The sequence below is a fragment of the Pinus tabuliformis genome, chromosome 1_2, assembly GCF_031772625.1.
Source record: "Pinus tabuliformis cultivar Carrire ecotype Pingquan chromosome 1_2, CPIR1, whole genome shotgun sequence".
NCBI classification, from domain to species: domain Eukaryota; kingdom Viridiplantae; phylum Streptophyta; class Pinopsida; order Pinales; family Pinaceae; genus Pinus; species Pinus tabuliformis.
The window spans coordinates 1,136,839,036-1,136,899,983 of NC_142298.1; the positions used below are offsets into that span (position 1 = coordinate 1,136,839,036).

General features: G+C 40.9%; 1 pseudogene; it reads left to right on the plus strand.

Moving 5' to 3' along the window:
* The first annotated feature begins 9,439 nt into the window (after nt 1-9,439).
* On the plus strand, nt 9,440-58,932 carry LOC149210178 (endoglucanase 24-like; annotated as a pseudogene).
* Nucleotides 58,933-60,948: the final 2,016 nt, after the last annotated feature.

The window sequence follows — 60,948 nt, forward strand, 5'->3', positions numbered from 1 at the left end:
TACATCCATGTCCAACAACTAGTCCTAATAGTGGAATGTTATAGTCACATCTGCTTACTCCTCCACAGAGATGTACTAGCTCTGCGCAGTGGAGAAGCCAAGGCGCATTACAATATTGTCCACGCTCTCTCCAAGATAGTCTTATTGGAAGCTTGGTTGACCAAAAGCCTTTACAGTGAGTTATGAGGGACTATTTATAGCAAAGGGTGGGGTGACCCTTGACATTTTCCTTTGTAACGGTTCAACTACCCTCATGACTCTTCACCTACTCTATGACTGTTACATCCAACTATCACAACTTGGCTTACACTTGACATGACTTTATATTACAATTCACATGTACCCATGTGAAAAAAAATGGCTTGTGCAAGCCAAAGCTAGACATCACTTTGACTTAGACAACCATGGAAGTCCAACTCCTCAACATTCTCATGTTGATCGATAGTAACATACTGATGCCAAGATCAGTAGTCCTTGATGGTGTTCGTGTGCTCCGCGATGGCATATGTTTGAAACCTGACTCTTGCCTCCATAACATCTAGGTAGACTGCTCGGGCTCCTCTATCCAACTCCTCTGAAAGCATGCACGTCATTTTCTTCAATGCGGTTGGACCAACAATATACTTATGCATGATCTCTGCATTGATGGGCAAGTCTAGGCTAGTGGAAATGCGCATCAACTCGTCGAAGTACGAGTCAAATTCTAGTCGGACCTATTTCTTTGTCTTTGCCTGGGTGAGAGTCCCAATAGATGGGATCGCATGTGTGCGCACCAAAACATCCATAATCTTGAATACTCGTGCATGGTGTTGGAAGTTTGACAACGAATTATGTAAATTTGGGTTAAAATGTAACTACTTAGTTTTATACCGAAATCACAGTTATGTAACGGAGGAGGCTTGTATAAAACTAGTGAATGCCCGAGAAATGTAATCGTGGAGAATCATTGTTGAATTAATAGAGATTCCAATCCCTTGCCCCGTGGATGTTTCCTTGACACCCTGTCAAGGTTTTACCACGTAAATCCTGTGTGTTTATGCATGTGTTTGAATTCAGTTTTTAAATCTGTTATGTGCTTTTCTTGGTCAATTTATAACTGAATGTATGTTTAATTTCTTTCCTAATTTCCCCTATTCGAACAACAATTGGTATCGGAGCGAAGTTAGTGTGGAGGCTCTGCGTGAAGGCGAGCTCATTGCTGCGTGAAGGGAGGTTTATGGCTGCGTAGAGTGGAGGCTCATTAATCTGCTGCGTGCTGATTAAAAGTTGTCACACATATACCAAGCCCGTTGCTGGAGAAAAGGAAGCCGTTGTACGTGTTTTACAAAGCCTATTTAGAGCCAATTTGCAACACCTGTCTAGAGCCTATCGCGGACCAATCAAGAAATGCTTGCTGGAAGAGGGTTGCTATTAAGGAAAAGGGAGCTGGTTGCATCCATACCCGTGTCCATAGTGTGATAGAGCAGCTGTATAAGAAGAGTGATGTTGTCAAGGAAGAGGGTTCCAGACCTGCGTGTGCGTGAAGACCAGCGTGCGTGTGTGTGAATAGTCTGAGCCAGACCTGCGTGAATAGTGCTGCCAGACCTGCGTGTGCGTGAATAGTTTGAGAAAAAAAAAATTCCAGACCTGCGTGAAGACCAGCGTGCCATTGCTAAGTTGTCGGACCGCTTTTCCAGATCGGCACGTGAAGGAACTTGTTGTTGCCTTCTCAGTGTGAAGGCTATGGCTCTGCATGAGGAGGATAGTCTCCGTGTGAAGGAACTTGCGTGGACGCTGCCAAACCCTTAGCGTGTTCGCTGCCATAGTTGCAGCAAGAAGTGCTACCAGATCTGCGGATGCAGGAGTGACCTGCCTGTGTGCAGAGTTAGAGTCGCGTGAAGAGGAACCCCATCAAGCTACTGCAGTTGCCTATGGAACCCGGGTATTTATCAAAAATTTCCAGAACCTTTTTTTTTCCAGCAGAAATTTTTTGAAACAAAAACAACAGATTGAAATCAAATCAAGTTTTTAAAGGGGGTGGATTTTATACAAATATTGGAGGAAAAAAAGAAGGGTTTCTTTGTCTTTTTTTTTTTAAACAAAGGGGTTTGCAAGAAAGAAAGGGTTTGTAAATAAAGAAAAAATTATTATTTCTTGAAAAGAAAAATATAAACCCTAGTTCAAAGACTGAGATTATTTTTTTGAAAAGGAAAAACCCTAGTTCAAAGACTGAAGATTGAAACCCTAGAAAAATGGCCAAGATGTCGAATGCAAAATTCAAGGTGGAGAAATTCACCAAAAAGAGCAATTTTACTCTTTGGAAACTGAAGGTTAGGGATTTGCTTGTACAATAAGGGTTGCACAAGGCATTGGATGGGGCAACTAAGAAACTTACAACCATGACTACTTCAGACTGGGAGGACTTGGATGCCCGAGCTCTCAGTACCATCCAGTTATCCCTCACAGATGAAGTTCTTTTCAATATTGTTGAAAAGACTACAACTTCAAGATTGTGGGGAAAATTGGAAAAACTCTATATGAAAAAGTCATTAACCAACAGAATTTATCTGAAAAGACAGTTATATAGTCTTCGAATGAAAGAAGGTTCAAACGTTGCAGAACATTTGAATGTTCTTAATACACTTATATGTCAATTAACAGATATGGAATTTAAAATTCAAGAAGAAGATAAAGCCATAACCTTGCTATGTTCTCTGCTCGAATCATGGGATCACTTCGTAACTTCAATCAGCTTGAGCATTGTTGATTCTTTGAAATTTGAATCAGTCGTGAGAGCTTTCCTGTCTAAAGAAGTACGAAGGAAATCCAATACTGAAACAGTTGCATCAGAAGCCATGGTAGCTAATGGATGCTCAAAGGAAAGAGGAGAAAAACCAAGGGGGTCTTCCAGATCGAAATCAAAGGGAAAGAAGTGTAAGGCAAAATGTTGGCACTGTAATAAGATTGGACACTTGAAGAAAGACTGTTGGAAATGAAAGGAATCTGATAATCCGAAGAAGGAAGTGAATCAAGTCGATTCAAATATGATAGACGAAGTTTTATCTGCTGAAGAATTATGTATGATAGATGAAACTTCACCTGAATGTAATGTCTCTCAAGGTTTAGATAGCTGGTTGTTAGACTCTGGTGCTTCTCATCACATGTGCCCACATAGAAATTGGTTTACTTCGTATGAAAATGTAAACGGTAGTTCTATGTTTATGGGTAATAATGTGTCATGTCAAACTGTTGGGATGGGAAATATCAGGATTAAGATGTATGATAACACAGTTAGAACATTAACTAGTGTTAGACATGTACCTGATTTGAAGAAAAAATTGATTTCTTTGGGAGTGTTGGATTCAGATGGTTATAAGTTTACAGGTCAGGATGGCATCTTGAAAGTCTCTAAAGGAGCCCTAGTGGTTATGAAAGCAGAAAAGGTCGGAAATCTTTACAGGTTAAAAGGAAGTACTCAGGTCAGTGAAGCAGCGGTTGCGTCAGAAAAGGAAGAAGTAGGTACTCATCTATGGCATCAACGATTAGGTCATATGAGTGAGAAAGTTCTTCAGATACTGATGAAATGTAAATCTCTTCCCAATCTGAAATCCTTGGAGTTAGATTTCTGTAAACATTGTGTGCATGGAAAACAGTGTAAACAGAGATTTAAAGTTGGAAATCATAATAGTAAAGATATTTTAGACTATATTCATTCTGATCTGTGGGGACCATCCCCTGTTGTGTCATATGGAGGTGCTCGATATTTTTTAACGTTTATTAATAATTTCTCCCGTAAAGTTTGGGTCTTTATGCTAAAAAAGTACATTGATGTATTCAGTATCTTTAAACAATTTAAAGCAATGGTAGAGAAAAGAATAGGCAAATCTATTGAATCTTTAAGAACTAACAATAGTGGTGAGTTCACTTCAATTGAATTTGAACAATACTGTAAGGATGAGAGAATTATTGGACACAAAACTGCTGTTTTACTCCTCAGCAAAATGGTGTTTCTGAGCGTATGAATCAGACTCTTATGGAAAGAGCCAGAAGCAGGATCAGCAATGCTAACTTGCAAAAGGAGTTGTGGGTAGAAGCAATATCTACTACTTGTTATTTAGTTAACAGATCACCTTCAGTGGCAATTAATTGTAAAATTCCTGAAGAAGTGTGGACAGGTCAGTCTTGTGATTATTCACATTTGAGGATATTTGGTTGTGATGCTTATTCTCTTATTTCTAAAAATGAACGTTCAAAATTAGATCCAAAATCGAAGTGTTATGTCTTTGTTGGGTATGACTATGCAGTGAAAGGATACAGGTTGTGGGATCCTACATTGCGGAAGATAGTCATTAGTCGAGATGTAACATTTGATGAATCTTCTCTTTTAAAATCAAATGTTGAAAGAATTGAACAAGAACAGGTATCGCCAAATCAACGAGTTCAGTTGGAGGCTAGACCTTTTGGTGACAGTCAAAAGGAAGGAGAGACTTCTGGAGAAAAAGGTGTTGAAGACACAAAGGAAGCCATTGAAGCTTCTAAACTAGTTCAAGTTTCTGAACTAGTTCAGCAACTAGTTGCTCTAAGAAGGTCTACAAGGGAAAGAAAAACTCCCAAAAGGTATGAAGATTATGCTTCATCTTTTGCTTTGATTACTGAAGATGGGGAACCTTCTTGTTATCAGGAAGCAGTAGATGATACAGATAACGAAAAATGGAAAACAGCTATGGAAGAAGAAATGGATTCCTTAGCCAATAACAATACCTGGGATCTTGTAGAGCTTCCTGAAGGGAGAAGTGTTGTTGGATGCAAGTGGGTCTTCAAACTGAAATGGAAAGTTGATGGAAGTATCGAAAGGTATAAGGCGAGACTGGTAGCAAAAGGGTATTCTCAGGTTGAAGGTATAGACTTTCATGAGATTTTTTCTCCAGTTGTAAAACTTGTTTCTATTCGTACTATGTTGGCACTAACTGCGTTACTTAATCTTGAGTTAGAACAGTTAGATGTTAAAACAGTTTTTCTACATGGTGATTTGAATGAAGAGATATATATGGAACAACCAGAAGGTTTTGTACAAGGTCGCAGCAGAAGATTAGTTTGCAAGCTCAGGAAATCATTGTATGGTTTGAGGCAGTCTCCCAGACAATGGTACAAGAAGTTTGATTCCTTCATGGTGAGCCAGAGCTTTATAAGAAGTGAGTATGATCATTGTGTATACTTCAAAAGTTTCAATGGCATATTCATTATCTTAGCTTTGTATGTTGACGATATGCTTATTGCAAGCAAAAGCATGGAAGAGATCAACAGGTTAAAGGCTCAACTCTCTAGGACGTTTGATATGAAGGATCTTGGAGCAACAAAACATATCTTGGGCATGGAGATACACAAAGACAGGAAAAATAGTAAGCTTTGGTTATCACAACAGAAGTATGTGGAGAAAGTACTTGAAAAGTTCTCTATGAACAATGTGAAACCTGTTAATGTTCCACTAGCTTCCCATTTTAAGCTTTCTTCGGTTTTGAGTCCTAGAGCTGATGAAGAAAAGCAGTGTATGTCTCATGTACCATATGCAAACGCTGTAGGCAATTTAATGTATGCGATGGTATCTACAAGACCTGACATTTCACATTTAGTTGGAGTTGTCAGCAACTTCATGACAAATCCAGGTAAAAAACATTGGCAAGCAGTGAAATGGGTGCTTCGATATCTAAGAGGCACAAGTGACCATTGCATCGTCTTTAATGGTAGTGAAGGATCAGTCTGCGAATATGTAGATGCTGACTATGCAGGTGATTTGGACAAAAGAAGATCTACTACAGGTTATGTCTTTACTCTTGCAGGTGGAGCAATTAGTTGGATGTCAAAGCTTGAAGAAACAGTTGCGTTGTCCACTACCGAAGCTGAATATATAGCTGCTTCAGATGCCAGTAAAGAAGCAATCTGGTTAAAGTTTATGCTCGATGAGATTGGAAGAATGCAGGAGAAAGTGAATGTACTTTGTGACAGTCAAAGTGCTATTCACTTGGCTACAAATCCTGCTTATCACAACAGAACCAATCACATTGATGTAAGGTATCATTTTCTGAGACATGTGATCGATGGCGGAAAAGTAGCTCTTCAAAAGGTCCATACGCGAGATAATTGTGCAGACATATTCACAAAGCCAGTTACAGTAGAGAAGTTGTGATGGTGTTTAGCTTCTCTTGGCTTGCAGAAAATATGATGAATGGGCATGGGCAAGGGATTAGGAAAATTGTTGTCAAGGTGGAGTTTGTTGGAAGTTTGACAACGAATTATGTAAATTTGGGTAAAAATGTAACTAGTTAGTTTTATACCGAAATAACAGTTATGTAACGGAGAAGGCTTGTATAAAACTAGTGAATGCCTGAGAAATGTAATCATGGAGAATCATTGTCTTATTAATAGAGATTCCAATCGCTTGCCCCGTGGATGTTTCCTTGACACCTTGTTTGTCTATGCGTGTGGTTGAATTCAGTTTTTAAATCTGTTATGTGCTTTTCTTGGTCAATTTATAACTAAATGTATGTTTATTTTCTTTCCTAATTTCCCCTATCCGAACAACAAATTGGAAACATGTATGCTAGTGATGAGCTGCGGGAGCTCTTCATAGTTCTGGATCTGACTTCGGATACGTGCTTTCAGCTCGACTGCATTGACCCTCATCATCTTAGGCAAGTGAAGCGGGGCTCCCTTGTATTTCATCGTCCATGTTTACATGTCATCAACAACAACATGCAAGTTTGTTAAGATATGTGCTCTTCTAGCACATCGCTGCTACCATCTGTTGAGATGGACGACTACCTTATGCACGGTACCAAACTTGGAGTACAACACCCACATTATTGTGTCAAGGGACAATACTTCATCTAGTATTACCTTCCTTAGTTCATCTCGGGTGGATGTTGTCACCAAGTCTCCTCCTTGCTTGGTCATCTGTAATTCCTTCCCCATCACTTATTCTCAACTATCACAAAACGAACACTTGATCTAGTGGCTTCGGCATACACTCTTGTTGCATCAGCCAAGGTTGTTGGATGTTTGCGCACATTAGTCACGATCACTCATTCTTCAAATTGCGCAGAAGATGTATGATCCTCTGGAGTTGATACTCTGCGAGACTACACAACTCTATGTCGATATTCGTTGAATGAGATGTTGTGCATCTCTCCTTCCAGCTAATCACTAAGGATCTCAGTGCCCCCTTGGTCACTCGAGACTTGCTCATCATCTGGATGCGGTGAAGCGGGTAAGTTGACCTCTTGGTGATGAGGCATGAGGTCGGTGTCCTGTTTCAAGTCTTGTTGCTCCATGTCTGCATCCAATTGTTGAAGTGTTTGTTCTATCTCATGAGCGAAGTCTTGCTCCTGTTTTGGTTCACCCTGTTAGCTTGATGCCGGCTGATCTGATAAGTCCACTACCTATACATGCGTTGTTTCATCTGTTTGCACATGTTGCGCCCCCTATTGTACCTGTTGCTACTGCACTTCCCTCTCCTGTTTGCTCAGCTCTTGTTCCTTCTAGAGTTGCTCCCTTAGCTCATGCAACTCCTTCTCTGCTTCTTCCATTCTTCTCTTATCCCTCTACCTTTGCGGGATATGCATATCGCGTTCGTGCCTCTTTGTCTCTATAGCCATCGCTTATTTCTCTACTAATGGATCTGCTTGGAACTTGCAGCTTTGCTCCTCCTCCATGTGATTGACAATATTCCTCTTACCTTTGTCGCACACTAGTATGCTTTCCTTTACTGCCACTATTGCTACTGTTGCTGCTAGTGCTCTTCGTGATGCTGCTTCATGTTGCTTCACTAACCACTCCACAATGAAGTTGATCTATTCATTGGGTCTAGAGAAATTGTAGCAATATCTCCATGTGTCCTTCTCCGCCCAATGACATGCCCCGTGAATCCAGTTGCACTGAACTCTCATGTTGTGATATTTCACAATGTAGTGTGGGTCTTACATTTTGTAGCTTCGGAGGTTGAATGGGTACTTCTTCATCAATTTTGCTTCAACATCGCTTGTTTGATACTCTGAATCTCATATAACCCAATCCGCAACGGAAGAGCGGGCCAAGGTGACTTCTTCTGGTGTAGTCTAGCTGTCAATCCTGCTAAGATGTGATATGATACTTCCTGCATGATAAGTATATCCGAGGCAAACTTCGGTAGAACATGCGAAGGCTTCTCCGCACTAAACATCCGGATGAAAGTGTCAGGCGGTGAGACATACCAATCAGTGATGCCTATCAGTGCCTCCATTGCTTCCTTCGACATGCAGGGTGGATCTTGTTTGAATATCATCTTGTACACTGGGGTGACAAAATGTTTGGACCGTCGTATGATTACTCCTCTGAAGCTGCATTTGGACAACAACTTGAAATATGTGTTCATAATAGTCTCCGCCAGTGACCATGGCCACTCCAAGCCCAAGAACACCTGTCGGGCACAGACTGCATCTAAGATGTAGGCGGACATGTAAATCTTTGCATGCATACCTCTAGGTAACTATCAAGCCTTCATTACCTGTTCCTTTAGTTGATGAGCCAACAAGCCAGACCAGTTACATGGTCTTCCTTCTCTAGCCAGTTGGTCCAGTGCGATCACCCAACTCTGTGGGAAGGTTTCCATGCTTTCTTGGCCATATAGTTGAAAATAAAATATGAATAGGTATTGATACACCTTCCACAATATCTTTGTCTTGTAGGTCTGGTTGGGTGTACACTTGAATCGAGCCGACTCCTTTACCCAGTTCTCCAGAATGTCTCTAGAGTTAGCACCATTGTTGAGTAAGCTAAATGGAGTCTTCATGACAATCACGGGCTCTGAGATCTAATACATCTCATCATAATCTTGTGCCCATAAGGTTGCAAGCTTCGTCCCAGTGACACTGTTCAAGGTCATTGTCTCGGGGTCAGTGTGAGAGATGATCCAGTGTATCATGTCTATGCATGGGAACGCGGGGTATCTGCATGCAATCCGGTACAAGCCGAACTTGTGAATGTTCACATACATCTAACAGTCTTCGAGGTCTTCCTCAAAAGTGTCTACAAATGCTTCATTAACCTCTTTCCACTTGAGTTTGATGTCCTTGTCTAGAAACAACTTTGTATCTCCATAGATCGGTAGACTAGAGGACACTCGCTCAACTATTGATCCAGCTGCATTTCCATAGTGTGTTGTGATCTCGCTCTCTTGGAATCCATTGGTCTTGTACTATTAAGAGGTGGATGAACACCTGAAAGATCTGGAGACAAGCAACATGCAGCGCAAGAAATTTGTGAGCGAAAACCAAAGCAAATTTGGGGAATGACACAACAAATACCTGGGGAACTAATAGGCAAGATTGCGCAATTTATTCTGGGAAGTTGGGTCACTGCCTGCCAGAACTACGGAAAAGGTTGTCTAGGCTGTCTAGGAGGCAACACTGGTTGTTTGATTTGCACAATGCGCAATCCAGACTGGCTACTGGCTATTGGGATTGCGTAATGCGCAATTCCAGTTGGGAGTGACTTCAGGCTCAAAGATTGCATTGCACAATTTTCTAGGCCAACAGTCAATGTCCCTCAGAAATGTGCAAAACAGTCCTGGATGATAGCGTTGGGCAGAAATCCGCATTTCTAGAGAGGAACACAGAACCTTCCTTCCCCATATTGCGCAATTTTGTCTCAGTGAAGGAGAGTCCAGCCAAGGTTGGTGAGACTCGTCGACGGGCAAATAAAATAAAATATGAAATTAAATGCATGGCGACACTAAGTGAAAGCATAAGTGATTGATATTGCATGCAAACATGAGTGAAGGATTTAATAAACATATCAACATGCATGTGGGTGAAGCGAGTCGCCGAATCAACGACTGTTCGTGCAAAATAGTTTCATGCATGCGACAACATTGAGATAGCAACGAAAACTGAAATAGTGCTAGGACAAGCTAGTATACATGTAAATGACAACAAGCGTTCAAATAAATCAAGAAAACAACACTCACACAATCGAAAACACAAAAAGTGACAGAAATGTTGAAAAAGACAAGTTGAAGCCACTTACCCATGAATAGCTGAGATGGATGTGTCGAAGAGTCCTGGATGTGTTGTGGGATGTCAGAGCTCCAAGATTGATGTGAAAGAATGATCTTTAAAGCTTCGAATAAATAAATTTTGAGCTCATGAAGCGCATGCCACAAATCTAGGAAAAGACGACACTAGGAAGAAATTTTCTAAAATAGCTTTACATGTAACCTCCAGCTGCTAAAAATATCTCCCTGAATCATGGGATGCCTTTTGCATGTTGCATTTTTCTATTCCGGGAAAAATCTAGCCATGCATGCAAGTCAAGTTTCCTTGGTCTCAGGTGGAACTAGTCAACCCAACTGCTCATGCATGAAGCTGCTCAACTGCTTGAAGGAAATGCGCATTTTTGGCTAGGAGATGGGTTGGCTGCCTAGGATATTTGCGCAATTTCTAGGCAGAGCAGCTAACTGCTGCCCAAATTTGCACAAATTTTGCACTGAGCAGCCCTGCTGGGGAAAATTGTGAGATCTTCATTGTGAGGGTTAGTTGGCAGAATTGCGCAATTGTGGAGCCCAACAAGCTACCAGACAGGATTGCACAATTTCTGGAAGGAAGGTTGGTTGCCCTCCAGAAATGCGCAATTTCTTGGGGGAGCTGCTCAACCTGCAGTTGGACCAAGTCCGGATGAACAACTTGTGAGGGGAATGCATCAAGTTGCAATCGGTAGGCTGTCTTTGTGCAAGCAAACATTGAAGCTTGTGTACTTGACGAAGCAAGAAAAGGTGTTGTGAAAAGTCAGTAGGGAGGCTCCAAAACGAAGCTAAGGAAAAATTTTGGAGGGTGGTTGTAGCCGCTACAAGACTTGGCGACACACTAGTAGAACTTTAGCTCTCTGAATGGACCTTTCTCGTGAAAAGAAAGTCTAAAACCTCCAGAAGTATTGTTCAGTTCTCATCTCATCTTGGTTTCACACTAGCTTGATTATAAGATGTAGGATTGCCAAGCTCTTGGTCGATTAACACACATTCCAAGCCAAGGTAACATAGTTGTTTCGATTGGGATTGAGGGGTATATTGATGCACAAGCGGTATATTCATCAGAGACTTAGTTGCATCTCTTGTGTTGCTCCGCTGCCAGCAGGCCTGGAGAGTACCCTGACGGAGTCACATAGGAACACAAGCATGGATCCGCTACCAGCGAGCTTGGTCAGTACCCCAACAAAGTTACTTGCATCACCTCTCTACGTAGAAAGCCTTTCTCTTCTTTCACCTTATTCATTTTGAATTTTGAATTTTTTTACTTTTCATTTTTTTCATTTTCATTTTTTCCAACTGTGCATGGCACTTATTCATTTTAGAGGCGGAATAGAGATCCCGACTTATTGAGAGCATAAGAGGTTATTCCAGTAGAGAAGTAATTTATTATACCTCTGACATGTCTGTTAAGGTTTTACACCTCACCTTACTCTACTTGACTGCGCTGACAAGGATTAACCCAAAAACAACCGACTAGAGTAGGTGATACTAGTTACAAGCGTTGTATTTTCACCAAGGTTCACTTCAAAGAGTATGTATTTTCCTTCGACATATCATGGAATAAAAGTAACAAGTTCTTCATATAGAGGCAATATGACAGATAATCAAGTAATGATAGTTGTACAAGCCCTCTTGTACTTTACCCATCTCGTTTCAAGAGTCATACATGGTTTCATGTGAGACTAACCTACAAACGAAGCAAGAAAACTAACAAACAACAAAGCAAAGCAAGAGTAGAAGCGAAAATGAAAGCAAAGCGAGTAAGCAAACAAACACACAGACAAACAAAGCAAGTAAGCGAACAAGCATGCAAGAAAACACCACTCCTACTCCTAAGCTAATTGTGCATGGGCCTGATCACGTGAAGTGATATTTCCAATGCAGCCACCAGTGCATTGGTCGACCCATGTTGGTGAAGGCTTGGCCCGCAAGCAACCTAGTTGTGCGAACCACCAAGAAAGAAAGATATAACAATGAAGACAACCACACTTCGTGTTTCAAAGTGCCCACAGGACACAAATGAGTACAAGTGCATGGCGAGCAATTCGTGGACTTGTCATAAAGTTGTGCGACACTACGTGAAACTTTGAAACACAAGCACACTCTTGACTATGACAAGCAAGCAAATGAAATAAACAAAGATAACTTACATCATGCAAGAGTGCTTGCAATGTAAGATTCCTCTAATGCATGAGCGATAGGATCATGTAGTATGAGTGGAGGAAGTATGATCTGTGTGTGAGATGGATCTTCAATGCATATAGATGAGTGATGACGAGCCTTGGGTGATTGAACAATTTCATGATCATAAGTCAGACTAACCCCAAGAGAGCGAAGGCCTGACATAACCATCAGCTTGGGCTGAAGTGCCTCGACAGTCTTGGGTGTTTCAATTTCATCATCAGGTAGATCATCATAAACCGGTGGCTTCGAAATATCAACTGTGATAGATTCATGATCGTGATCAAATATGGTAGTAAATGGATCACAATCGCCACGATCTAAAAAATCAATGATTTCATCGGCATCCTCATGATCAGATTAATCAAACAAAGGGGTAGATGAAAAGCGAAAAAACTCATCCTCTGTGTTTCTGGAAAAGACAGATGAAAGATCAAGTGGATTTTCAATGAATAACTTATCCTCTCCATTGTGAAATGATGGACCAACATCTGGTTTATCCTACGAGTAATTGACAATAGGTGCATCCATGGATGGATATACACAAGCAAAATCATGGATGGCAGGTTCACTAAAGATGTCAGGAAAGAATGGAGGAAGCTCAGACGAAAGGGAGTCATCCTTCGCCGAGTGTTGGTGATCAAGCTCCCACTCATACTCTTCATGAATGATAGCCATGTTGGTTGCGCAACACCAACTCTGTCAATGGCTTGTTCCTCGTTCAAAACAAGTGAAGATTCTGGAATGGAAGAACACAAGATAGTATCATCTGGAGTAACAACCGAGTGTGAAGACAGAAGCTGTGGAACAGAATGCATATGACAACTAAAAGGACTCACAACCAGATCTGCGCAAAAATTAACTGAAGTGATTTTGGGAGGATATGAAGGCTAAACAAGTGTGTGAGCATGATCCTCAACATCACTCGACAGTGGTGGAGATGTTCGATGAGGGGATGGCAGACAACCGCTCATGACAGTGACCGCATCCAACTGAGATTGCACAACTCCCTCACTGAAGAAGGTTGAGTGGGGCTTGGTTCCAAACTTCTTCTTGGGACGGGCATATTTCTTAAGGCAATACTCGAATCGGTCCCAAAGATAGGAAAATTTCATCTGGCTCCTCAGAGCTTGAAACTACAAGTCACGGAAGCGCTGCCAAAAATCCATAATCGATTCATGCGGAGCCTTCCGTTGCTGTAGCAGTTTTTGGTCAAGATGGTCTAGATCAAAATGATAGAAAGTGTCTTCAATGAGATCACAAAAGTGCTCAAGTGAGCGCACTCTGTTAGCCGATAGGTTGAACAACCATCAATGTAGAGATTCACAAAGTGTGTATGCAAGAAGCAAGCTGGCATGTTCGTTAGAACACCCATATTCCTCATGAAGCATGGAAAAAAAGTCATGTAAGTACTCAGGCCTGGCCACTTCACCTTCACCATCATACGTGTAAGTGGACAAGTGATCGAAAAACTTCCTCATGATGGTGACATCTTCATGATTCGAAAAACATCGCGGAAGGAGAAAAGTGCAAGAATCCATGAAATATATGAAAATGTTCAAAACAGTATGAGAGGAAAATAACTTGTCATTTGGCCCTCCTTCTAGCACCAGAAATGCTAATGGTGTTGGATCGGCTAACATGTCAGGGAATCTCCCAGATAAGAAGTCCTAATTAGACCTCAGACTGTTTGGTGTAGGAGTCACAACAATGGGTCATATGGTAATGCCTTGACTGTGATTTTGCACAGAGACAAGTAAGATAACTCTGTTGGTAGCAAGGGTGTGACAGCTGCAGTGAGTCAAGGAAGGTGCATGAGAGGTTCTAACACGTGGGGGTTGAGATGAGTGCGCCCCTTGGAAACCTATAATAATACTCAGTTTCAAAGGGAACAAACAAACAAAGATGCATCACAAGCTGGAAAGAAATTTAGCGAGCAATCCAAAGTGATGATTAAACAAACAACACATTTCAGAAAGATTCATACATACTTATACAGAATAGTCCATACATGCATGAGTAAGCAAACCAATACATATATCATTTAGAGTAAACCAGATAACATAGAATACAATACAACATATGCATGAAACGTGTTGGCTCTTATTATGTAAAGAAGTGTAAGTTCTAGTCATACAATACATCCATGTCCAACCACTAATCCCAATAGTAGAACGTTACAACCACATTTGCCTACTCCTCCAAAGAGATGTACTAGCTCTGCGTAGTGGAGAAGCCAAGGCACGTTATAATATTGTCCAAGCTCTCTCCAAGATAGTCTTATCGGAAGCTTGACTAACCAAAAGCCTTTACAATGATTTATAAGGAAATATTTATAGCAAAGGGTGGGGTGACCCTTGACATTCCCCTTTGTGACGGTTCAACTACCCTCATGACTCAACACCTACTCTATGATTGTTACATCCAACTATCACAACTTGATTTAAACTTGACATGAGTTTACATTACAATGCACATGTACCCATGTGAAACAAAATGGTTTGAGCAAGCCAAGATAGACATGACTCTGACTTAGACAACCATGGAAGTCCAACTCCTCAACATCCTCATGCACTGATGCCAAGATCAATAGTCCTTGATAGTGTCTGTGTGCTTCGCGGTGACATCTATTTAAAACCTGACTCTTGCCTCCATAGCATCTGGGTACACTGCTCGAGCTCCTCTATCCAATTCGTCTAAAAGAATATGCATCAGTGTCCTCAATGCGGCTAGACCCGCAACATACTTGTGCATGATTTCTGTGCTAATGGGCAAGTCTGGGTCAGTGGCAATGCGCATCAACTCGTCAAAGTACGAGTCAAGCTCTAGTCGGACCTGTTTCTTTATCTTCGCTTGGGTGAGAGTCAAAATAGATGGGATCGCATGTGTGCACACCACAACATCCATACTCTTGAATACTCGTTCATGGGAAGTCTATATGCTAGTGATGAGTTGCGGGAGCTCTTCACAGTTCCGGATCTGACTTCGGATACGTGCTTTTAGCTCGACCGCATTGGCTGTCATCATCTTAGGCAAGTGAAGCGGGGCTCCCTTGTATTTCATCATCCATGTTTGCATGTCATTAACAACAACATGCAAGTTCATTAAGATACATGCTCTTGTAGCACATCGCTACTGCCATCCATTGAGATGGACAACTGCCTTATGCACGGTACCAAACTTGGAGTACAACGCCCACATTACTGTGTCAAGGGACAATACTTCATCTAGTATTGCGTTCTTGGGTTTAGCTTGAGCGGACGTTGTCACCACGTCTCCTCCTTGCTTGGTCATCTGTAGTTCCTTTGCCATTCACTCATTCTCAACTATCGGAAAGTGAACACTTGAGCTAGTGGCTTCGGAATACACTCTGGTTGCATCAAGTAAGGTTGCTGGATGTTTGCGCACATCAGTTACGATCACTCGTTCTTGAACTTGCGCATGAGATTTATGATCCTTCGGAGTTGATACCCTACGAGACTGCACAACTCTATGTTGAGATTTGTCAAATGAGATGTTGTGCATCTCTCCTTCTGGCTGATCACCAAGGATCTCAGTGCCCTCTTGGTCACTCGAGACTTGCTCATCATCTGGATGTGGTGAAGCGGGTAAGTCGACCTCTTGGTGTGAGGCATGAGGTCGATGTCTTGTTCCAACTCTTGTTGCTCCATGTCTACATCCAACTGTTGAAGTGCTTGTTCTATCTCATGAGTGAAGTCTTGCTCCTGCGATAGCTCACCATGTTGGCTTGATGCCAGCTGATCTGATAATTCCACTACCTATACAGGCGTTGTTTCATCTATTTGCACATGTTGCGCCCCTTGTTGTACCTTTTGCTGCTACGCTTCCCTCTCCTGTTTGTGCAGCTCTTGTTCCTTCCAGAGTTTCTCCCTTATCTCATGCAACTCCTTTGCTTCTTCAATTCTTCTCTTATCCCTCTGCCTTTGCGCAATTCGCATGTCATGTTGGTGCCTCTTTTCCTCTATAGCCATAGCTGCTTTCTCTACTAATGGATCTGCTCGGAACTTGCAGCTTTTCTCCTCCTCCATGCGATCGACAATCTTCCTCTTACATTTGTCGCACACTGGTATGCTTGCCTTTACTGCCACTGCTGCTACTAGTGCTCTCCATGATGCTACTTCATGTTGCTTCGCTAACCACTCCATGGGTCCTCCTTGGCTCAATGACATGCCCCGTGGATCCAGTTCAACTGAACTCTCATGCAGTGATATTTCATAATGCAGTGTGGGTCATACGGATTGTAGCTTCGGAGGTCGAATGGGTACTTCTTCATCAGTTCTGCTTCGACATCCGCTTGCTTAGTAATCCTAATCTCATATAACCCAATCCGCAACGGAAGAGCGGGCCATGGGGCCTTCTTCTTCCGGTGCAGTCTAGTTGTCAATCTTGCCGAGATGTGATATGCTACTTCCTGCATGATAAGTACGTATGAGGAAAACTTTAGTAGAACATGTGGAGGATTTTCCGCATTGAAAATTCGAATGAAGGTGTCAGATGGTGAGGCATACCAATCAGTACCTCCATTTCTTCCTTCGACATGCAGGTTGGATCTTGTTCGAATATCATCTTGTACACTGGTGTGAAAAAATGATTGGACAACCATGTGATTACTCCTCTGAAGCTGCATTCGGACAACAACTTGAAATATGTGTTCACAACAGTCTCTGCCAGTGACCATGCCCACTCCAAGCCTAGGAACTCTTGTCGGGCACAGACTGCATCTAAGAGGTAGGCGGACATGTAAATCTCTGCATGCATACCTTCGGGTGACTGTCACGCCTTCTGTTAGACTCCGTCTTGTATGTCAGTGTGAGATTGATTCTTCTTCAAAACCCTGTTTTGAAGAAGAAATCATTAAATGTGTTTTTTAGAATATGTAATTTGTCAAAATGTTCCAAAGCTCTACAGTTCTTCAATGGCAGCAGTGTTAACAATACTACATTCCAGGAAGCATTCTCACCATCAGGGCTCGCCAGTTCCAGGTCCTCCCGGAGCCATTTCTCAGAAATATGCCCAAGCCTTGAAGGTCGCATTGACCTTCTTTCCTATTCAGAAGGCTGGGAAGCTTCCTAATGATAATCCCATACCATGGAGAGGGAACTCTGCTCTGTCAGATGGTAATGATGTGGGTGCAGACCTTTCTTAAGGAATGTATGATGCTGGGGATCACATCAAATTTGGGTTACCCATGGCTTTTACTGCAACTCTTTTGTCAGGGGCAGCCCAGTCTTTCATCAGATGGATCACAGATTATTTGATCAACGCACATCCTTCAAGCAATGTATTGTATGTTCAGGTGGGAAATGCAAGCATTGATCATAAGTGTTGGGAAAGGCCTGAAAATATGAATGAGAAAAGGCCAACTCTTAGGGTAGACGCTTCAAGTCCTGGATCGGATGTAGCAGCAGAAACAATTGCAGCAATGGCATCTGCTTCATTAGTGTTCCGCAATACAGATTCTGCATACTCAGATATATTGATTCGTCATGCACAAGAATTGTTTCAGTTTGTTGACTCTTACCAAGGCTCCTATAGCAAATAGCATACCTTCAGTTCAAGCCTTCTACAATTCTACTGGATGAGCTTTTGTGGGCAGCAGCCTGGCTTTATCATGCAACCCACAATGAATCATACTTGAAATACGTTTCAGTAGGGAATGGCGAAGATTTTTCCCAATGCTCTGATTTGGTTTAGCCGGGACAACAAACATGCTGGCGTGCAGGTTCTTCTTTCGAGAGTTCAATTTTTCGGGACAAAGACTATGACTTCTGCAGTTCGTTCTGATCTTGAACAATACAAAATGACAGCAGAAGCAATCATCTGTGTTCTTCTTCCTCATTCACCAACTTCGGCTCCCAATAGAACAGAGGGTGGACTCATATGGATAACACAATGGAATGCCATCCAACATTCCGTAAATTCTGCCTTACTTGCACTGACTACTTGTTAACGTCAAGAGTTGAGAACATGAAATGTGGAGACAAAAAAGACTTCACTCCACAGGATTTGCGCAAGTTTGCATTTTCTCAGGTGGATTATATTTTGGGTGAGAATCCAATGAGGATGAGTTATTTGGTAGGCTTTGGGGATAATTACCTAAAACAGGTCCACCATAGAGGTGTTGATACGTCCAAGGTGTATGATTGTAATAGTGGATATGTATGGTTCAATTCTAAATCTCCGAATCCGAATGTGGCAACAGGGGCATTAGTTGGAGGACCTTTTCAGAATGATAGTTTCATTGATATTAGATCCAATCCCATGCAAAATGAACCAAGCACTTACAATAGTGCTGCTTTGAATTGGAGTTTTGTGCACGCTACGCATCAGGCTGCCTTTCTCAGAACAAAATTGCTCGTGCGCTACGCGTTGGGTAAAGTGCGCTACGCACTGAGAATTTTGCCCAGAAACGTCGTCAGCAAGCATTCAACTCCTCTTCTAACTCAATCAAACCACAGCTTGGAGTATTTCCAGTGTTTGTTGTGGATGGGGATCCTCCAGCTTTAAAATCACCAGCACGCATGGTCCGCTTTAGTAGAATGACAGGGATTGCTTTCTTGTCGTCTGAAAAAGCTGAATGTATCAAAATTGGAACGCAATTCTGTCTTCAATCGAAGTATTGAAGAATGTGTGGAGTTGTTAGAACTTATGGGAATGCTAGTTTTAAGAGCAAAGGATGAGATTCTGAACAAGCTTCGTGATTTAGGCAAGGGGAATGCATCATCACCTTCAGAGATGGATACATCAGTATTGAACTATGTTGAACCAGAACTTCCTGGTGACATGCACACTAAAAGAGAGCACCATTGTTCTCATTGTGGGCACTTGGGGAAGAAAGGAGATCATATGAGGCTTGGTTGTGAGGCTTGCAAGACCCTTTACAATGAAGAAAGGTGTGTAGAAAAATCTCAAGGATTCAAGTGTGAATGTTCAGGCTGCCTGCAGGAAAAGAAGAGGAAAGCGACCTCCACTGGAAAGCAACTCAATATTACATCATATTTTAAGTCTACGAAAGGGCCAGTTATGTCAAAACATCAGGAAAATGGTCTATTCGCATCAGATAGTTGATGGCCGCATTGAGTTGTTTATATATAAGTCGTTGTTTTATGATAGAACCTTCTGCAGATGAATTAAAGATATCAGTAACGTGGCAATCGTAAAGGTATCAGATGAATTAAGCACATGGAAAATGTAACGTGGCAATCGTTGCAATATGTGGGCATTCGATTCATCTAAAAGAGCATATGTGGCAGTTTGACCCATATTTTAGCAATTTCCGTAAAGTGGCAAAGCGTATCTCCAGAAATTTGAGAGCAGTTGCAAAGTGGCATTCAAAGGTTCGATTGCCTATTTCTGTCTTCACGCTGGAATAATGGAAGGCTTTTCTATCTTTAAGAGCAGATGGAGGATTCTTTTCTATCTTCATGGCTTTAGTTGAAACAGCGCCCCTGTTTTTGGGTCGATCTGTTTTCTCCTAGAATAGTTTATTTAATGTATTAAAAAATCATTTGTAACGGGGAGTAGAGGGAGAGAATTCTGAGAGGTGTGCGTGTAAGAGAAAACAGAGCTTCCATTGTACAGTCTTTGACAGAGATTTTAATGAAAATACACAGCTCTGGCTTCTGAGATTCCTGTGGTATGAGATTTAACATTTGTGTCCTCCTTTGTTTCATGTATAGCCTGTTATGTGTTCATTTCATTTCATGATCGTTTCCAATTGAACAAATGAAGTGTTAAGGTAGAATTCATATTTTGTATGCTCTGCCTTTAAGTTTGTTCATATTTAATGTTTTCTTCTGTTTGACAAGGATTCATCCTCTATGCCCTTGTCAGCTCCTCAGCAGTCTTGCCATTCCATTTAATCTCAATTTGATGTTAAACTTTCTTGCCTACCTTGCCTCAGGAGACAATCTGTGTTTTTTATTACATTTCTCTGTTCAAGTTGTTTCTTTGCCCCATGAAGCCCAGAAAAACCCCATCATTTTATTAAAAACCCCTTTTTATCAATTTACTAGCCTAAAATCAGTGTTCTTTATTGGTCATCTCAGCCCTTTGAAGACCTTTTGCCGAGATAGACCCGGAGAGAGCCCTCTCCTGTCCTCGTAGGGCTAGCTACGAGGCTAAGTGGTTTGATGTTGCATTGGATTTTTCCTTCCTCAGCCTGAGGCCAAATTCGAGCGCTAACACCTTCATTACCTGTTCCTTCAGCTGATGAGCCAACAAGCCGGACCAGTTACATGGTTTTCCTTCTCTAGCCAATTGGTCCAATGTGATCACCCAACTCTATGGGAAGGTTTCTGTGCTTTCTTGGCCATACAGTCGACAAGCAAATATGACCAAGTATTGATACGCCTTCCGTAATATCTTCATCTTGTAGATCTGGTTGGGTGTCAACCTGAATCGAGCCGACTCCTTTACCCAGTTCTTCATAATGTCTCTAGAGTTAGCATTGTTGTTGGGTAAGTTGAATGGAGTCTTCATGACAGTCATAGGCTCTGACATCTGATACATCTCATCATAATCTCATGCCCAGAAGGTTGCAAGCTTCGTCCCACTGACACTTCTCATGGTCATTCTCTCGGGGTCAGTGTGAGAGACGATCCAGTGTATCATATCCGTGCATGGGAGCACAGGGTATCTGCATGAAATCCATAAAAGTTGGACTTGTGAATGTTCACATACACCTGACGTTCTTCGAGGTCTTCCTCAAAAGTTCCTACAAATGCTTCATTGATCTCTTGCCACTTGAGTTTGATGTCCCTATGTAGAAACAACTTTGTATCTTCATAGATCGGTAGACCAGAGGACACTCGCTCAACTGCTGCTCCAGCTGCATTTCCGTCAGTGTCTTATGATCCTGTTCTCTTGGAAGCCATTGATCCTGTATTGTTAAGAGGTGGATGAACACCTGAAATATTTGGAGACAAGAAACATGCATGGCAAGAAATCTGTCAGCGAAAACCAAAGCAAATTCAGGGAATGACACAGCACATACCTGGGGAACTGATAGGCAAGATTATGCAATTTCTTCTGGGAGGCTGGGTGACTGCCTACCAGAACTATGCAAAAGGTTGTCTAGGTTGTCTGGGAGGCAAGACTGGCTACTGGATCTGAGCAATGTGCAATCTAGACTAGCTGCTGGCTCTTGGGACTGCACAATGCACAATTCCAGGTGGGAGTGATTGTAGGCTCAGGGAGTGCATTGTGCAATTTTTTGGGCCAGCAGTCATTGTCCCTCAAAAATGCACAAAACAGTCTTGGAGGATAGTGCTGGGTAGAAATGCACATTTCTGGAGAGCGAGACAGAGCCTTCCTTCCCCAGACTGTGTAATGTTGTCTTGGTGAAGGCAGAGTCCGGGCCAAGGTTGGCCAGACTCACCGACGGGAAACTTAAAGCAAATATGAAAGTAAATGCATGGCAACACTAAGTGAAAGTAGAAGTGATTGACAATGCATGCAAACATGAGTGAAAGATTCAGTAAACAAATCAACATGCATGTGGGTGAAGCGAGTCGCCGAATCGGCGACCATTCATGCATGCAATAACAATTAGATAGCAACGAAAACTAAAATAGTTCTACGACAAGCTAGTATACATGGAAATGACTACAAGTTTTCAAATAAATCAAGAAAACAACACTCGCACAAGCAAAAACACAAAAAGTGATAGAAATGTTGAAAAAGACAAGTTGATGCCACTTACCCGTGAATAGCTGAGCTGGATGTGTTGAAGAGTCTTGGATGTGTTATGGGATGTCAGAGCTCCAAGATCGATGTGAAAGAATGAGCTCTGATGCGTCGAATAAATAAGTTTTGAGCTTATGATGCGCATGCCACAAATCTAGGAAAAAGCGAAACTTGGAGGAAAGTTTCTAAAACAACTTTGCATGTAACATCCAGCTACTAAAAATAGCTCCCTGAATCATGGGATGCCTTTTGCATGTTTGCTTTTGCTATTCTGGGAAAAAGCAAGTCATGCATGCAAGTCAAGTTACCTTGGTCCTGGGTGGAACTAGTCAACCCAATTGCTCGTGCATGAAGCTGCTCAACTACTTGAAGGAAATGCACATTTCTGGCTGGAAGCTGCGCTGGCTGCCCAGGAGATTTGCGCAATTTCTGGGCAGATCTGCTGACTGCTACCCAGATTTCGCAAATTCTGGGTTGAGCAGCCCTGCTGGGGAAAATTGCACAGTTTTCACTGTGAGGGTTGGCTAGCAGAATTGTGCAATTCTGGAGCGCAGTAGGCTACCAGACAGGATTGCGCAATTTCTGGAGGGAAGGCTGGTTGCAGTCCAGAAATGCAAAATTTCTTGGGGAGCTGCTTAGCCTGTAGCTAGACCAAGTTTGGATGAACAACCTGTGAGGGGAATGCATCAAGTTGCAATCGACAGGTTGCTTTTGTGCAAGAAAACACTGAAGCTTGTGTACTTGATGAATCAAAACAAGGAGCTGCGAATAGTTGGTAGGGAGGCTCCAAAACGAAGCTAAGGCAAAATTTTGGAGGGTGGTTGTAGCCACTACAACATATTTTTTAAGAGGATTGTGCATAAGCACTTATTTATTTTTGGGGCGGGAGAGAGATCCTGACTTATTGAGAGCAAAAGAGGTTGTTCCTTCAGAGAAGCATGTAAGACCTCTAACAATAGGTTTGCTCGTTTAGATTTTCCCCTTCTCCATTTCTACTAGTTGGATGCCTTGAACACACAGAGAAAAAGGCCGAGTACAAACATGGGGCTTCCCAGTGTGGACACAGGTTCATGGTTGGACCAAACCTCTCCTTGCAGACGGCTCATGTTTTCCATCAAGACTTCATCGACCAAAGGTTATAACCAAGCACAGAGAAGATGGACACAAGACTGGCCAAGTGTTGTAGTGTCACAAGTCTCTTCATATCTCAGTGACATACTCATTGAAAAAACAGAACTCAGTAGATGGAATCACTTATTTCCGGAAAACACAAGTAGCAAGGTATCAAGCAAATCAAACAAAAACAGTCAGCAAGTCAAACAAAGTGAAAACAACAAGCAGTAAGCAGAGTATGTACATGGCGCGAGGCGCGGCCCGACCTATTGAAAATACTGTTTGAGATCTTGGCCATTGACAGGAAGGTTGTCAATCATCCCGTCAATTGATTGAAGATTGTATGTGTGTGGGCCAATCTTCTCAAAGACTATGTACGGACCAATCCACAAGGACTACAACTTTGTATGCTTGCCTTTGTCTTCATGGGATTTATCCCATTTCAAGACCAAGTCACCAACACCGAAGTTAGCTTTCCCTAAAGACTTCTTATCGAACCATCTCTTGATACGGTTTTGTTGGAGTGTAAACTTTTCTTTTGCTTTCATCCTTTCTTCCTGAAGCTTGCAGAGTGCATCCATCCTACATTGAACTAGCTGGCAAGGCTTGCCTTGGGATTCTTAAGATAGCTAAAGTGTAGGCAAGTAGATATTGGGTGGTAGGATGGCCTCTTTACCATAGACTAGGAATTACGTTGAGGTATTCAGAGAGGGTTTGGGTGTTACGCGGTCATTCCATAATGCATTCATTAGGGCGGAACGCTAGTTACGCTGCTCAAAGCAAACAATCTTTTTTATTATGCGGATAAGGTTTACGATCATGGATTCTATGAGACCATTTCCCAGCGGGTAGTAGCTAGATGAGTGTTTCAGCATAATACCATTTTGTAATGAAAAATCATAAAGTTTCAAATATGAAAACTATGTTGCATTATCAAACACAAGTGATACTGGAATGCTAAATCGTGAGATGATGTTCTGTTGGAGGAAGTTGATGACCTCCTGGTCGTTCACTTGCTTGAGCGGAACTACTTCTATCCATCACATGAAGTAATCAGTTGTTGTGAGAATTTAGTGGTGTTGTTTTGACGAATGTGAAAAAAATTCCCCAATGATATCCAAGCCCCATTGTTGGAATGGTTCAGTCACTACAATAGGGTGCAGTGGGGTTGTTGAATTTCGTGTTTTGTCGGCGCATCGTTGACAGACCAGGCACTTGCGGGCGTAATCATGTGCAACCTTGAATAATGTGGGCCAGTAGAAACTATCTCGCATAACTTTGTTTGCAGTGGTGTTTTTCGCAAAGTGACCCCTAGTGGGTCTGTCATGCAAATATTGTAGTACCTTCTCTTATTCATGTGCCTCCAGGAACCTGAGAAAAACTCTATTGTTGTGCTTCCTGTAAAGCACTTCATGCACCAATTGATATGCTAAAGCTTTGAGATGCAAAGCCCTCTTCTGTCTGATGGAAAAGTGAGAGGGTACAGTGTCGTGCTCAAGGTACTAGCGCACATATGCATACCAAGAGTTTCCATCTTCAATGGGTGTTGCTCACACTACATCATACATTTCAGCTTCCTGCTCCCAATCGGCGGGCTCTTCTTCCTCCTCCTGTGCGTGTATTGCTTCAGCTACGAGTCTACAAATCCCATGACCTTTGACTGTGTGAACTGGCTTAATGTCAAGATCATATTCTTACAAGGCTATCACACATTTCACATGTCGTTCACCCAGTTCTTGTTGTACAAGCAATGTGCGGACTGTTGGGTGAGAAACGTAGACTATGCAATGATTATTCAACAAGTAGGGCCTGAAATGTTTCACCACCTTGTAAACTGCATATGCTTGATTTTCAATGGCGGGGTAGTTGAGTTCAGGTCCGTACATGCTTGCGCTCATGAAGGAGATGGACGTTCGTCGTTCATCTCGTCCTTTTGAGTGAGTACTGCAGCAAGCAAATTATCGGAGGCGAAGATGTATAGTAGGAAGTCTTTTTTGAAGTCTGGGTTGTAGAGTGCAAGTGCTTCTGCAATAACCTACTTGATACAGGTGAATGCGTACTTTTCCCTCTTTCCCGAGTTGTAGATTGCATCCTTCTTGGTCATGTCCTGCATGGATTTGACTATCTGCGCATAGTCCGAGACAAACTTCTGGAAGAAGTTTGTCTTGCCCAAGAAGGACTGCATCGCTCTCTTTTTGGCTGGCTGAGGGATCTATGTAATAGTTCAGACTCGGTCCGGATCAACCTTGATCCAACTTTTGGCAACGATGTGTCCAAGAAGGTTCTCCTCAGACACTGCGAATATGCTCTTTTTGGGATTCAAGGAAATCTCGTATTTTCGGCATCACTCAAAAAATTTCTTCAAATGGCATATGTGGTCCTCACGTTTCCTTGAGAACACAGTCACATCATTGAGGTATACCACTACGCTCTGTCTGATGAATCAACGAAAAGCGATTTCCATGGTGTGCTGAAAGGTTGCACCTGCATTCACAAGCCCAAATGGCATTCATCTGTATGCGAACGTAGCTCACTTGGTACGAAATGTATTTTTGAGTCTGTCAGGTTCTACTACCAGAACCTGATTGTATCCTGAAAAATCGTCGAGTAAGGAAAACATCTGTGCCCCAGATACTGTTTGCAAAATGTGGTCCATAGATGACACGAGGTAGTTGTCTTTGTTCGAGGCGCGGTTCACGTTCCGAAAATCAACACACAAGCAGATTTCCCCAGACTTCTTGTGTACAGGAACAAGGTTTGAAACCCAAGTAGAATGACAAACTTTGTATATGATCCATGCATCCAACAGCTTGGTGAGCTCTTTCTATATGAGGGGTTCAAGTGACGGATGTACTTTCCTCAGCTTCTGCTGATATGGCTTGACCCCTTCTTTGATCAGAATGATGTGTTGGATTATTCACGTGTCATAAGTTTTCAGATCATCATACGTCCATGCGAACACATCCTGGTACTGTTTGAACAAGTGGACAAAAGCTTGTTTCTCATGCTACATGCAACACGTATTGATATTGACGAACTTCGGATCCTATTCTGTTCCCAAGTTGATTAGTTAGTTCATCATGGTGGAACAGTTGTTTTTCTGTTCCTCAGCCCCTGAAAGTGTTCTTTCAAGTCATAAATCTTTTCCAATGACATCACTCCCTTAGGGATGAGGTGGCCTTTCTTGTTACTAGCTTCTTCTTGCAGAGATTGCTCGTGCTCGTCTTCGTCTATCGCTACATCCTTGAAGGTGTCAGCATTGGCCATGAAATGTAGTATCTTTTGATCATCATTAAACACGCGTAAGTTAGTTATGTTATCTGGGATAGATGGTCTATATAAAATTTCAATATTAAATCTATCCCTGATTATTGACATCCTAGAGGCTATCTTTTCTAGAGTGTTGGCAGATGTATTATGTGTACGGGGTACAACAATGATGTTAAATGATTAGAAGTTAGAGGTTAGTCGCCATACCTCTTGCTGGTAACTTTTGAGATGCGGTGATAAACAGTGAATGGTGCTACGTACCTGTTGTACCACTATCTCTGAATCACCTACCACTTTGAGGCTAATGGCTTTCTGCAAGCCCAACACGAGTGTGTCATATTTAGCAACATTGTTCATGCACTCGAACTCCAAATGAATCGAAATCAAATGTATCTTGTAGTTTGGGTCGATCAAAACAAACCCGACTCCCGAGCCATCATGTGTCTTTGATCTGTCGAAATACATGGTCCACAACTCGTCTATACACGAACCATTTGACGTACTTTCACTACTGCTACTGTTGTTGCTACCGCTACTATTGCTACAATATACTGTACATGCTTCATTTCCATCAGTTGGCCAAAGGAAGGAGACCCAACTATGTGTTGGGTTGTGTTATATTCTTTCCACGACTAGCCCACGTAGTTAACCGAAGAGTTAAAAGGGGGGTGGAGCCCCCCCTTCGTTGCGTCGATTATGTAGCCGGGGGGGGTTCACAAGGGGTTTGAGGGGTGCAGGTAACCCCACTTTATGGGGTCCAGAGCAGCACCCCGGAAAATTTTGTTTTTGGACCCTATATTAGGTTGAGTAGACCTACCTATGGTTTTGTGCATGATTTTCGCACATGGTTTTGGACGCGATGGTTTTCGGTCCATGGTATTGGATGCTTTGGCATGTATAAATATGTATTGTAGCATTGACAAGAATATAATGAAAAATAAAGCTGGTAGTCTTAGTTTTGGGATCCAGGGGAAAATCTATGTATATGAGTTTTATGTGTTATGCTCTCGCATTTTTTATTTTCTGTGTTTTAGAATTCGTATGCAGGTAATTTTTGTACGGGGTTAAAACCTACAATTGGTATCAGAGTTGTTTTGGCTTCAAGGGGATGCCTTTGTTGCTGAGGGGTTTCGCTCGGGTCTATGGTAAAGCCTGTTCAGTGGGAGATCTGTGAGATCGATTTTGGTGGTGAAAGAAGATGGCAAACAGTAGAAATATGGAGATCAAGAAATTTAATGGTCAGAGTTTTGAGTTGTGGAAACTCAAGATGGAGGATCTGTTGGTGGATAAAGATCAGTTGATCGCGGTAGATCTGGGTACCAAACCAACAAGAGTGTCTGATGAAGAATGGAAGAATTTGGATCAAAAGGCAAAGAGCACAATACGATTATGTGTCTCAGATTCAATATTGTTGAATGTATCAGGGGAAGCTATGACGAAGGCTTTGTGGGACAAGCTAGGGAATTTGTACCAATCTAAGTCTATGGTGAAGAAACCGTTCCTACGAAAAATGATGTATAACCTGAGGATGAAAGATGGAGACTCGATGACAGAGAATCTGAATGCGTTTAATACTGTGGTAAGTCAGTTATCGTTTGTTGATATCAAAATTTCAGATGAATATAGGTGCATTAGTTTGTTGTATTATCTATCAAATTCGTGGGATAGTCTGGTTATTGCAATAGGTAGCAATGCAACTTCCTTGCAGTTTGATGAAATAGTTTCATCCTTTCTTACGGAGGAGATGAGACGTAAAAATATGGAGAGCCAGAATGGTGATCCCTTGTCTGTATGAGGACGGTCCCAGAACAGAAACAAAAATGAGTCATTGAGTGGGAGATCTAAATCTAGAGGGAGGTCTAAATCTCCAGGAAAAATTGTAGAGGTGGTGTGATGGAAATGTAGAAAGGAATGACACTAGAAAAGGGACTATAAATCTAAAGCTCCTAAAAAAGGAAAGGGATCTGATGATGCTCCTTCTGTAGAGGCAAAAACCACCTAAGATGAAGGTGGAGATGTGTACTTGGCTTCTTCAAGTACACATGTAGATCATGAGGCATGATTGATTAACTCAGGTGCATCCTTTCACCTCACTCCCCATAGAGAGTGGTTCTGCGAGTATGAAAAATATGATGGTGGTGATGTCTTCTTGGGGGATGACAGGAAGGCTAGAATCGTTGGTCGTGGAAAAATAAAGTTGAAGTTGCAAAGTGGAAGGGTTAGAACACTTCCGAGTGTTCTGCATATTCCTGCATTAGCCAGAAATCTGATCTTTGTAAGCAAGTTGGATGATGCAAGTGTAAAAATAGTGTTTGAGAAGGCTACCTACAAGATGGTTCGAGGAGCACTGATATTAATGTGCGGAGTTCATATTGGAACTCTGTACAAGCTGCAAGGGAGCACTGTTGTTGATGGGTGCAACAGTTATGTGGTTCCTGAAAATGGAGCAAAAAATTTAGTGGTCTCTAGAGAAAAGACCATGTTGTGGCATCAAAAGCTTGGACATATTGGAGAGAAGGGCCTTCGAATACTTCATGGTAAAGGTATGGTAGAAGATATGAGTAATAGCTCTCTGGATTTTGATTTATGTGAAAATTGTGTATATGGGAAGCAGAATCAGGTGAGTTTCCCCTCTGGTGGTAAGAGGGCAAAACAGATATTAGAGCTTGTGCACAGTGATGTGTTTAGACTTGTGAAGGTTCCATCACTGGGTAAGTCTATGTACTATGTATCATTTGTAGATGACTTCTCAAGGAAACATGGATATATTTCCTTAAGAAGAAATCTGAAGTCTTTGTCAGGTTTAAAGAATTTAAGGCTCTAGTGGAAAACCAAACAAAGAAGAAGATAGAGGTGCTGAGGACAGATTACAGTGGAGAGTTTTGCAGTAACGAATTTGAAGAACTCTGTAAGAAATGTGGTATAGCACAGCAGAAAAATACTCCATATACACCTCAGTAAAATGCAGTTGCAGAAAGAATGAACAAGACGTTGATGGAAAGGGCAAGAAGCATGCTCAGTGGTGCTGGGTTAGGACAGGAATTGTGGGCAGAGGCGGTGGAGACAACATGTTACCTGGTCAATAGATCACCTTCATTAGCGTTGGAGGATAAGACTCCACAAGAGGTATGGATTAGTAAGAAACCCTCTCTTTCGCATCTGAGGGTATTTGGATGTAATGCATATGTACATGTTCCAAAGGGGAAATGAACCAAGTTGGATAGTAAATCTAAAAAGTGCATCTTTATTGGGTATAAGGATGGTTTAAAGGGTTATAATATTTGGAACCCAGTAATAAGGAAGGTTGTGTACATCCGAGATGTGGTGTTCAGAGAGGTGAAAGATGTTATTAAACATGAAGTCCAACCAGAGGAACCTGAGAAGATAGAGTTTGAGCTAAAGGAGGAAGAGTTAGACTCTACAACAGAGGAGGAATCAGAAGATGAAGAGCCCCAAACTCCGGGTGTGAGAAGATAAGTTCGAGAAAGAAGACAGCCAGAAAGGTCTAGTCCATCTACTTTCTATTCAAATTTTTCTTTATCTATTATTGATTATGATCCCAGAACTGTGAAGAAAGCAATAGATTCAGAGGATGGAAAACTCTAGAAAGAGGCCATGGTTGATGAAATGGAATATTTGCACAAAAATGAGGCTTGGGATCTGGTGGAGTTGTCGGCTGGAAGGAAACCCATTGGTAGCAAATGGGTGTTCAAGAATAAGACAAATGCAAAAGGAAAGGTGGAGAAATACAAAGCTCGGTTGGTAGAAAAAGGTTATTCCCAGGTGCCAGAAATTGATTTTGGTGATATTTTTTCTCTTGTTGCCAAGGTAACTTCTATTAGATTACTTTTATATGTTGTTGTTGTTTTTGATTTTGAGGTAGAACAGATGGATGTGAAGACATCATTTCTTCATTGAGATCTGGAAGACGAGATCTACATGAAGCAACCTGAAGGTTTTGTGGTGAAGAGTAAGAAAGAACTAGTATGCAAGTTAAAGAAGTCTCTGTATGGGTTAAAACAGTCACCAAGGATGTGGTATCAGAAATTTGATACATTTATACAGGGACTTGGCTTCACCAGAAGCAAAGCATATCATTGTGTGTATTTTAAATTAATTGGTGACCATATTATTTATCTAGTCTTGTATGTGGATGATATGTTACTGGTTGGAAATGACAAAGAAATTATCCAGGATTTGAAGACCCATTTGTCCTCCAAATTCGACAGGAAAGATCTTGGTGTTGCAAACTATATTTTGGGCATGTAAATTAAAAGAGATCGAACAAAGAGGAAGCTCTGGTTAAACCAGAGGAAGTATGTCGAGACAATATTTCAGAGGTTTAATATGCAGGATAATAAACCGGTGAAGGTTCCTATTCCTGTAGGTGTAAAGTTATCTGTTGAACAGTGTCCCAAGGCACAAGAAGAGGAAGAGGACATGTCCCGTGTTCCATATGCAAGTGCAGTCGGTAGCCTGATGTATGTGAAGGTCTATACTAGACCATATGTTGCACATGCAGTGGGAGTATTGAGTAAGTTTATGTCAAAACCAGGGAAGGAGCACTGGACAGTAGTGAAGCGGGTTTTCAGGTATTTACGTGGCACTAGTGATTATGGTTTGTGCTACCAAGGGAGACCAAGATTGGACAGCGTATTGGATATTCATGGCTTTGTTGATTCACACTGAGCTGGAGATCTGGATCAAAGAAGATCTACAAGTGGGTATGTGTTTAACCTATTTGGAGGTGCAGTCAGTTGGATGAGTAAGAAACAATCTATAGTGGCACTATCAACTACAGAGGCAGAATACATGGCAGCCACTCATGCAAGCAAGGAAGCAGTTTGGTTGTAGAGATTATGTTCAAGTATGAGGTTAGTACATGGAGCTATAAGGATAGACTGTGATAGCCAAAGTGCAATTTTCTTGGCAAAGAACCCTGCATATCATTCAAAGATAAAGCACATTGATGTTCAGTATCACTTTGTGAGGGATATGATAGAAGACAAAAAGGTGTTGTTGGTAAAAGTGGACACTTCAAAGAATATTGCAGATGCATTGACAAAATTTGTGAGCTTTGAGAAGTTCTCTTGGTGTAGAGAAACAATGGGTGTTGCAGGGCTAGATAAATGACTAAGATCTCTTATGGCCCCTGGTGGAAAGAAAACAACAACTGGGAGAATGTTGGGTTATGTTATATTCTTTCCACGACTAGCCCACGTAGTTAACCGGGGAGCGGAGCCCCTCCTTCGTTGCGCTGATTGTGTAGCGGGGGGGGCTCATAGGGGGTTTGAGGGGTGCAGGTAACCCCACTCTATGGGATCCAGGGCAGTGCCCCAGAAAAATTTGTTTTTGGACCCTATATTAGGTTGGGCAGACCTACCTATGGTTTTGTGCATGATTTTCGCAGATGGTTTTGGACCCGATGGTTTTTGGTCCATGGTTTTGGACATGATGGTTTTCGGTCCATGGTATTGGATGCTTCAACATGTATAAATATGTATTGTAACATTGAAAGGAATATAATGAAAAAAAAAAAGTTGGTAGTCTCGATTTTCGGATCGAAGGGAAAATCTTTGTATATGTGTTTTACGTGTTATGCTCTCGCATTGTTTATTTTTTGTGTTTTAGAATTCATATGCAGGTAATTTATGTACGGGGTTAAAACCTACAAAAAATATCAATGCGCAGTGGAGCAAGACATCCGCGCAAATTATCCAACTTGATCGAACATCTATACCAAACATTGGTGAACTTCGAGATGTGATCATCTGACTATCTCACGATGGTCAATTTCACCAGTGCATCAACATTTTTTTTGTGGACATACCGAAAGCGTATGGCTCACTACTCAGCAGAGACTGGTCCAACAAGCTGAACGGATACTTCGCTACGGACTGGTCACACATGTGGCTTCCGTACAAGGGTAAAAGCAATCAAATCCAGGTGGTATCCAAGAGGTATATGAGGCACAATGTCACTCCCATCAATGGAGAAAATGAACAGTGTAGGATAACACCCCAGCATTGTTTCCAGGAGGCAGTTGCCAAACATAAGTTCTATGAAGGCCAATGGTTCATTTTCTCCATTGATGGGAATGACATTGTGCCTCATATACATCTTGGATAACACCTGGATTTGATTTTTTTTACCCTTGTATGGAAGCCACATGTGCGACCAGTCCGTAGCAAAGTATTTGTTCAGCTTGCTGGACTAGTCTCTGCTAAGTAGTAAGCCATACGCTTCTGGTATGTCTACAACAACAATGGTGATGAACTGGTGAACTTGACCGTTGTGAGATAGTCAGATGATCACATCTCAAAGTTCACCAATGGTTGGTATAGATGTTCGATCAAGTTGGATGATTTGCGTGGATGTCTTGCTCCATTGCGCATTGATCTTTTTGGCAATGGAGAGTGGCATGATGTTGGTTGTCGCGTAGAATCAAACAAGCAGTTGTGAACATTACAGTGGAAAATATCAAATGATAGCATAAATGGAGGGAAACCTGAGTTTGTTTCTTCCATCCAGAGTGTGTTTAACACAATTGAAACTGATATGGGAGGTGTGCTTGCTCCCTTGCTAGTAGAGGCTATGATGTCCATTGTTGTTTGTACCAGTGTGCGTAGTAGGATGTCCTGCTGACTCTGGATCTTAGCTAACTCGAAAAAACTAATGTTCGCGCGAGTTTTCTTCATGTCATCCACAATATTGTAATCTAGAGGGGGTAGACTCACCAAGGTGTCTGTTGTAAGACTAGTGATCATGTTGTCCGGCGGAGTATTACGCAGTTTGCTGCTCATGGATGTAATCTTGTCCATCATTGTCTTACCAGGCTTGCTTTGTGTTTTCTGCTTTGGGACGATTGGTGGATCAACCTTCCTCATCAGCAGTTTCAACTTTTCTTGCACTTCCCCAACTGTAGGGGGAGCCCCCTTACTTCTGAGATTGTAATAGGAATTTTCCTTTCGGGGCTGTTTCTCGGTGTTCATCTTCAGCGCTGCTTGCGAACACTAATACATGTTTACCACATCCCCAGAGCTTGATGCCTCATTAGATGAAACATCTTCGTCATTATCCGTGTCTCCTGGTTGTTCCTACATATTTTTTTCCACGTCAACTGCGTGATTGTATATTGAGTCTGCAACTCGCTTCCAATCTGAACAAGAATTATTTGAGTGACCATCTTCACGAAATGAACATAATTCAGGATTCGCACAATGTTCGAGCAAGGAGACAGTGGCTTCCTAATGACATGCTTCCTTGTCTCTATCTGAGCGGATGGTTGCTTGCAGACGTGTCTGTTTTTCGTTTTTTAAGCTCAGACACTTCTGATATCAAGTTCTTGACGAGGCAAGTGAGGGTTTCAATATCACTTGTTTCTTTGTCTCTACCTTTTCTCACCACCGCCTGGGACTTCCTACTCGCGTCCCTAGAGTCCTTTTTTGGTTCATCATCCTTGATGACTCCAATCGCATGCAGGTCTTTCTCAACAACAATTGCCTCTTCGCAGTTTTCCAATAACGTAGGTTTCGCAGCTTGCTTGACGAACTGCATAATGTTGATCAGTAGTGCGGATGTGTAGAAATCAACAATGATGGAGTCATGAGGTTTCATTTCTGCTGCAAATTTTTTTAATATGCACAGAAACCTCTGATTGAAGTCTTTTACCTTTTCTTTCCCCTCCATCTTCATGCTTCCCAATTCTTTGAGCAACATGGCTAGGGTCTTGTCATCAGCAAACTTTTCTAGAAACATGTGTTTGAACACGCTCTAGTTCTATATGGAGTTGGCCAGAAGGTTGTGATACCATGCAGTTGTGCAACCATCTAAGGTACATGGAAACAATCTACATGTTACTTCGTCTTATTGTACCTCAAGGGTCTACAGCTGTAAGTTGAAGTTGTCCAAATGATCTTCTGCCTGACTATGCTCTACCCGGGATGGCCAATGGTCTCTGAGTCATCCATTCCAAATTTTTGTCAGCGATGTCTTCTTCTTCTTCGTCATCCTCCTCTTCTTCATAATTTGACGGTTCTGTCTCTGAATCTATTGGTTCATCTTCACCTCTGCCTCTTTTGTTGCCTTCCCCTCTGCCTCCCGTACCAGAGTCTAAGCCCAAGATCATGAGTGTGTCTCTTTCTCCCTGTCGAAATATCAAAGGCTCCTCTTTGTCTTCAACAATTTCTTCTAGACTTTCAAGTGTGGCAAGGACGGCTTCTTCCACTGATGATATAACAACCCCTATGGGAGTGGTTTTTGACTTCCTTGATGTGTATGGAAGATGTTGTATTCCTGGGATCAATCCCACTGCTTTCGTGAACTGACGGGTGATGGGATGGACAAAGCGAAGGTCGTGATATGGAATTTTGTGTTCATGTGTAGGGGGTGAGGAGTAACCAACTTCAGAGTCGCGCATAGGTGAGAGGGAGTGCAAGTTACTGCCTTGAACATAAGGTTGATGAGTGGGTGTGAGAAGACGTTCAGCCATAAACAACTAGAGGCCCTCCTTCTAGCGCTAGAAATGTTGATAGTGCTAGACTCGCCAACATTCAGGTGATCACCTCGATATGAAGTCCCAACTAGACCTCACACCATTTGGTATGGGAGTCCCATCCGATATGATGGCTCGATTGCCATTATCTTAAATGTTTGCCTTAGCTCTTGCTTTTCAGCACAGGAAATTGGTCTGCTTTGTCTTCGAGTAGCGAGGTTCGCATGTTTGGTGATTGGTAGTGTTACTTGTGGCAAATTTCTTTCACCGTAGAGAGAGAGAGTGGTAGTGAGTCCCAAGTCAGATGGAAGGAAGCCAACTCTGTTTGGAACACATAACACAACAGGACATGCACAACTTTCGGAGGAGAAATCCACATGAATGTGGCAGCCACAAAACATAAGGGAAGATAGCACATACAACACTCAGCGAACAATCTGCATGAGTGCGACGACCGTTATAGCGAGTTTACGTGAAAGTTTTCTCTGATTTCCGAGAGGTAACCAACACGAGCAGGATAACATTAACAACTTATACAACACATTTTCATTAATATATGTATTATAACAACTAAATGAATTCAAGTGTTAAACACAGGTTAAAGCAACATGTATTACAAGTGTTCAAGACAAATCTTACAACAGTTACAACACGTGTCAAAGCGTGCTAGCCTCTTAGCAGGCTTCTGAATTAAGCGAAAGTTCCAAGACACATCGATACACCATTACAGAATCTCAAGGGAAGATTACAGAATCTCAAGGCTTTGTGAGAGGAGCCAAGGTGAAAGGTCTTTTGGATTTATAAATGAGGGATATTTATAGCCAAGGGTAGAACTAACCCCTATGACTGTTCAACTTCCCTCATGACTATTTGACTTACATGACCTTTCAACTTTACATGAATCTTCATATGACAAGTGGGTCTTTTAGACTTCCACGTTACATTACATTGATCAACAATATGGCCAACAGTAGTGATGTGGACGACATAACTCATGACAAGACTTGACATGACAGTGCTGGTAGATTCATGCTGTTGTTGGTGTGCATGTCGAGCTGCAGTGTTGTTGGGTGATGGATGTCCTCATGCTGTGTCACGACTTTACCTCTGCATGGAAAGTTTCACGGAGTCTTCAATGGTTGTTGGATTCACTTGATGTTGCATTCACACATTTCTCCTTGCTTGTACATTGGCATGCTTGACATGTTCGTCCTTTCGTGAAAAGTGTATGTTCATTCGTCCGCACGTCCACGAACACATCTTCACATGTTTTTTCGTCCACGAACACATCTTTGCATGGTCATTCATTTGCGAACACATCTCTTTGCATGCATCGTTTGTTTGTCTATTCATGAACATGTCATTTTGCATGTACTCCTTTTTTCATCCCATCCATCATCCCACCATGTTTATTCGTGTACCTGTATCTACAGTCACTCATGACGAGACGACATCAAATCCATAAACCTCCTAGTCCACCATGATGCATGATCGTTTTGGATGCAGGTTACCAGGAGAGAAGACAAGGTTAAAAAATTGCGCGAAGCAAGTTTTGAGCTAGGATGCGGGCTCTGGGCACTTCTGGTGAAAACTGCACAAAAACCAGTAGGAGATGGTGACGGGAAATTTGAATCGGCAGTGACTGTCTGCGGGATTTGACTTAGCTAGAGGAAAAATATGCACAATTTTTGGGAGCAAGAGTCTCGGCTGCAGGAGGGTTGGGCAGGCAAAATCTGCGCAATTTCTAGAGGGAGCAGGCAGCGGGAACTTGGCGGAAAAAACTACACAGTTCTTGGAGGGAGCCAGCAGTGAGCTGCAAGGAGCTTGGCAGTAAAAAATGCGCAGTTCTTGGAGAGGAAAAACGACGCAAATGTTAGGAGGCTAACCTGTTGACCACCTCTGTGCAATTTTTGAGCTAAGCAGACTGCTAGGCTACAAAGGGCTTGCTTATGAAATCTGCATATTTTTCCAGGTGGGCAATCTGTCTATTGACTGGTGGCTTGCTGAGAAAAATGCACAATTTTCTAAGGGAGACAGGGATGGCCATTTGGTGTCTTTCCGGCCTGTCTACACAATTTTGTCAGTCAGCGGACCGAGCATGGTATGCAGCTTCTGCGCAAATTTTGATGGGAGTCAGTCCCAAGGTGACTGCCTAGTCAAACTCTTTGGTTGACCAATGGGAGGGTTGATTGATCATTTTGGGTAGCGCAGCTTGAAATAGCTTGTTGGGTGCTTATGCGCTATTTTGGGTGACAATCGGTCGAGTCGATGGCAGCGTGAAGGTTCAACTGTTAGAGAGTGATCTGATCGTCAGAACTTCAGCAAAAACGATTAAGTCTGTGAGTGAGTGAAAATGTGCATACGCAATCTTGCAAACACACACTCACATGACTTAACGATGAGACGACTCAAACCATCCAAACACACATGCTCAACATCACTGATTGACGGTGTGAACGACAAGCGCGACGCTTGTGATTGATTGTTGGACGACCGCGACGACCCTTGCTTTACAGTGTATGTGACTCTATGTGTGAGCGTGACAGATGTTTACATAGCGAACACAAGACGTACACATGAAGCAGAAACCTTGTGTATGACCAGAACATGGTCGCAAGCGAGACATTGTTACCAACATGCAAAAGTTGTCGGTTGAATGGTCAAGCAAGGTGGGTGAAAAGATTCACATGAGCCCACGAGGTGGGCTCGAGTGCGTAAGTAGAAAATCAAGGGAGGCTCCGAAATTAAATGTAAGCCAAAATTTTTGAGCATGTTGCAGCCACTACAACATCTTATCATGGCCTCAAGCAGTATTGTATTGCCTAAACTTGTTGGTACAAACTAATTTTATTGGAGAAAACGTATGCAAGCTATATTCATCACTAAATATTTATGGGAACTTGTAATTGATGGATACATTATGCCTTCTCCTGATAAATTCAAATCATTAAGTGATGATGAAAAGAAATCTCTTTAAGGAACTTATTAAGAAAGATAATCAAGCACTTTCACTTATAGGCAACGCTCTTGAAAAATCTATATTTCCAAGAATCGGTGGTGCAATATCATCTAAAGAAGCATGGGATATCTTAAAAAACACATATGAAGGTGTTGTTGTAACTAAATTGCAAACATTAAGGAGGAATTTTGAAAATGCCCATATGCAAAGTAATGAATCCATTCATTATTACATCACAAAAATGCAAGATCTTGTTAATCATATGAGGTCATTAGGTGAAGATGTTCCAGAAAGAAGGCTAATTGAAAATATTTTAAGAAGTGTTATGCCTAAGTTTCAAATGGTCACTACGAGTATTATGGTCTCCAAAGATTTAAATACCATAAAAATTGATGAATTAAGTGGATTCTTGTTAACTGTTGAAGAGAATCAACCATATGAGCAAGTAGAACATTCATTTTCTGCAAAGCATAGAGGAAGAGGAAGGAGTAGGGGTCAAAATTAATCAGAATCAAAACAAAAATCAGCAAAGTTCACAAGGAGATGCATCACCTTTGAGAGGTAGAAGCAGGAATCCCAGTCAATTTAGAGGAAGAGGCAGAAATGGAAGAAGAGGTGGAGGACCATGGTGTTATTATTGCCAAAAATTTTGCCATCTTGAAAGAGATTGTTATGCAAAAATGCGAGATATGGAGCGTAAGGGTGTTAATATAGTTGTTGAAGAAACTAGGAATTCATCTCAAGTTTGATGGCACATAGTGAAGGAAGTGAAGCATGGTATATTTATTCGAGATGTTCAAATCATATGAAATCTCAAGAAGAGTTGTTTACCAAACTCAATGAGAATTATTCTGGAAAAATCATATTTGGTGATGATAGTGTGTCTGAAGTGAAAGGGAAGGCACAATTTCAATACAACATTACATGGAAAGAAGAAGTTAATTGAGGACACTTTGTTGACACCAACATTAAAGAAGAAACTACTTTCAATAGGACAAATGATGCAGAAAAACTACAAGTTAGTGTTTGATAATAAAGAATGCTTAATCATGGATAAGTTGAATAAAAATGTAGTTGTAGCAAGAGGTGAAATGACTAAAGACAGAATTTTCAACCTCTCCTTTGATTCAAGTAATTCACAAAGTTTGAATACAATAGAAGAAGAAGATAGTAAGCTTTGGCATTATAGGATGGGACATCCAAATTTTCAGAGTTTGGTGTTGTTAAGAAAGCAGAACATGGTGAATGGTCTTCCTTATATCAAGTTGGATGATGATGTATGTGAATAATGTATTTTTGAGAAACAACATATGGAAAGTTTCTTAGATAGAACATGGAAGGTTAGAGAACGTCTAGAGTTGGTGACTTCGTATTTGTGTGGTCCAATGGAGACTCTGTCTTTTGGAAGGGCATGCTATTTTCTCACTTTCATTTATGATTATTCTAAGAAGACACGGGTCTCTTTTCTGCAAGAGTAGTCTGAAGTGTTTCTCATTTTCTTGAGTTTAAGGCTTTAGTTGAAAAGAAAAGTGGTCTACAAATTCTCACCCTAAGAACAGATAATGGGGGAGAATACAAGTCAAATGATCTTTTGAATTATTGCAGGAAGAATGGAATAAAGCAAGAGTTTATTAATTCATACTCTCCTCAACAAAATGGTGTTGCAGAGGGGAAGAATAGGACCATAGTTGAAATGTCTAGGAGCATGTTAAAAACTAAGTCACTTGGAAATGAGTTTTGGTGTGAATCAGTACACACATTTGTGTACACTCTTAACCGATTTCCTACAAAGGTAGTGTTGGATTTGACTCCATAAGAAGAATGGTCAGGATACAAACCAAGTGTTGCACATATGAAAGTCTTTGGTTGTACAACATATTTGCATGTTCCTAAGGAAAAGAGGAAGAAATTGGATGATAAGAGTGTGAAGTGCATCTTTATTGGATATAGTACTGAAACAATAAATTACAAGTTGTTTGATCCAGAGGCAAGGAAGGTGATAATAAGCAGAGATGTTGTGCTTGATAAGAAAGGAATCTATCAGCCACATCAGGTAGAATTTGAATTGAGGAAAGATGTTTTGAATATTGGTGATGAATCAAATTCCAAGTCACTAAAGATAGATGAAGTTAAGAAGAAGCCTAAGTGGCTTGAAAGGGGTCATTCAGAAAGAAGTATGTTGGATAGAAATTTTGAAAGAAGGGTTACTAGATCTCAAATTTCTCTTGTGAATTATGCACTTATGGGACAAGTAATGAAAATGAATTAACCACAAGATTATGTAGAAGCATCAAGAAAGAAGGAATGGAATGAAGCTATGGAAGTAGAATTGAATGCCTTGGTGAAAAATGATACATAGGACTTGGTCAAATTACCAAAGAGAAAAGATGTAATTGGAACTAAGTGGGTTTATAAAACAAAGTATAAATCAAATGGAATAATTGATAAGTATAAGGCCCATTTAGTTGCAAATGGATATTCACATAAAGAAGGAATTGATTATACTAATACATTTTCCCTAGAGGCAAAGTTGGATACAATGAGGATGGTTCTTGAATTAAACGCATAGTACAAGTGGCCAATTTTTCAAATGGATGTTAAATCAACTTGTCTAAATCGTTATGTGGATGAAGAAATGTATGTGGAGTAGCCTGAAGGTTTTGAAGTGCCAGGAAAAGAAGATTATGTTTATAAGTTGAAGAAGGCCTTATATGGTCTTAAGAAAGCGCCAAGGGCGTGGTATTCAATAATTGATAAGTACTTTCAGGATCATTGCTTAGTTAAAAGTTTTTATGAGCCCAATCTCTATATCTTTCAATCAGGACAAGACATTCTAATAGTTGTCTTATATGTTGATGATTTGATCTAAACATGGAACAATACATAACTATTTCAAAGGCTTAAGTCACATGTGATTTCTGAGTTTGAGATGACAAATCTTGGCGAGTTTCATTATTTCTTGGGCATTGAAGTTTGGCAGAAGGAAGATGGTATTTTCATGTCAGTGACAACTCCTTTGGAAGTTGGGTTGAAGTTATACAAACATGATGACTCCAGTTCAGTTGATGTTACTTTGTAAAGTCAATTGGTTGGAAGTTTGATCTACTTAACTACAACTCGACTAGATATTTCTTTTGCAGTGAGTATGGTATCAAGACCTATGGCAGAACCCAAAGAATTACAATGGAAATCAGAGAAGATGATTTTAAGATATCTGCATGGAACAATTGGTTATGGTTTGGTATATAGGTCTACAGAAGATTTCAGGTTGATTGGTTATGAAGATTCAGATAGGGGTGGATGTCTGGATGACAAGAAATCAACTTCAGGGTATTCATTCCATATCAGTTCAGCAAAAAATTCCTAGAGTACTAATAAGAAACCTACAGTTTCTCTCTCGACAGCAGAAGAAAAGTATAAAGCGGAAGCGACAATAGCATGTGAAGTGGTTTGGTTAAGAAGAATTCTAGAGGATCTACATGAATAGCAAGAGCAACCCACTCAGTTGATGTGTGATAATCAAAGTGTTATTCATATGACCAAGAATCCAGTTTTTCATAAGAAGACCAGGCATATTGATAATTAGTATTATTTTGTTCAGGATCTAGTTCAGCAAGGAGTGATCGAGATCAAGTACTGCAGAATAGATGAGCAGGTGGCTGATATATTCACCAAAGCATTGTCTAAGGAAAAGTTCTGCAAATTCAGAGATGATCTTGGAATATTTCCAAATGATCATTTTAGGGGAGAAATGATGGAATAATGGATCATTTGTCAAATATTCAATAATTAAAGTTGTTGCTTTTAGTGAGACATTTATGGAGAAATTAGTGCAATGATAAACGAGAGATCTGTGGATGATTGTTGAGAGAATTAAGGAGTGATTTGTGGAGTTATTGATTAAATTGGTGTGTGAGAGCTGGTGTGTTATTGTTAAATATTTTATGCTCTATAATTTAATTTTTTATTGTGTTGTGTTTTCTTTCAAGAATGTTCATTATTCCTTCGGGATTATGTTTGTAAAATAGTAATTAGTTGTTAGTTTTTTACTTTCTGTTAATAAGTTACCAACACAAAATTGTCTCGTACCTACCCTATGAGTGTATTCACAATCAATGAAATAGTTTTCCATTGTGGAGCTTAATCACTCACTGGCCTATCCAGCACATACTTCGATAAAATATCATGTCAACACCCATTACTCATAGAAAAGGGGCTAGACATGTGGTCCCTATGAAAAAAAACTCTAGAAGGGTCAAGTTGTAACTCACATTGAGGATTAAATGGGTCAATGTTAAACCCTAATTGGCTATCAGACTGTGCTATAACCAAGCCACTAAGAGGAAAAGGGGTTTGATTCTATTCTAGAGCATTTTGTTCTATAGTAAAGCAGAGTAGTTGAGAGTGGATAGAGAGAGGATAGAACAAAGTGTGAAAATTCCTCAACTGGAATCCCTACTGCGACAATTGATAATGTTTCATTTATTTGTTAAATTAATCAACCAAATTATTTGCAGTTTCCTACGGCAAATATCGAAACATATACATTGCAGTCTTCACTAAATTAAATATTATTCGGAAACAAAAGCTGAGCAAGAAAGAAAATACAACACAAATGACACCATTATTTTTGGACGAATGTCCCCAGAAAAACCCAATGCAAGAAAATCGATGCAGTAGCTCTGAGGGTTTATTATTATTAAGCAGTAGAAAATTTTAAATACATCTCGGAATATCTCAAGGGTTATTTAGTTACAGAGAGAGAAATACTGGCTGAAATATTTGTGAAATTACCTCACACAATCACTGAGAAAAATCTGGTTGATCCGGACACTCGATGAGGTGCCTCTGCACAGTCCTCATGCAATCCTTGCGTCAAACACCTCTAGGCACTGCGTCACCCAGCCAGTTGATAGATTTGTTGCCTGGAGTCACTGCTCTCAACCTCTCAGTCTCACACCCCTGCTCCCGACTTCTGAAACTGACTCTGCCTAGCAACATTTCGAACTCCCTCTCACCCTTTGTGTTGCCTCTGCGTGGCCTTGTGTCAACCTCTGTGTGAGAGTTTTTGGATCACTCTCTGCCTCTCTCTGTTGATGATTCTCCAGCTGAGAAAATCTCTCTCTCTCCAGATGCTATCACTGCCCCTCAACTGCAAGAAATATCCTCGGTTAGAACTTCCTCCTGTGAACTTCTCATTTCACAAATTCGATCTCTTGATCTCTTGGTGTGTTTTCCAAATGACCCTCAAGCTCCTTTAAATAATCTTTCCTTTGACATTCAACGACCCAGATTAAGAGTTAATCAATGGCTAAGATCATTTTAGCTTGATCCTCGTCTTCTTCTAGAAGTTACACCCACAATTAGATTAATACCCACTAATATTTTTTATTTCCTAAGTTTATACTTAGGGTCCTATTAAAAAATATTAATTATTTTAATAAAATTTCCTTTGGGTGGAATTTCCCAAAACATTTTCTAGGTTCTTTGGAATACATGTACTCAAGCCTCCCTGCAAAATTTGAGGCCTAGAGCACATTTGATTCTACCCCAAATCAACACTCACTCTTAGCGAGGAATGTGCTCTAGAAATATATGTTGTTGCATATTGTTGTAACTCTGAAGCATCATCCTTTACACTGTTGATGTCTGACATGCTCTCCACCAACCACTACAAAGCTACTATAACTATACTTTTGTTGACATTTCCACTACCAACACTACATCCGTACTACATCTCCCTCTCAAGTGTTGCATTTGTGTTGCTACTACCACTGCCATTTCCAACTTCCACTGCACTGCAAACTGTTGTTGCTACTCCATCAACAACGGAAAAACACCCAAAATTACTAAACTAATTGTGTTCAATACGATACCATGTGAATGTTGGAGTCTGATTGTCGCTAGTTTCTACATTGACCCTCTGAATATACTGCATTGTTGCTGACCTCTGCTTTGTGCCATCTACACTGTTATCAACTCTACTTGTGTTGTTCAATCTTTAGCACTCCTGTCCACTACAACTGTCTCCCTGACACTCCTCGGCACCATCTGACACTAGTCCATCCTGTTACTGCAAAATTGGGCTACTGTAGCAAGTATTGATCCAAGAGGTGGAATCCTTAAGGATCTTGCCCATCTGTAACTCTTTCGAACTATAGCTCCAAATCAGCCCACCTCCCTCCTCAAGGTATCTCGGATGTCATGGCGAAATCCTCCTCTTCGATCTTCGTGACCACAGCCTTGGGATCGTGTTTCTCATCCTTGTCATTCTTCTTGAGAGGACACTGAGTAGCGCAGTGACCCATCTCACCACACCTGAAACACTTGATCTTCAAGACGTCCTTCTTACGTCCTTACTTCTCTGATTGTCCCTTCGATGCAAGAGATGCATTATCCTCCTCCTCCTTGGGCTTCGACCCACTATTGTTGCTTCCGTCAAGTTTGACCTTAACTAAATCTCTCCTCATCTCCCGTTGTTTTAGAGTTGCACACTTCTCATCCCAATTCAGCAATGTTGCTCTACCCAGGATACTCTAGACAAAGACTTGCCACTCATCTAATAGAGAATTGAGGGTCAGTCTAACCAACTCTGAATCTTGAGGTGTATGCCTTGCAACAGAAAATTCATCACAAGTCTCCTTAAGCTTCGTGAGGAATGGATCCACACGCTCCACCTTCACCATTTTTTATTTGTACTTCTCCAGCGGATGTGGATTTGCAGGCACAACCACCACGCTATCAACATATGTTTTGAGGGCATGCTCGTCTAGAAGGAATGACATTCTAGCCTTCCATATGACGTAGTTGGATGCTCTGTCCAACCCGTCCTGATCCCTTAAGCCACTAGTTTCCATTTCTGCCACAAATGTCAAATGACCTCCTCTCTTCTCTATGTTGCTACTGGGCTAACCTACGCACTCCCTGCTAGAGCTAGTAAAATTGTTTCCCCTTGCTGTTGCTCAACTTTAGAGAATTCAAATTCCTTGGCTAAGAATTCTCTGAGGAAAAAATTCCCTTAATCGTGCTTCTCCTCTTCTGACGATTTTCTGCCCAGCAAACTACCTACAGAAAAATCTACGTCCCACCAGCTCTCCTCACGTTGAGGCTTCAGCGTTACTCCCTCTGCCTCGACAAAAATTCAATCTAGAATCCATTCTCTTCGTCGAGTTTCTTAGAGAGAGATTGCCTCAAAATTTCAACCCTCTAGCTAAGCACTGCACAAACCCTCTAGGGTTTCGAACTGCTGCCTCCTACAGCTTTTCGATTTCCCTCTTATGCTTAGCGCTAGATCTACCGGCACTGCTCTTCATGTTCCACTTGTAGCTATGATACTATTGGGTGTAGTTTTTATACCTATTTCCTATACTTTCTTTCCCCGGTTTTGACCCTTTTCCCTCCAGACCAACATAATTGTACATGTTAACTGCCTTTTTCCTTATTATGGACAACCTATTTTACTATCATGTTATTTTTCCATTTTTGCTAGATACAACGATGCAATATTCCTTTTTATAGCTAACAGGGGTAAGCATTGGAGAATTCTTTTGGATCCTCTCCTCTTTTTTAGGTGTCGCTCGCAAGGACGAGGTTATGGAATGAAGAACCGCGATGATCGGTCTAAGAGCAAGATGGAACAAATTGTGGTTACAGATCTTGTTGTTACACCACAATGTTGTTATAAGTATTGTTGTTACACCGCATTGTTGTTACAGATTACTGTTGTTACACCTCGGGTTTCGTTACAAGGTTGATGTTATCCAGTGATTTTTCTTATATCCCAAACCGTTATTTGACCACAAGGTGTTGTTACACTGTAGCTGGCAAGTCGTGGGTACTATTCCACACAACAGCTATTAGAAGTTATGAATTGTTTATTTAGATAGTGACAAATCCAAGTGGTGACGATCGTAACCTATGTATTTGAATAACATTCGTATTTAGGAACTGGTTATAACAATTTCTATTTTATGATCAACATGAGAATCGTAAAATTCTCATGACTAATCTATTCCCGATTTTGGGTATGTAATGATTATAAGATAAACTTAATCACTCAAAAACGGGGGACGACATAGAGAGTATTGTTATTTTTATCTTGTAACTTTTAATTGGTCTTAATTTCAAAGACATTATGGTGATGTTGTTGTTGTTTCCAAGTTGATTCCTTAACTAATTTTGTGTTCATTCCTACGCCCCTGCTAAGGAGGAAGGGCCCTCCTCATTAGCAAGCACTGCAGCGGTAGAGTAGTTGTATATTATTGTTTCTTTCCTTTATTACTTGTATTGTTTTTTGTTGTCGCTATATAATTTGTAGAATATATCTGCTTCAGTTCCAAAATTATGTTATGTTGTAACACCGATTTGATTAGGAGTATGGTAGTTGACCAGCTGGTGTAGTTATTGATGTAGTATGTGGCGTGCCTTTGATATGGTAATTGTGAAGTGTGATTTCATTTATATAGAGTGTTTTAATTTCCGCATGAATGATTTAGTTTCTGCAATTGATTTAGCGACATTCTTTATTGTTTTCTGTTTTCACTCTTGGCTATAATGTATCGGCACCGATAGTGAAAACTCCATTGAAACAACAGACCTACCCTGGTTTGACAATTAAATGGTTGCAGTCTTGGTCAATTAGGATTGATTAAAATAGAACAACATTTGGCGTTGTTGTCGGGGATCGCAGTTAACGATACAGTCAGCGAAGTTGTTTGATGATAGAGTGTTCCTAGTCCACAGTCGTTGGGTGGTAAGACGAGAGGTAAGAACCTACGCATTGCTCTAACATATCTAGGCGGGCTCACCATTGTGATCATTAGGGCACACAGGGTGTGGCATTTTTTAGTTTTCTTAAAAAATGTCTTCAGCGCTTTAGTTGTTGGGGGGTAAGACGAGAGGTAAGAACCTGTGCATCGCTCTAACATACCTGGGCGGGCTCACCACTGTCGAAGACTGAGACACTTAGGGTGTGAATTAATACACATAGGGTCCATGTGTGCAACTGTAGGAATTATAGAAATACAAAAAACAATCCCCACTCTAATTAGTCACAGGAAAAGCAGGTCGTAAAAAGGAAAAGAAGAGTGTAGATTTGGGAAGGAAAACATTTATCCATGAACTGATCTCAAGGTCATAAAAAGAACAGTCAAGTTCTCAAAAGGACGGAAAGAAAATAGGGCCAAAAAAAGTTGTTACTCCCATAACAAGCGCAGAAGCCTCTGATTTCTCTGTCTCGTGACCATACCATTCTAAAGCTAGCGAAAACACTCACAAGACTAATCATCCAATTCAGGAGCAGCAGAGGGAAGCTAGTAAACAGAACCTTAAGACTGAAGGGCAAGGGGAAAATTAAGGGGAACATCAGAAGCTTGAAATAGGAGAACACTTGTTGGTTTATCAATATCCAAATTCAAGTAGCGCAGTGAAACAACTAGCCCTGAAACAACCTGAGCTACGAAATTCACCAACAAGATAATCACAAGAACGGTTTGAAGAACACCTGTTACAACAAGGATCAGAAGGGTTAATAATGGGGGACAAAAATAACAACAACACTAAAACAGATGTTATTGTCACCACCTTTGAGTTCCCAATTGGGGATATGAGAGGTGAGGCTCCCATGAAAAACATTCATTTGTCATATTTACCATCTTTTCAAGGAATGACTGTAGAAGATCTTGACACCTTCTTATTTGACTTTTATTTCTTGTGCAGGAGTTATGACTATGTTTCAGAAGCTCAGAAATTAAAATTGTTTCCTACTACTCTAAAAGGAGCAGCCCTGAGATGGTTCATGGGGTTAGGCTCTTCTTCTATTCGAACATGGAGCGACATGAAGGAGACATTTTTATCAAAGTATCAAGACTATTGCAGAACCAGGGACTTAAGAGAGGAAATATTCAGGATGACACAAAAGGAGGACAAAATCCTGGAAAACTATGTGGAGAGATTTCAGTATAATTTGCAGAGATCTAAACACAGTGATTTAGATCACGAGACCTTGAAGACCATATTCATAAGGGGAATGAGGGATGACTACCTTGATACCCTGAATCTATTAGGGAAGGGGGACATATCTCAGGAACCATTCACCGAGATAGTAAAGCTCTGTCTAAGATGCTCTAGAGGATCGTCGAAGGGGAGAAGCACAATCCGAGATGCCTTTGCCCGAATACAAAAATTTGCAAGTGGAGGAGTAACCAGAGCAAAGATCGGGAATTTATTTGAAAAATTCAAAACCGACATCATTAGTACTCTATTTGCTTAGATAACGACAACACAGATCAAGAAGGCACAAGGAGAAGTTGATACACCTCTAGCTTTGTTCTGTCTGAATTGCCAGAACAAACATCCCTTGAGGGAGTGAAATGAACAACATCAGCTTGTGCAATATTTGTGAGCTGGAACATTCTACAGGTCAATGTCCGAAGCTTCCCTGAAAGCAGTACTTAGAAAACGAGTGAAGAAGTCCAGTCCTCTTATATCATCGTACCCAGGAGACCATGGCAGCGACGACCCCCATGTATGTCCCAAGATTTTTTTCTTCTTTTAATTCGTGGAATAATGCATATAAAGCTCAGCAATATCCATGGCAATACTCCACTCCTCCAACATAGCTTCCTTCACTCTGGAACCAATGGTCCCCCTCTCCATGTATCCAATATCCTCCATCTCAATCATATCCTTGGAATCAGAACTGGGGGGGGAATGTGCAAGGTCCAGTTTCATCTGGATTACCAATGCAGCAACAGCTACAATTGCCCCCTTTCCAAACTCTTGTTCCTACACTGCCTATGCGACCCCAATTACCTGTGCAACCTAATCCTAACCTGAATAATAAAGCAGCCCAAAGCATAGAGGCTATGACTACCTTCCATACTTACCTTATCACTCCCATCGGACTTAATGAAATTCAACTACGGTCAAGTAAGGTAATTAAACCAAATCATTCCCATATCATCAACGAGGAGGAATGTGAGCCTTCCAAAGAAGGTACAATAGATCTTGAGGCGGTTGTTACACCTGTAATAGCCAACCCGAGAAGAATTGTTGCTCCTGTAATAGCCAACTCGAGTAAGGTTGATACTCCTGTAGCAACTGATTCAGTTGTTATGACTCAGGATCCTTCGTATCCCCATAGATTAATTAATATTGGAATGACCTCACAACCCGAAACCGACTTTCTTAGGGAGTTGAAAAACCTGCACGTACAAATTCCTCTACTGCAAGCTCTTAAATAAGTACCTATTTATGCCAAAACAGTATGAGACCTGTGCATTAAGAAACCTGGAAGGAAGCCTAAGGACCCTGCTACTATACACGTGATGGGGAAATTGTTTGAATTAATGACTGCTCAGCCTCTTTTAACCAAGTATAATGATCCAGGAAACCCTACGGTTACTATTTATATTGATGGCCAGCCCATAACTAATACATTGATTGATCTTGGGGCAGCCATTAATGTAATGACAAAGGACCTCTTTACCACCTTGGGGCTACATGGACTTAGACATACGCCTACCGTACTTGAATTAGCATATAGGTATCGTGTTAAAACCAAGGGGGTATTAGAGGACATAGTAATCACAATAGCTTCCTATAGATATCCGGCTAATTTTCTTATCTTACAAACTAAATCCAACCTAGGGGGACATCCTTTGATTTTGGGAAGACCTTGGCTGGCCACTACAATTTGTTTATAGGATATAGATCTAAATCTATGATGATCTCAAATGGCTAGGCTATAAAGAACCTTAACCTTTACCCCCCAGCAAAACCAAATATGGATTTGAACAATCCCTGGTGGGATGAATTTGAACCAGAATCAGATCTTTCCCTACCGCTCCTCACTCTTGGAAAAGCCTAGTATTTCAAGGATGAGACAGAAGATGATATCATTAATGGTTTTATTAGTAACACGCCTTTTGTCGCTTCTATTGAAAATTCAAAGGAGGAAGAGGAGGTAGAAGATATAAACTTAGAAAAAATGAGAACCACTCTGCATACTGACAACAGTCTAGTCGAAATAGAACCAAGAAAGTATTTGAACATTAATCCCAACCTGACTGCTAAGCAAAATAAATTGTTGTTACAGTTGTTACAAAAATACAAAAAGGAATTTGCATGGGACTACATGGATATGAAAGGGATTCATCCCAACCTGTGCACTCACCACATTTATTTGAAAGATGGTTGCAAACTAGTTAGACAACCGCAACGTGACATGAACCCCACTGAAGGAAGTAGTGAAGGAAGAATTACAAAAACTCCTAAATGCTAATTTTATTTATCCGATATCTGACAGTTAATGGGTGTCTCCGCTTGTCATTGTTCCTAAGAAGAATGCAAAATAGAAAGCCTATGTAGATTATTGAGAACTCAATAAAGCCACTAAAAATGACCATTTTCCTTTACCATTTATAGATCAGGGTCTTGACACCCTTTTTGGGAAACTAAATTTGTCATTTTTAGATGGGTATAGTGGCTAAAACCATATACATATTTCCCCAGAGGACCACGATAAAACAACCTTTACTTTCCCTTGGGGAACTTTCGCATACATAGTACTCCCTTTTGGACTCTACAATGTGCCAGCAACTTTTCAGAGTGCAATAATGGGAATTTTTCTTGATTTGTTGAATGATTGTCTAGGAACCTTCAAGGACGACTTTACACCTTATGGTGATGCTTTTGAAACAAAATTAGCTCATTTAGAAAAAGTGTTGGAACATTGTATACAGACTAATGTTGCTTTGAGCACCGAAAAATGTCACATGATTCTGACTGAAGGGATCGTGTTAGGACATCTGCTGATGGGATCAAGGTAGACCCTACTAAAATAGAAGTAATCGTAAAATTCCAACTCCCAAGACACAAAAAGAGGTACGTAGTTTCTTGGGACATGCAGGGTATTACAGAAGGTTTATAAAGAATTTTTCAAAAATTGCATCGTCATTGTTCTCTTTACTTATGAAAGATATGGAATTTGTGTGGACGGGAAAGTGTGAGCAGGCCTTTTTGAAGCTGAAATGTTGTGTATCAGCAGCTCCATTTTTACGTGGACCTAATTGGGAACTATCGTTTCACATAGCTACAAACGCATTTGATATTGTTGTAGGTGTTGTTTTGGGCTAGCTAGAGGATAGGAAACCATATGCTATTTATTACATAAGAAAAAAATTGACTCCAGCCGAGCTCAACTACATAATGATCGAGAAATAATTCCTAGCAGTAGTGCATGTCATCAACAAGTTTTGACATTATATTACGGGGTATTGTTAAAATTGGCAACTAGGGTCAAACTCCATGTGGGTCATATTATTTATGGAAGCTAATATTTTTTTTGGATCCCTCTCATAGAGAGGTGTAGGATTGATCTAAAGATCATCCGATTATGATAAGTATTCATGGAGATATGAATTTATTTTTGTTATGGGACAATTCGTCAAGGTCGACCACCAACCAAATAAACCCCACATGTGCTCAACATTTTAGTATAAAAGGAGATGACTTGAGAGTCATTTCTAACACACACTTTTTGTGTTCTCTTCCTCTCCACTTGTCTTTGGGTTTTTGGTGGGAGGAAGAGATCCTAAGAATTTACAGAGCCCTAAGGAGAGGATGCCCTAACTCAATGTTGTCATAGAAAAGGCATGCCCTAGATCTAGATGCAGGCAATGAAGAGAAGGCTCTATGTCCTAATGTGGTAGCTTACATGGAGGGCAACTCTTATGGTGGACACAAGGCTATACGTTGTCCAGATCGAAGCTGCCCTATAAGTTGTTCAGCCACCCTAAACATTCTTTGCTTTAGCCGCAACAAAAAGAGGATAGAACAACATGGGTTTTGGAGGTTGTTAAGAAGGTCGAGGAGATTCTGGACATCATGATGAGGAGGAGATGAAGGAGGTCATAAATGGATGTATTTTAGGACTTTTCTCTCTTGTAACAGGCCGAATAAAGGGAAGGCTAGGCCACAACTAAGGCAACATTCCAACGAAGGTTTGAAGGGTTGTCTTAGGCCATCTCAGGTGATCGAATTATTGTAATGAAGGGCAGCGACATCAATTGTTTAGAGGACGGGCAAACCCTTAACCAATTTGTTGCAAATTTATGGAGGCTTGCTGTGAGGGCAGGTCGTGAACCTTGTAAAGGCTAGAACTGCCCAGGATTATTATGAAGGGTCTCATCCCCATAAGGAAGGGCAGTCGCATCACCTTGGAGCAAATCTGGGCAGAAAAGAAGGTTGGCAAAGGGACTATGATATGCCCTAACCATACCTACGTTGCAGCAGACCTCAAAACAGTGAGCTAAGGTATGTTGTCTATGACATTTCTTGTAGGTGTTGAGGATCAGTTTGGACCAGATTGTTGGGCAGCCAGTGGGAGCCAAATTGGTGGTTGTACACAATGATTTAGTGCAACAATGTTCAATGGGACAGTTGTAAGATGATGGGACAACAATGATATAGTGCAGCAATGTTCAATGGGACAATTGTAAGATGTTGGGATAGCAGTATGATGAGATAGAACAATGATGGGACAGCAGTATGGTACTTGGTGTAGCAAGTACACAAAGCAGCAATGGTGTAGCAAGCACAAGGGTGACAGCATGGTGCAGCAGTGGCACAAGGTACAACAGTGCTAAACACCGGGACAACAATACCGCATAAGTATGATGTGTACAGCATGGTCATAAGGTCTAGCATTGTGATTATGGGTACAGCATGGTGCAGCATGATGACGACATGCAACACAATGATAGGTGAAGGAGTCACCTTGGAGCATTAGTTGAAGCAGCATGTCTTCAACTGATCTCATGTATCATCTGCTCAAAGATGATATATGCTCTTATTTGGATAAGTCAAAGTGTTGACTTTTGTTGTAAATATACTATCTCTCTCTCTCTCTCTCTCTCTCTCTCTCTCTCTCTCTCTCTGTTGAACTATTGAAGAACATATAAGAAGAATTGATCACGGGTTTCCCCACATTGGGGTTTGTCCCTAGCTAGCGCCACATCTTGTGTCCTCTTGTTTTGGCTTGTCTTCTGCGATTTATGTTTATGTTCTATCTGTAGTTTACTTTAATATTGATGTGATTGCTAATCTGGAAAAGATATTGAGCTAACTATGAAAATTGAAATGAATTGCTCTAAGCATAGAACATCCCTAAAATTTACATGGTATCAGAGGTGAGGTGAAGACAATGCCCAAGCAAGAGTGTAAGGGCAATCACCGAAGACAGTAGGGAAAGGACAAAAGGATAAATGGATTCCTCATCCCTCTTCAAATTCACCAAAGGTGAAATCGAAGCAGAGAATATTATCAGAATGGTGTAGCAGAAGCTTCTAATGGCCTACCTAAAGATCACTTCATTGGGAAGTCTAGATCTAAGGGTGGAAGGAAAAACAGATACCTTGCTTGTAAATAAGTTTGGTCATTATGTGAAGGAGTTTCTGAATGGCAGGGACACATCACTTGATGATGATAACAATCATTCCAGGGACATCTTCAATGATCAAAGGAATGACAGGTAATGCAGGTCATCAAGGAAACGACCGACTCTTCATGAAAGCAAGGAACCCTAGGTATGAAGAATCAAATGTTGTTTCTGATAAGATAAAGAATCATTACCTTGCATTGGCCCTCTCCTTTAGATTCTATGGGAATTTGGCTTATTGATTGTAGTGCTTCAAGGCACTCCATTGGATAGAAGGGTGCTCTCTCTAATTTGGTATAGATGGAAACAATCTTGGGATCATACTTGGAGCCGATGCCACCTATCCCGAAAAGAGTGTAGGGAATGTTACCTCTCAATTGGATGAGGATAACTTGATTCATTTAAAGGAATATCTTTATGTACCTAATCACAAGAAGAACCTAATGTCCATTTCGACAATGGAAGTTAAAGGTTTCAGGGTGGCATTCATCGAAGGAAAGGTGCGTTTTTGAAAATGAAATTTTCAAAGACACTTTTACTCATGGGTTCAGGGTTGGCAATTTGTATCAAGTTGTAGGATGGTCCATTGGGGACCATGTCAGTTGACACGTCTCATCTATAGCACCAGAGGTCTACTTATGGGACCATACCTCTTGTGAGTCAGATGATGACAGGGATGCCTGAATTCAAAAAGAGAGCATGAAGGTACATGTCTGAGATGTACAGAAGGAAAATCTTACAAGGGGGCCATTCCCCTCATGTAGCAGGTCCACAGGTTTGGAAAAACTCGAGGGGTTTGAGATTCATGATTGGGAATCTCATGTACGCAGGTGGAAGAAATCCCTCTACGGCTTGAAGCAAAACACCCCGGACATAGTATGATAGGATTGATAGCTGTCTGATGAAGCTAAGATTCACTAGTAGTGAAGTCGATCCAAACCATTGCTTGAAGGTTGTGGATGATAGACCTCTCATACTGGCAACTTTTGAGGACAACCTCTTTCTGACAGGTGCAGACCCTCTCATTTGCAAAAGTAAGAGGGAGTTGGATTCCGGATTTGGAATGGTGAACTGCAAGCTCGTGACTACCTGACTACCTCAATGGAGCTTAACTTTCAGAAGTTAAGTGGTAGTTATGACATACCAGATTTGGGAAATCTTTATGAGTTTCATAAACTCATTTGCATTAATGTTCTTGGTGAACTTCCGTCCGAATATATGTTTTGCAGTTAGCATGTTGGGCTCATATTTGGTTGAGCCTCACTGGATTGGTGTTAAGAATCTTCTGAGATATCTTCGGGGCATAATCTCTCATGGACATTGTCGAAAATGTGAAGTTGCTAGATTATTCGAATGTTGACTAGGCAGGCAGTGTGGAGCATCACAAAAGCACTTCTGAGTGTTGGTTCTCTTTGGGTTCTACTTCAGTATCCTGGATGAGCAGGAAGAAGAAGTCGGTTTCTATAAGCACCGCTGAGACTGAATACATAGCTACGAGTATGACCTCATGTGAAGCTCCCTGGTTGCGGAAACTCTTCAGCGAGCTGTTTATACACAAGATGGATACCACTGTGATCTTCTGTGTCAACCAGGGGGGGATTCGATTGTTGAGGAATCATGTATTCTATGATTACTCCAACATATGGACATCAGATACTACCTTATCTGAGATATGGTACATCGATGAGTGAGGAGGCTCCATCGCATTGAGATTAATGTACAGGTCTCGGACATTCCGTCAAAGCCCCGGGGAAAGGTCAAACTTGTGACTTTCCTGAATGACTTGGAGTCATTGAGAGATCCTCTTATGAGGGTCCTGCATGATGCATGCATTGAGCTCTGAGAGCTCCCGGGGGCTTGGGGTACTGCTTGGAGCAACAAGCGACCATAGTGCCACTCACCCTACCCTAATGGTGCGTTGCGTACAGGGTGAATGGCTCAGCCTTCCCCTGTGATACCTCGTGGTGACTTATGGACAAGATGGTTAGTTCTCCTGTCAAGGCATCCTACCCATGCAATCTGGGACTCATGGGAAGTACCTCTCATCTGGCCAATGAAATGGGGTTAGGGACCATAGTAGTACTATCGATGGACGCATCATTGTATCTACCATACTCCCTATGCTAGGATGACCTCCATTGATCTGACATCAATGAAACTGACCTAGGATCAGTATGAGTGGTTTGAGACACTCTCTTGTGATATTGATCTGGGATCAATAAAACCGACTTCAGTTCAGTGGAGAATGGTATGAGACATTCTCAATCAATTCTTATTCTTCATGATTCAGCAGAGCAGAGCAGTGCAGGGCATTGATGGAAAAGATAGTACAGTTGGACATGTGGATCAACGGGTGGAGTTCTCCCTAGTTGAGAGGGAGTGTTAAAATTGGCAACTAGGGCCAAACTCTGTGTGGTTCATCTTATTTATGCCAACTGATATTTTTCTTGGATCCCTCTCATCAAGAGGTGTAGGATTGATCTAAAGATCATCTGATTCCGATAAGTATTCATGGTGATATGAATTTATTTGTGTTTGGAACAATTCATCAAGGTCGGCCAGCAATCAAATAAACACCACATGTGCTCAACGTTTTAGTATAAAAAGAGATGACTTGAGAGTCATTTCTAACAAACACTTTTTGTGTTCTCTTCCTCTCCACTTGTCTTTGGGTTTTTGGTGGGAGGAATAGATCGTAAGAATCTACGCAACCCTAAGGAGAGGATGCCCTAGCTCAACGCTGTCATAGAAAAGACATGCCTTAGATCTAGATGCAGGAAATGAAGAGAAGGCTCTGCGTCCTAATGTGGTGGCTTACATGGAGGGCAACTCTTATGGTGGACACAAGGCTATACGTTGTCCAGATCGACGCTGCCCTAAATGTTGTTCAGCCACCCTAAACATTCTCTGTTTTAGCCATAGAAAAAAGAGGACAGAACAACTGCCCAGGATTATTATGAAGGGTCTCATCCCCACAAGGAAGGGCAATCGCATCACCTTGGAGCAAATCTGGGCAGAAAAGAAGGTTGGCAAAGGGACTATGATATGCCCTAACCAGACCTAAGTTGCAGCAAACAAATCAGACCTCAAAACAGTGAGCTAAGGTATATTGTCTATGACATTTCTTGTAAGTGTTGAGGATCAGTTTGGACCAGATTGTTGGGCAGTCAGTGGGAGCCAAATTGGTGGTTGTACACAATGATATAGTGCAGCAATGTTCAATGGGACAGTTGTAAGATAATGGGACACCAATGATAAAGTGCAACAATGTTCAATGGGACAGTTGTAAGATGATGGAACAACAATGATATAGTGCAGCAGTGTTCAATGGGACGACTGTAAGATGTTGGGACAACAGTATGATGAGACAGAACAATGATGGGACAACAGTATGGTACTTGGTGCAGCAAGTACACGAAGCAAGCATAGTGCTGCAAGCACATTGAGACAACAGTATGGTACTTGGTGCAACAAGTACACAAAGCAGCAATGGTGCAGTAAGCACATGGATGACAACATGGTGTCGCAGTGGCACAAGGTACAGCGATGCTAAACACCAGGACATCAATACAACATAAGTAATATGTGTACAGCATGGTCATAAGGTCCAGCATTGTGATGATGGGTGTAGCATGGTGCAACACGGTGAGGTGCAACATGATGACTAGATGCAGCACAATGATAGGTGAAGGAGTCACCTTGGAGAATCAGTTGAAGCAGCATGTCTTCAACTGATCTCATGTATCATTTGCTCAGAGATGATATATGCTCTTATTTAGATAAGTCAAAGTGTTGACTTCTGTTGTAAATGTACTATCTCTCTATCTCTCTTTTCAAGACTATTGAAGAACATATAAGAAGAATTGATTAAGGGTTTCCCCACATTGGGGTTTGTCCCTGGCTAGTGCCACATCTTGTGTCCTCTTGTCTTGGCTTGTCTTCTGTGATTTATGTTTATGTTCTATCTACAGTTTACTTTAATGTTGATGTGATTGCTAATCTGGAAAAGATATTGAGCTAACTATGAAAATTGAAATAAATTGCTCTAAGCATAGAACATACCTAAAATTAACAAGTATCAAGTATTTGTACACACTAACCATTCTATCATTCATTTTTTAATGAACGAGCCAACTACCAATGGTAGAATTAAACGTTGGTTGTTGTTGTTACAGGAACTCAATATCAAAATTGTAGATAAACCTCGAAAAGATAATGTAGTAGTCGATTTCCTTTCTAGGTTAACTATTGATGGCAATTGCATTCCTACTGAGGATTCTTTCCCTGATGAGTATCTCTTTGTTATTTCTACTTACTCACCATGGTATGTAGATATAGCCAATTATCTTGTTGTAGGGAAGTTTCCACGATACTTGTCCTCCAAGGAAAAGAACAAAATCATAGATCAGAGTGATACTTATACTTAGATAGATGGGAATCTCTGTCACACTGGACCAGATCTTTAGACCAGGCGTTGTGTTAGGGAAGATGAGATATATGACATCCTTAAGGCTTGTCACGAGAAACCTTGTAGAGGACACTTCGCAGACAAGCGAACAGAATACAAAGTCCTTTTGACAAGATATTATTGGCCAACAATATTTCAGGATGCCAAGAAGTTCATGAAAGGATGTGATAGTTTCCAAAGGATGGGCCAACCGCTGCAATTAGATGAGATGTCATTACAACCTCAAATAGTCTTAGAACCATTTGAGAAATGGGCCTTGGATTTTGTGGGACCAATTAATCCTTCATCTAGATAGAAGTCCTACATCTTGGTCTGCACCAACTATGTCACAAAATGGGTTGAGGCAAAAGCACTAACTAGAGCCACGGAGCAGGTTGTTTCAGACTTCTTGTTTGAAGACATCTTTGTCTGTTTTGGGATACCCAGGGAGATAGTGACAGATGGAGGGCCCCAATTTACATCTCATATGATCCAAAAGTTGGTTGAAAAATATAAAATCCATCATAGAATCACGACACCTTATCACCCACAAGCAAATGGCCAAGTGGAAAGCACCAACAAGGTCATTGAGGGGATTCTTACCAAGACTATGGCTAGTCACCGAAGGAATTGGGTTGATAAACTTCCAAAAGTGTTGTGGGCATATAGAACCACATGGAGGAATACTACGAGATTTTCACCATACGAACTTGTGTATGGTAAAAATCCCTTATTCCCTATTGAGTTCGAAATCAAGACATTGAGAACAACATTGCAGGTGAATTTGGATCTGGCTACAACACAAAAGCAAAGGTTGAATCAACTCAATGAATTGGAGAAACGATTGGTTGCTATCCAGCAAACAGAGATTATCCAGCAGCAGAGAGCTAAGTGGCATGACAGGTTCATCAAAAAGAAGAAGCTTCAGAAAGGAGATTTGGTTCTCTTGTATGATTTGAGATTCACAAACTTCAAGGGTAAGCTTTTCACCAGATGGATAGGTCCCTATGAGGTAGATGCAGTCTTTGACAATGGCACTGTGAATTTGGTTACCATGGATAGTGCGAGGACACTGTTGCGTGCTAATGGGCACCGTCTTCAGTTATATCATAAACCTGCTTCAAGGGATTCATTTTTTAACATTGTCACAAATTCGGAACTTCAGATTATAGGAGCAGGGGGAACCTCTATGTGTTGCCAAAATTCTAACTTTTCAATAAGTGTAACCGTTGAAAACCAAGCTCTGTTAGCGGTTGTTACACCTAAAATAAAAATAAATAAATAAATAATGAAAATAATCTGGCTATGAAAACCTCTTTTTGGGGCGCCGACAAACAATTTTTGTAACAATTGAAAACCACTTTGTGGCACTACTAGACACTTTTATTGAAACAACATTTGTTATTTTAGGCATATCCTATAATAATGTTGTTACACCACTGTTTTTAGTTCTTTGCTTTTATCTTTTGTGCAAACTAATAACACATGCTAGTAGTCTTGGTTGTTACACCTGTAACAGTGGACGATTTTTAGAAATGATCCAAGTAAATTATATATTGTGATACACAACACGCATCACCATGACTCAGGAGCAATTGCCTTGATCGCTGGAATTAATTTCGTGCACCTCGTCACCAATGTCTTCTCTCCATGTCACACCAAGTACGTCATGAAACGGTAATATCACTATCCTCTTTTATTTAGTAATTATGGCAATTTAATGTGATATCCTTTTGACGATCAAGGACGATCGTCACACTTAAGTCAGGGGGAGGACGAATTACATCATGACATGACCTTTGCATGACCTGTGAGCATTTAAACCGAAACCAAAGTATGATGATCTCGTAATCATTATCATTTAATGATCGATCATGCCGAAAAGGGAATTGTACCTCAAACTAGACCTTCCATAACTTAGCATTAATAAGGAAATGATATTGCGCAGTACGAACCCTGATTTGAAATCCCTGCCTTTAACCTCACTGTGTCACCCTACCATTACCCACTGTTGAAGCGTTGCATCCTCATTCAGAACTCTCAGACAAAAGTGGAGGAGAACAACGTTGAAACAGAGAAGAGAGGAGAACAACGTTGAAACAATGTAGCAATGGGTAGAGTGGCAATTCGACATGAACCAGGATCAACAGAGGCATTGGAAAACTACCCCAAAGCATGCCAAATTTTCAAAGATGCAGGTTGGTTTGAGTTTTTCCAAAGGCTGGAGGGATCAGACGGAGCAATTGCTATGGAATTCGCTAAGAATTTGAAGAGGAATCAAATGGAGGTCAGGGGATTGTGGTTGGAAGTTACAGAGGAGGTAATTGCTCGCATAACGGCATTGCCAGTAGAGGGAAAAAAGTGGTTTAACATAAAAATCAATGACCCCTCTTTGAAGGAGGATTTTCTCCAAGGGGAAGAACGGTTGGTGAAGAAAGAAAGAGGAATTAACAGGTTGTCGCTTCCCTAGCCATGGGAAGATGTCTCCCTTTACCTCATTAAGTATATCACCTATGAGGGAAGGGCAACAATTTTATTTAATTATCACTTCCCGTTGCTAAATCACCTCCGACAACAACAGATGATGAAGTTGAGGTAACTTACATTACTTAATAAAACATATAGTTAATAAAAGTAATCATATTTTTCTAGAATCTTTTGGTAGTTATGTTGATATGTCCAAATGACTGTACATAAAAGTTCACATCAATAATGGGGTTATCATCTCTCGTCATAAATTATTATTTGAAATCTTTTGCTCAACAATTTAGTAGTAATTGAAATTCTCATACCACTCATAGCCAAATGAAAAGGGCCTACAAAAGCATCAACAAGAAATAAATTGGTACATGAAATGGAAATAGAAGTTATTTGCTTCAAGAATGCATAATGTGTAAACATGTCAACAAGTCACTAGAACAACGAGAATAACATGAATTTCAATTGTTCAATAAGACTAACATTATTGAAATAGAAGTGTATTTAAGAAGAAAAGTGCAGTGGATTAGGGGGGGAATAACTAAATTATGTGAAATTTATTGCGAATGAGATGTGAGATGATGAGCCAAAGACCAAAGCAAGAAAAAGCATAGAAAATCTTGTGTGAATCTATAAACTAGCCAAAGTAGAAATCAATGAAGTTGAAAAACAATGAAAATGGAAAAAGTTAGTATGCTACCATAATGGAAAGTATATAAAAACATTAAAGCCAAGACTTAGAAGAAAGTTAAAACCAATATGGAGAAACAAATGTTTAATACTTGAACATAATCCATGTGAATACAATATAAAGCTTCTTCAA